Source organism: Pinus tabuliformis, chromosome J (genome assembly GCF_031772625.1).
Source record: "Pinus tabuliformis cultivar Carrire ecotype Pingquan chromosome J, CPIR1, whole genome shotgun sequence".
Lineage (NCBI taxonomy): Eukaryota > Viridiplantae > Streptophyta > Pinopsida > Pinales > Pinaceae > Pinus > Pinus tabuliformis.
Window position 1 is genome coordinate 1,358,273,309 of NC_142295.1, and position 72,089 is coordinate 1,358,345,397.

General features: G+C 38.2%; 1 protein-coding gene and 1 pseudogene across 1 annotated transcript; both read left to right on the forward strand.

The window, feature by feature from the left end:
- Nucleotides 1-823: 823 nt before the first annotated feature.
- On the forward strand, nt 824-2,669 carry LOC149232430 (uncharacterized). The gene is made up of 2 exons (XM_089379408.1): nt 824-1,274; nt 1,373-2,669. The coding sequence occupies exons 1-2, from the start codon at nt 888-890 to the stop codon at nt 2,333-2,335; spliced, it is 1,350 nt and encodes a 449-aa protein (XP_089235534.1). The 5' UTR covers nt 824-887; the 3' UTR covers nt 2,336-2,669.
- An 18,088-nt stretch (nt 2,670-20,757) lies between these two features.
- Nucleotides 20,758-50,194, forward strand: LOC149232431 (uncharacterized; annotated as a pseudogene).
- Nucleotides 50,195-72,089: the final 21,895 nt, after the last annotated feature.

The following is a 72,089-nucleotide window of genomic DNA, read 5'->3' on the forward strand; positions in this document are numbered from 1 at the left end:
TAAATGTGAGCTCTAGGTGAAATTTAAAATACCATTACAAATACATTTTATAAAGAGATACTAAAAAATTGTTTTATTAAATTTATAAAAGCAAAAGATCACAGGGTTGTAGATAATTAATGATAACAGCCAAATTACATTAATGATGAACCGGGTCCTTGATATAAACCCCTGTATCCATCCTCCAGATTTAGCCTTTTTATTTTTTAATGATCTGTCTTATAATTAAAAGGGAGGGCGTACTTTCAATGTCCATACCTGCAGTTAATCATAACGGTGCCAAGCAGGGTAGTTTTACAAGATGCTATAGCTCCCACCTTGAACTTTATAGCACCTACAAAAGTTGACCCTATTACCATAAGAAGATTTATATATGTGGACAATGATTCTTATATCATATTTTCAAACTTGTCGGCAGACACTCAGCTGCCTTAAATTCCACATAAAGCTTGAACTTTAAAATTGCCATAAGAAGAATCATATGCTTGCACAATGATTGTTATATATGTTCAAACATGGCGGCAGGGACTAACCTCTCATTTTTTCTAATATGCTTGAAGCAACAACTTTAATAACGAGATCTTGGGCCATCTTTGATAGTAGGCTAACAAAGTCAGGGGTCAAAGATAGAGGCAGGCTCTATTACAGACGACTGTCGCCGCTGAGAAAAAGGATGCTCAGCGTTTGATTGATTATTTTGTCAATGAAAGCAACCCTTTACCAGGTCAATGAAAGCAACCCTTTACCATTTCACACGGCAAGGTCGCTTCGTCTTATTCTTATCCATGGAACGAAATGGAAGATTTGCTTCTTATATTTTTCTATATAACTCTATACTCCTAGAAGTTAGAGCATCTGAGGATAGCTCATCTATAACAAACGGCATCATGGGGAAGTTTTCCTTATTCTGCTATCTTCACCTTTTCCATACTGTGGAGTATATTCTGATCTTCCTTCTCCTATCAAATGCTTTTCATGGTCACGCACAATCAGAGGCAGGAGAAGAAAGTAGAGAGCTGCGCAAGAAGCAGTTAAATGGTAATTCCCCCAATGGAGAAATGAGCAGATTTGATGAAGTGATGAAGATGGTGATGGCGATCAGCAACGCACCAGGAGCTCAGCTGGCTGTTGCCAAAGGAGGCCAACTCAAATACTTCAAAGCTTTTGGGGTTGCCAATCGTGATAATGGGGAGCCCGTCACCACACATCACATTTTCAGATATAATAGCATCTCCAAAGTCATTACAGGCACTGCCATTCTCAAACTTGTTCAGGTAATGCAACCCAGATAGCTAAACTAATTGTCAATCTATATTCTCATTTTCTTAATATATAGAGGTAATCTATATATTGGTTCATATTGTTGTTTCAGGAAGGGAAAGTGAGCCTAGAGGACAAGCCTTTCAGTTTTCTGGAGAATCTCCAACCCCCAAAAGGTGCGACTGTGGACAAGCGGCTGCTGAATATCACGGTACAAAATCTTTTACAGCACACTGGAGGCTGGAATCGAACCTCGACCGGAATCGATGTGTTTGGAATCCAAACAGCTCTCTACATATCACAATCTCTAGGGTTCCCGCCTCCGCCAAGACCGTCGGAAGCAATCCGTTTCATGAAAGCGATAGCCCTGGATTTCGATCCGGGGTCAGCCATGGAATACTCCAACTTTGGGTACCTAATACTGGGGAGAGTTATTGAGAAAGCCACTGGAATGAATTATGGTGAATATGTGCAGAAACACATGTTCCATCCACTCGGAATTAGGGACATAAAGTTGGGACAATCCATGTTGGAGCATCTGGCTCACAACGAAGTTCGTTATTATGGAATCAATGGTGAGGACGCACCATTTGTGTCAATATTTCCTAACCAGGGATTCGTGAATTCGAGCTATGGATTAATGGATTACCGTAGTTCGGACTCTTATGCTTCATGGATTGGAAGCGCGGGCGAGCTTGTTAGGTTCGTGGATCACATTGACGGGCTTCGACGGCCTGCAATTCTGAAGAAAGAGATGGTAGACGCCATGCTCAATGCTCCGATGCCATCTAACAGAGGGAGCGTGGCGGGGAATCCGCTGTTTGATCACCCGAGGGGATTGGATGTGTTCGTGAGTGTTGATAACAGGTCTGGCAATATTACAAGTTTTCAGCATAACGGTGCAGCCTCTGGCGCTCGTTCTTACGTTATGAGATTGACGGAGGAGAATATCACTTTTGCGTTGCTGGTTAATACTTTACCAACGGATCCGGCCTTTGATTATATTGTGGCAGGAAACCTGAGCAAGGTTGCTAGGGCTATACGGAATTGGCCTCTGCATGACTTGTTCCCCTAGTGGATAAGGTTGGATAATGTTGAACGGTTGAGGTTGATTTCAGAAGGGTATTTCTTAGTTTAATTTCAGGTTTTAGAATATTTCAAACAAAATAAATTTAAATATGAAACATTTTAAATATTAATAATAATGAAGAGTGGTGTTTACAAATTCATCATTCTGTCGCCGCGTGTTGGTCTTCGATTGCTCTTTGAATAAATAAAGAAACCATTTCTTGAATTTAAAGAGCATACCATGACTCCTGTGATTGGGCCGTGGATTACTTTTTATAACTGGACTCGGTTAGAGATGCTTAGGGAGAAGTGGGAATACTGGTAATTCTCGTATTTTAATACTATATTGTGAGTAGCTTGGAGCTTGAACAATTGAACTTTGAGTATTGGAAATTAGACAAAGTGTAATTTTAAGTGGTTAAGTTTTGAATTTATTCTTACATTTAAAAATGAAATATTATCATCAAAATTTTATGAATATTTTTTTATATATAATTTTTCATATATATTAATTAAGTCGTATTTTTATTTTAGATTTTTATTAATTTTTATATATTTTATAGAAGAGTTATTAAAATTATTTAATTATAAGATAGGAGATTATATTTCTTATTAGATTTTAATGGTTATATTATTATTAAGTTTTATATAAAATCTCAAAAATGACCCATAGGCTCAACATGTAGTCATCACCACTTACAATTGAAATAATTAGAAATAACATTCTCACATAGCATCTAGAGCAATAAACAACATCTGTAGAGATTAGAGTATGTTTTCCATGGACTCTATCTCTTTTCGTTCAACGTACTCATAGAGGCCAACGGACCCAACATGCAAAGACGCAACCTTTTTGATAAGGAATTGGTTTTTCATTTAATTCTTTGATCTGAAAATGTGATCTTAGACTAATATTAAAGTATTACAGACTCATGTGCAGGATTTTCCTATATTACTTAGTGCAACGTATCGAAAAGATTGCGAATAATATAGACAATGAAGCAGTTAGAAAAACATAACAGATACATGCATAACACAGCAAATAATCAAGGAGTTCACCAAAACTCTTGGGCTACGTCTCCTGGTCCAGCTTTCAGTGGTGACCTCTCTATTATGTCTTCAAGAGCAGAGTTCTACAAATGTGAGCTCAAATTGAGTCTCAATACAACAAGAATAAAACAACAGGGCTTTACTTGGATCCCCCAAGTCTTTTTGAGTACACAGAGTCTTCCTCTCACTCTTTGTCTCTATTTTCTCTCTATCTCAGCACTTCCTACCCTTGTCTCTGTCACTCTGTGGCTTTTAAGCCAAATGGTGTCTGTCTATTCGTTTTCCCCTTCGGGCTCTCTGATGCCCCGGTTTCTGTCTGCTCAAATCTCCTCTGAGCGTTAAACAATCATTGTTAAACGTCTTCAGGGATGGTGGCCACCTGTCTTGTAACGGAAGGGACCATTGGCGCATTAAAAATCTAAAAACAGTCGTTCTTTGTTTACACAGAGAAATATACAGCAACACTGTAAAAATCCTCCAAAACACCTTTTTCCGGACTTGAAATATTATTAATTCCACCTTATAATCCTATCGGGTCCACCTTTATATCATTATTGCATGTCCACCGTTGATCTGTGTGATCTTTGATCCAACGGTTTATATTCATTTCGGGCGGCTTATGCCTCTGGAGATTACCTACCTGAAAAGGCGGTTTTCTCAAGCAACATGTCGGCCAGTGGATGGGATCGGGCAGAGCCCGTCCAATACCACTTACCGCCTAAGGCCCACCCGAAATTCCGCTCATTACAGAACTCAAAATATATATCGCTACATGTATAAACTATTTCGAGTCAGTTTTATCGTTCCATTCACATTTCCTTTGTTTTTCGTTTATTTAACGAAAATTAGAAACACATAGAAAAGGCCCTTTTACCGAAACTCAAAATATATTAAATTTCATCCATAACCCCATCGGATCCGGCTATCGCAAGTCACATTTGTATCGGCCCCAATCCTTTGTATTGCTCCAATGCAATATTGTGATGCGATATGTCGCAATTGCATATCGCATAGTCCTCAAGCCTTTGGTAAGTGCTCCCTTGTATTTTTCCGATGCGATATTGCGAGTTAACCCGGGCCGTCGATCTGCGTGCTTGATCGACGGTCCTCATTGACTTGCGCTGATTGTTGTCGCAACTTTCATATGGTAGCCTCCAATAGCCTCCGCTTGCCATATCTAATTGCAATATGCTGATCAAATCTGGACTGTTGATCGGCCAGATCCGACGACTCCTATGCATCGTTGTTCAAGCCTCCGATAAACTCTGTTTTCACCATTTCCCCATGTTTTTTTCTTTCCCAATAGTGTAATCCGCCTTTTGTAAAGGTTTTTCTCATGCGATAGTTTTTAAGTATTGAAGACTTAGAGGGTTGTTAGGATCCATTTTGGATCACGCTTTCCCACTGAAAATCTTTTGGACCACCAAAAGTTAGTTTTTAAGCATCGATCAAGTGAGGATACAACTTCCTCACTTTTCCAATCTCTATCCATTGTGCACTGCTTGGTTTTGAACCTTTGAGTCAGATTCTCAGGTACTCAACATCCCCTCTGCGCGTAGTTTTCACCTTCCTGTCCGGCACTGTGTCTTCCTGCAACTCATTGAGATATTCAGGCAACTGACTTTTCTCTTTGGGATCTTCAACCAATGAAGGTTCGTATAGCCTCAAGTTCTCTGCATTAACGATTGAATATATATGCATATAAGCTGGAAAATCAAGGCGAAAAGCGTTTTCACCAATTTTCTCAAGTATCTTGAAAGGCCCATACCTTATTGGCTTCATCTTCTTACCTTCACCTTGCATTCTGTCTTTGCTGATGTATAAAAAGACTTGATCACCAACTTGGAAGCTATGCTCAATTTGATGCTTGTCATGCCTTGCCTTGTACTTCACCTGGCTTCTTTCCTGTTGTTCCTGCACTGCCTGGTGAATTTCTTGGATCTGTTCAATGAACTTGGTTGCTTTGTCCACATCACTGTGGCCATCAACTGCTATGTTTTTAACAAAGACAAAATTCAAGGGAGACTTTGGTGTAAAACCAACACAAGTCTCAAAAGGAGATCTCTGAGTAGAAGAGTGCTTGGCACGGTTGTAAGTATGTTGCACATAACACAAATGTTGATCCCAAAGCTTGGGATGCTTGCTGCAATAGCCCCTAAGCAACTGAATCACTGTCCTATTGACCACCTCTGTTTGGCCATATGTTTGTGGATGAAATGTTGTGCTCTTCTTCAATCTGGTGTCCATCAATTCCCACAGACTTGACCAAAATTTCCCAACAAATCGGGAATCTCGATCAGATACAATGGAAGTGGGTAACCCATAATGAACCCATACATGCTGAAAGAACTACTTTGTTTTTTGTTCAGCTGTAATATGCTTGTTACAAGGTATTAAAATACACATTTCGTTGAACCTATCCACAATAACATACAAATAATCATGACCTTTTCTAGACTTTGGCAATCCCCCAACAAAGTCCATGGAAACACTTTCCCAAGGACGAGAAGGAATTGGAAGTGGGGTGTACAAGCCTAATTTTCTATTACTAGGCTTGCTTTTAGCACACATAGTACACCCTTTAATATATCTAGAAACTGTTTCATGCATTCTTGGCCAATAACAGAACCTTTGTAGCTGTGCAACTGTTTTACTTACACCAAAATGACCTGATATAAGAGAAGTATGTGCTTCTCGAATTATGTTAACTCTTTCAGTTTGTGGAATGCATAACTTTCGCAAATGATACAAGAATTGGTCCTTAACATAATAATCCAATTCTTCTACTTGTTTTCCATGACTTAAAGTTGCATATACATCTTTAAAATCTACATCTTGAGCATATTGTTCAATGTATCTTTCATGCATTACTGAGTTATGCTTAAGTATAGTAGATGCATTCATGATTGGTCTTGACAGCATATCTACAACCTTATTGTGTATGCCCTTCTTATATCTGATGACAAAATGAAATTGCTGTAGAAAACCCATCCACCTATGATGTCTCGATTGCTTCAATTTAGTTTGTGAGTGCAAATATTGAAGTGGTTGATGATCTCTATGTATGATTGTTTCTTTGCCCATTAGCTAATGTTTCCACTTTTTCACACTCTGTACTAATGCATACAATTATTTATCATATATGGGATAATTAACTACTGCAGAAGTAAATGCCTGAGAATGATAGCATATGGGTTTACCATGTTGCATCAACACTGCTCCAATGGCATAGTCACTAGCATCTATTTCAATCTCAAATGGTCGTTGAAGATCTGGCAGTGCTAGTACTGGTGTTGTACTAATTTTTTCTTTTAAGGTGTCATAGGCTTTCTGTTGTTTTCCTCCCCACTAGAACACCTTATTCAATCCTATTAAAGCATGTAAGGGAGCTGCAATAAAGGAAAAGTTAGCAATAAACTTTCTCCAATATTGTGCTGCTCCTAGGAAACTCCTAACTTTTGTAGCAGATTTGAGTTTTGGCCAGTTCACAATGACTTCAACCTTAGAGGGATCTATCTTCAATTCACCACCCCCTACAATATGACTCAAATAATTTAAAGATGTTTTGCCAAATTCACATTTTGATAACTTCACATAGAAAACTCTTTTCAAGACATCTAAAGTCTGCTTTACATGCTTCAAATGTTCTTCCCATGTTTTACTGAAAACAAGAATGTCATCTAAATAGACAATTACAAAATCATCAATAAAAGGTCTGAGTACATCATTCATAACTCTCATGAAAGTGGCAGGAGCATTAGTTAAGCCAAAAGGCATAACTAGCCATTCATACAACCCTTCCTTTGTTTTGAAAGCAGTCTTACATGCATCTTGTTCTGCTACTCTGACCTGATGATAGCCACTATGAAAGTCCAACTTGGAAAATTAAACTGCTTCTTTCAGCTGATCTAATAGATCATCAATGCGAGGAAGAGGATAACGATTCTTCATAGTTATTTTATTCAGTTCTCTGTAATCAATGCACATCCTCCACAAACCATCTTTCTTTTTCACTAGTACAATTGGAGATCCACATGGTGATGTGCTTGGTCTTATGAACCCTTTATCGAGTAGCTCCTGTACGTGCTTCTTGATCTCTGCATTTCCTAAAGTGGATAACTTGTACATTCCGATGTTAGGCAATGGAGCATCTTGTTGCAAATTAATATCATGTACTATTTCCCTTTTGGGTGGCAGACCTTTAGGTTCTTGAAATAGGATATCATATTTTGAAAGAACTTTAACTAAATCAGCTTTCTGTTTAGCATCACAGCCTTCAAATACATTGGTTTTATTAGGGTTATTTTCCTTTACAACCGTTAGTAAAAATTGCTTGCATGAATTTACAATTCTTTTCATCTGCCCTGAATTTATAAGAGAATAGTTATTTTTTACTTTATGAACTCTCACAATATATTCTATTCCATCTTTAGTGAGTTGATACTTATTTTCATCTCTATAGAAAATTCCTTTTCTATCATACAAGTAAGGACTTCCTAAAACAATACCACATATATTCAAGGTAACTATATCTAACTCAACCTCATCTACAAATATTGACCCAATAGCAAACCTAAGTTTACATTGTCTAGTCACTTGTAGCGTTGCTTTATCAGATACCCAACCTAATGGATATGTCTTCTTGTGAGGTGTTGTTAATAAGCCCAACTTATTTACAATCGTTTCAGAAATCAAGTTTACTTGTGATCCACTATCAAATAAAGTATCAATCTTTTGGTGCTTGGAAATAACTCTAATATGAAAAATGTTGGCTTATATGGGCTTGACCCAAGTTCGAAAGAGTTATTTAGCCAAACAAATCCCACAGCTACCGGCCCTTTCGAAAATAGCCCGCGGAGCGCGAACTAAGATCTCACCCGAGGTAGCAGGGGAGGGTGCTGGAACCAGGTTTCTGCACCCTTGGGATGTCTTGATGTGGTCTGGAGGGTTCGTGCGCTGTTTTGTGGCCTCGCGCTACTCTGCTTCCGCGTAGATCTGGAACAAGTCAATTCTTTGATACTTATTACTAATGAGTTGTTATAGATCAGATCTGCCTTTTACGGTCTTTAAGCAAACATTTAATAGAGATAACTAGTTCACGCACCCAGAAAAGTTATAGATTTGCATAAACTCATAACATAAGCATAAGCGCATAGATCAAACAAATATATCAATCATAAATTAGCCAGATCCACAATATTTCAAATTCAACACAGTATTTCATAGCCAACTTATCTTTATTCAACGCTTTCGTCAATACATCCAGATCCGCCCTGCGCACTCAGCTGTAGGGGTCCGCGCACACAGTTGTGGACTCTACCAGGCCTCTACGCACACAGCTGCAGAGCCTCTATCTACCCACCAACACCCTTGACTCGAACTTACAGATGCTTCAAGACTTCTTTCTTCAAAAACCCATTACATTCCAGATCCAAAAGTACATACCAAAAACTAACTCCTAACTCTAGATCCTTGCTCTATTTATACATTTCCATGGTCCGTGGACCATGGGCAGGCCGAATTATTTTACATTATCTTTGGGTGGACAACCCTTTGACTTGACTCATTACAATTCGCGCTCTGCGCATCTCACGGAGCCTTTACCATACCTTTACCCAAAATTGCAGGCTTTAAGCCCCAAAACCGTTATGCGAGGCCTCTTCTACCCAACAGTCCCCCAACACAATCATCGCGACTCGTCCCGAGTCACTCAGCTAGTGTGAAAATCTTCGTGTGTAGGTCGGTTAGTAACTTTTGTGCTTCACTTGTACTTGCAGCAAACTCTTCTGCCATCCGTGTACTTGTTCAACGCATGTCGCCGACACATCAATCTTTGTCTCAGCTGCTTCCCCAGGTGCATATTCTACCTGCATGTGTGCCACCTTGCGCTCGATGGCGGTGGAAACTGCGAATGCCTCATCAATCCATGGTTGGAGTTGTTCTTTAATCACTGCTTCCTTCTGTCGGGCAGCATCAGCTTGTATTTTCAGGGCCTAGGCCTCCCTCATCTTGGCCAAGTGCTGTGTAATAGCAACTGTCTGCGCGGTCCCTCTGACATTATCATAGGCTTGCTGGAGCTCCCTTGCCTCTGTTTCCAGTCGTTGTAGGGTTGGATCTTCCTGAAGTGAAGTGAGCATAATAAGCGACTGAGCCAACAAGTCGGTGCATTCCTTCATGGAATGTGTGATCGTTTCCCGCCCAGAGTTAATGATGCTTTTGCGCTACTCGGTGACCTCTGGTGGTGTCGAAGGCTGTACCTGCAATTTCAGCTCTGTGATCTGCAAGCTGAGCTCCAACTGAATCCTCATGGCCTCCTCCTTTGCTTCACGGAACCCACTAGCCAGCTTGTGGATTCGTATGCCAATAGGTAAATCGGCCGCAATCTCCAGCTCAGGGGCATGTGAACATGCTTCCCCTACAAGTTGCTCCACTTGTTGACTCTGTGCGACGACTTCATCCTGTTGGAGGCTCAACTGTTCTATATTAATTCTCTGTTCGTTGAGTACCTGTTCCACGTGCCCTTCCCTGGCACAAAGCTCCATCATGGCGTTGTCCTAGAGCTGGTACAAGCTTTCGTGCGGGAGGGCAGCCAAATTTAGTCCCAACCCTGTAAGCCGTCCTACCACAGCTCTGTCCTCCGCATTTTCTGTTATCAATGCTCCTGCTGGAATCACGATAGTATGAGCCATTTGGGCCTTCAGCAGCTGCTCAGTGGCTGACATACCCATAACCCATGAGTAGCAGTGGTTCCCGTCTGCACTGCCCGTGTCCCAAGTTCCTGTAGCTATGCATGGAGCTCCCCCAACACAATCTGTTGCTCCAACATGGCCTCGTCGATTGCGTCCCGAGTGACTTCGCAAACTGTGTCCCCTATGTCACCTAGGTCACCCTCAGTCAAGGTGGTCAGTTCTCTGTCCCATTTAGACACCTTGGCCTTCTTCCGTAGCTTCATCCATTCTGTTGGCGGCGACCATCTTAAGGGCACACCCGTGGTGGTTGATGGTGTTCCTTCCATCCCTATCTTCGTGGTCGTCTCTGTGGGCACCTTTTGACTACTTTCATTCTTTTCAGCCACTCCTGCTGGTGCTTTGTCTGTCGAAGTCTGCGCCACCTCCCGGGCCACCCAAACCTCCGCAGCGTGTTGTTCGTTCTGCTTTTGTTGTGCTGCACGCTTAGCTTCAGTCTTCTGTTTCTGGATAGAGGCCTCATTGCGCCCCTCCGCATCTAGTCTGTGCCATTCTGGTGGCCAGGTATCCAATACCGCATCGATAGCTTCATCGATGGAAAGGAAAGGGAGTGTGGTCCACATCTGGTTGGGGTCCTTGTGCGCCTGGATGTAGACAAAGTGCATGTCCGCTTTAAACTCGGCGATGTGCTTCACACTGTCATATATTTCGTTGGACAGACGGGGTTGCTAGGTGATCCATTATCGAATGTTTGCATCCATCAGTATCCAGAAAATTTTGATGCCCTGGATTCTTGCAGCATCCCTTGTCACCCAGAGTGACGCATATTTGGTAGCTTCTGGCCAATCCTGGTCTAAGGAGGGAAACTGACTATCTTCGGATAATTCAGTGGTAACCAGCACAATAGACAGCAGAAACCACGCATAGTGGAAGGTCTTTCCCTCCTCTTAGACCTCCCTATAGTTGGTCAGGAATTCTTCACAAAGCAACTGTGCCCAATTGAATCGTTCCCCAGCTGCGCATTCCTCAGCTAACGCAATGACGATTGCTGAAACCTCGGTGCCGTGACATTTCCGCATCACTTTCCCTGCCAGCAACTGGGTAGCAACGCAGACTGCTTTATCTGAGATACTATCAATAATGTACCCTCGCTGCCCTTTCTCCAGCTTATATTTCTTTTTCAAGGTTTTTGTCATCATCACATCGCCACTCTTATCGACAATTTCCCTAGGGTCTCTTCCTTCGCAGGAAGCAGTGAGATCTTATGAATGAGTTCTGGCGTGATGTGGATGTGTTTGCCGATCCATAAGTATCCATCATGTACCAGACAGAGAAACTGTCTAATGACCAATATTGTAATAGGAGGTCGAAGAAAGTGGGGAATGGATAGGAGACAGAGCAACCCGGCTTTCTCCACCTTTCATAGCCATTCCTTTAGCTGAAGTGTCGTAATCGTCCCTTCCGCGCTCTGCTCCATCAGTTCGCTAGTCACCAAATGGGGAAATTTTGTTGTATCTGCAAGGTCCCAATCTTCAAATTTCATCATCGAAATATGGCCAATCACCGTGCTTTCAACTGGAACCCCTTTTGGAAGAGACAGGGTGATGAGTATATTGTCAACGTCATCTAGATTGGTAGGGACCTTAGCCTTCCCTTTGCTTGGAGGAACATACTTGGGACGTCGCACTGGCTGGATAGTTTCCTCGTCGGGGTCTATTTCTTCGACATATGTCGGGGATCCCTCTTCCTCCTCGTTGCTTTCAATTGTAATAGTTTTTCCCTTTTCTTCCATTGTGAGCTTGCTAAAGCACAGATTTCGCGGCGACCGCCTTACTGGTCCTAGTATCTGGGGGTCCTTTTTGGTCCGTGGCATCCTGGGTGATTTAGGGAGTTTGGCTGCCTGTGGCGTGGGATTCTGTGGAATCTCCGTGGTAGGGTTTATTGACTTGAGGAATGACTCTCGGTATTCCTTTGGCAGTGCCTGAAACCACAGGCTTTCCTCCATTAGTTTGTCATTCATCTTGCTCCTCTCAGCTTGAACCCAGGGCATCCTATTCTTCGAATGATCAAACTTTGTGGTGTGCCCCTTTTCTTGCTTGTTATATATGATTTCAAATTCAAAGTCAGCCGTTCGCCCTCCTCGTGGCTCATTAATGCGATTTTGGTGGTTATCCTTACGCCTTAATTTCCCGTCACCCACTCCTTCGTGTCTTAAATGGGACATCTTATCATGAACAGTACCTGCAACGGTCGCCTTCCATCCCATCCCTGCGGTAGCACAGCCCCTGGTACGTGGATGCATCCTATGCATTTGACCGTCCTTGCGCACCGCGGCCAACTTGTGTAGCTTTCCTGCAGCCTGTTTTATAGTCCCGCGCCCTCTTCCAACTACATGGAGCGTTGGGACTGGGCCTCCTACGGATAGTCAGGTGGTTGCACTCGTCATGCGAGCCTTCCGCTTCCCTACTAGCCCGGGCTACGGGCACCATTCGTGTTCCTTTGAGTCTGATAGCGTATCGTGGTCTGTGTTCCCTTGTGCCCTAGGGTGTAGTTGCAACCATGCTAGTAGGGTCGCTGCCTATCCTAGTAGTGTAGGAGAGTCGACCTTGCACTTTTCTTTCATAGTCTGGCCCCCATTTCCTCTAACTCGCGAAGTCTCATTTTGCCACGCTGAATGGCTTCCAATAACTACCAAATCCCGTCACGCAGGTCTTCGTGTTCAAGTCGGACCATAGGGGTAATGGCTCGTCCAGTCGTGGATAGAGTTCCCTTGGCATACCCTGCTCTGTGTACGGTCGTATTGGCCCAGTGAACCCTTGCTATGCATAGATTCAGTTGGGTCGATGGTCGCACAACATACAACCATACCCTTTGTTGTAGATGGATGACCGCCCTGCTCCAACGTGGCTTTCACGCACGTCCTCCAATCCGAACATGGAACCGCCTTCTCCATCTTAGCTTCCTCTTTGCACACCACCTTGGTGCACACGGCGCTTCTTCCGACGCACCATGTTGCTTCTGGGCTATGATTAAGGTGCCAGGGTTGACGAATTGCCCCTCATTGGTTGCGTCGTTATCCGCTGGTTGTTGTCTTACTTCAGTGGTCACGTGTCACAATGATCTGATCATCATATTACAGTTGAGTGTTATGACTTCATGCAATCGGTTCTGCCATCGTTCAGTCTCCTCGTCTAAATCCGATGTGCAGAAACTATCATGCTCCCAAGAGATTCTTCCATCCTCTGTGGGATTCACCCGATCCTGAGCTTGCGCCATTATCTGGTAGATGCAATCCAGTTCATCGTCACTGTCCTTGTCATGCACTGGTTCGGTGTAGCGCTCTCCTTCAGCTGGGTCCAGCAGAACTATTACCCGTAGTGACTTCTTTTCAAACATCATTTTCTGTATTTTTAGGTTGATGACCCCATTCATGTCCGTGGCCCAATCGATTCCTAGCAATGTAGGGTAGGGATTACTATCATCAACAATTTCTATTACCTCGAAGTTGGTCTGCGTACTTATGCCTTCAATGTCCACTGTCACCCCTTGCAATCGGCCCATCGGTAAGATCTTTTGCTGGTTGGCCATCCTTAGTTGAATAGGAGACCACTACAGTGTGGGCCTACCTATATGCTCCCATGTTTGCATACGTAACACATTCGCATCCGACCCTAAATGCAGAATGACCTAGTCCATCTCGTACTTACCAATTTTCACTGTCATTCGCATCTCCCTTCTGGTGCGCAGAGCATGTTTCCCCAGTTTCCGGACTACGCGCGGTTCCCCTAATCCTGCAAATCCAGTAATAAGCTCTTGGAGTCCTTTAACCACCCTATTATCGCGTAGCAACTTCATACATGTCTCTAAAAAGGTGGTAAGCATAGAGGGATCCATTCTCGGCTCAATTGGATCCCTATCACCTGGGGTAGAGACCTTCGTGAAGCTCTCTAGAGCTTCTTTAATTGTTCCTTTCGCCTGTTCAGGTTCCTTTGTCAGAGCACCGTGACCCTTCTCATCTTCCCCAGACTATTTCCTCGCATCTCCTCCGGTGGTTGCACCGCTTCTTAGTACCATGTTTACACTGGGGTCCTCTTCGCGAGGTTCTAATCTCATCATCTGGACATTTTGAGTCGGAGTGGGCTGCAATACCCCCTTTTCGTGCATCTGGGAAATAAGCATTGGACAGTCTACCATTTCATGGTCAAATTGCTCATAGTATGGACAAGATATCCTCGTTGGATTCGTGCAGTCATGAGCGTAGTGCCCTGGTCCTCCACAGTTATAATAGATCAGCTATCCGTGCCCTCGCCCGGGCCCCATTCCTCTTCCTCGCCCGTGTCCTTGAAATCCCCCATGTGGCCCAACGGCTGGGTCGAAACCCCGCGCTTCAGTCTGCACTCGATAGGCCGGGGTTCTTTCCATCATTAAATTGTAACTTCGACAAGTTCGCTCATCGTGACCCACTGATCTACAAAAGTTGCAATACAGCTGCTGCGGGGTCTGGGTATACTTCTGCAATAGGTGGCAGTTGTCTATTGTGTGCTTTCCTCCCACTTGAAAAATTGCACACCAGAGCATGGGTGCCGCACTTGGCCCTGCTTGTACCTCCAGCTTCAATGGCATCGGGCCCCCTCCTGCCAGATAGTTCACGAAGACGGGGTAGTGGTCCTTGTCATGTCCTTGGCTCTTGCACTTAATGCACCCTCCCTCTGTATGTGCCTCCAATCGGGGCGCCCTTTCTTGCTTCAAGCTTTGCATTTCTAAGCACAGGTTTTGTAGTTGTGCGTGGATTTGCTGAACTCCCAACCCTGGATCCTGTATTGGAGTTTCGTGCAACCTCATTGCTATCTCTAATGCTTCGGCTTGGGTTGAGATCTTTTGTTGTGATAGCACCGTCCTCAGATGTGGTGTCAAAGATGCCACAAACCACATGCAATGTTGCACATCTGTCAACGTCATGTTAGCCTCACAGATTGTGCTTTTCAATCTCTGATCCAAATCCCAAGGGGTTTCACTAGGTAACATCGCAATCTCCTTGAATCCAATGACCAACTGCGTCTCTGATTTCGGCCAACTAAACTCCCTGGTCAATACGTCCTGGATCGCCGCTATTCCTGCATTCAGACAATCACTTGAGTACTTTATATACCACGTCAACACGTGGTCCTGCAGCGTGCTAACTAGAGTCGCCTTTTTGATGTTATCATCCGTTATACCTTGGGCTTCCCATACAGCCCTTACCACAAACCAGAACTGACCTGGTTCCTCATTTCCTACACCTCTAAATACCGGCAACTTGACTGCACTTGCCATCGCAACCTTTGGTGGTGGCGGAGGTGGGGTTGGCGAAGATGGCTTCGATGCAGGAGAAGTAGGTGATGGCATGGATGGTGGTGGTATCAGTGGGATGCGCTGCCCAATCAACCGAACTGCACTTCTCGGAGAGAACCCCGTGAGTTCTTCCTTGCTTTCTCGTGAAATGGAAATCAGAGGGTTGTTCTCTAATCCTCCGGTTCCTCGGTAACCTCTTCCACTCTGTGTTACGCTAGACATCAATAAACGCGCATAATCTGTTTTTCACACAACAACATCTTAATCCAAGTATTCAACGATTTTATATACTTACCCCACAGTCGTTAGAGAAAGCTCCTTTTTGCTTCACTATAACTCACAGTTGTGCCTATTGCGAACTCAGCGATAAACCCTCCTATTACCCGATCCAACCAGTGATCTACTGCATGTGCGAGTTTATCTTCCGATGCTTCTAGCCTGTGCACCAATTCTGGAGTCTAGCTAATAGGTTGATCTAGTCTGCACCTCCCCACGCTATCAGGTAACCTCGCAATCCACTCGTACAACTATATCGGGAATGTCGTGAAGAACATCTCGTGGATATATGTGTATATGTAATGATCCAACCACTCTTCCTCCAATATCCGCAGGTTTCTGTTTTCCTGAACCACGAACTCATGAAGCTTCTGATCCCACCAATCTTCAAGCTCTTTCTTTTTAGGGTTCCAGCGTTCTGACATCAGACATCCCTTAGGCAAATCCCGGTCCTGGCAATAGAACCATTTTTTGGCTTATATGGGCCTGACCCAGGTTCAGAAGAGTTATTTAGCCAAACAAATCCCACAGCTACCGGCCCTTTCGGCAACAGCCCACGGAGCGCAGACTAAGGTCTCACCTGAGGTAGCAGGGGAGGGTGTTGGAACCAGGTTTCCGCACCCTTGGGATGTCTTGATGTGGTCTGGAGGGTTCACGCGTTGTTCTGTGGCCTTGTGCTACTCTGCTTCCACATAGATCCGGAACAAGGCAATTCCTTGATACTTATTACTAATGAGTTGTTATAGATTAGATCTACCTTTTATGGTCTTTAAGCAAACATTTAATAGAGATAACCAGTTCGCGCACCTAGAAAAGTTATAGATTTGCATAAACTCATAACATAAGCATAAGCGCATAGATCAAACAAATATATCAATCATAAATTAACCAGATCCACAATATTTCAGATTCAACACAGTATTTCATAACCAACTTATCTTTATTCAACTCTTTCGCCAATACATCCAGATCCGCCCTGCGCACTCAGTTGCAGGGGTCTGTGCACACAGTTGCAGACTCTACCAGGCCTCTGTGCACACAGCTGCAGAGCCTCTATCTACCCACCAACACCCTTGACTCGAACTTATAGACACTTCAAGACTTATTTCTTCAAAAACCCATTACATTCCAGATCCAAAAGTACATACCAAAAACTGACTCCTAACTCTAAAGCCCTGCTCTATTTATACATTTCCATGGTCCACGGACCATGGGTAGGCCGAATTATTTTACATTATCTTTGGGTGGACAACCCTTTGACTTGACTCATTACAATTTGGGCTCCACACATCTTGCGGAGCCTTTACCATACCTTTACCCAAAATTGCAAGCTTTAAGCCCCAAAACCGTTATGCGGGGCCTCTGCTACCCAACAAAAAAGCTCATGTCTTTTCCTCTCATTATCTTCATTATCAATAGATTGTGCAGAATTACTTGTAGATGCTTCAGAATTTTTACCTTTATACCTGTGGCTGTGACTGTTGTTTCATCACCTGAGTCTGACCACAAGTCTTTCTGAATAGCTACAGCAATCTTCTTCTTCTTACCACTGAACTTCTTAGGTTTCAACTCCGGATGCAAAGACCAGAAGTGTCCATCATTGTGTCCATCCTTCTTGCAGTGAGTGCATGAATGTTTGTCCTTCTATACAGGGTTTGTCTTCCTCTCCTTCCATTTCAGCTTCTTTTTTTTCTTGTTCTTGCTTGCAGAGGTCTTTGATGATCCCCCAATCTCTGGGTTCACATTCTTGCCTTTAACTTCTAGATGTGTAGCCTGAACTGATACATCATCTAGGCTAGTGGATTAAACATGAGAATGGTGTGCTTCAAATAGCTATGTAGACCGCCTATATACTTCAACAAAGTTTCAGGTGAGTCTAGAGATCACCTAGGGTTAAAGCTCTTTTTCTAAATTCCTAGGTATAACTTTGTACACTTTGGCCCTTTAATTGGTGAAGAGTTTGCCAACTCATCATTGCTTGCTGCATATAAGCTAGAGGATACAACTGTTTTTTAATGGCAGAAACAAATTCATTCCAGGTAGAAATAATTTTACCATTTCTCTTCATATCAGCTTGTGTCTTTCCTTCCCACCACACTAGTGCAGTTCCTCCGAGGCGAAGGCTAGCCAGCTAAATCTTTCTCCTTTCTGAATCAATGTTCTGCACCCTGCAATATACATCTATCTATCTAATCCAGTTATCTAGCTTTTCTGCATTTAATTATCCATCATAAATTGGAAAATCAAACTTTACATCTAATTTAATCAAAGAAGTTTTCTTCTTTTTCTTTTTAGGGCTAGATGGAGGTGATGGTGGAGGAGATGATGGAGGAGGCTCTTCCCCTTTCCCTTTGCCTTTTGGATGAGCAACTAGAAGAGGCTCCTTTGCTCGTTTGTCTTGTTTGGGTGTTAAAGTACTTTCACCTCGACCCTTCTTAAATTCTCGATACATCTCCTCCACCATGGCTCGCATGGCCATGAAACTGTCCATGAACTAAGATTTTGATTCTGTTAAACACACATGGGCAGCAAGAGGATCTGAAGGATAAAACATGAGAATACATTTTTAATTAACAAATGATTTACATTTATAGTACATGTTGTGACCGTTGGGTTTCACATCCCAAGGTCTCTTGGACTTATTTTTGTCTATTCAGCTTCCACACTAACCCATTGAGGATTAGGTGTCCAAAATTCCCCCCCTTAATCCGAAGGGTTATGTATGAGTCCAAGAAGAGAGTTGTAATACAAAATGTGCAAAAATGCATGGCAGCACTAGGCTGAATGTGCTCTCTGAAATGTTGGTATAAAGGGCGGCGGTTCAAGGATGACCACCAACACTGGAATGCTTAGTGTAGTTTCCGGAACTCTTCCAAAACTGGCAAGAAGCTGAAGTCTTTTGCAAGAGGAAGTGCTCCTATTGTTTTGAAGAGGGAAGCCTTCAACCATGAAAGGGAGGTCTCACCCCGCATAAAAGGGAGAACTTCAACCTAAAAAGGGAAGTCTCAACCTATGATGGTTTAAGGATGACCAACAACTCTAGAATTCTTAATGCAATTCCTGGAACTCTTCCAAAACTGGAAAGAAGCTGGAGTCTTCTGCTAGAGGAAGTGTTCTCAATTTTGTTCCTGGAATTCTTCCGAAACTGGCAAGAAGCTAAAGTCTTCTACTAGAGGAAGTGTCTCAGATTACCAATTGAAGGCATGCTCAGGGGCATCTTTGTTTCTGGCCACAACTCTGAATCTGGTATGGCAGGTTCTGGCTTAGGCTCACTTGATGTGACTTTGAAGCTTGTAAATGACCATCGTTCCCCCCGTGTCAGATACAAGGTGAGATGATGGAGAAAACTCAACTGCAAGACTTTTTAATACTCTTGAACAAGTTCTAACATGTGACTGAAATATCTTCTTGGTTGTCGATGCCCATTGCCAAGAAGAGATCCATCCAAGATGAATCTTCGTTCTTGCAGGATGTTTGTTTATGAAGCATCTGTATGAAGAATGGGTGGTTTTATGACAGTGCTTACATTGATGAAGATCAAAACAATGATCTTTCAGATGGCCAACTCGGTCACAGTGTTGGCATTTCACAATCTTTTGTTGTTGTTGTTGCTATGGAAGACGGGCAGAATCTAGAACAGGTGGAGGTGAACTATCTGAATGAATCCAAAACTTTGAAACTGAATGGGCTTTGAGTAGTCTGGAATATGAAAGGACAAGTCCTTGTCATATCCAAGACTAGTTCTGTGCTTGTTATGGACAAGTTGTTCCCAAGGTCTGATGATGGGCTTGGGAAGTGCAAACTAAACTTCTGCATCTGCATGTACAACTGCTGCTTTATTGGGTACTAAATCTGAACCAATTGTAACATTATTGACTTGCTTCTGATGGGTTGCAGTCTCAATGTTCTAAACAGAAACATGTTCAAAATGATGACTCCACTGCTGTAATTCTTCCTGCTATAGTTGAGATTCAAGCTGCAAAAAATCAATTTTGTCTTGTACATTTTGCAAGCAAGTTTGAATGTTAAAAAGAGTTTCCTTACTAACTTTAACCATCCCATCAACAGTGGAAAAGATTAGACTATTCAATAACTGTAATGCATCATCAATTTGCTCCATTTAATGACAATGTTGCACAGATATCTCACACAATGCCAAATAACCGCAACTTTAAAGAATATAAACAACCCCCAATGCTTATGAACATTGAACTCTGTCATTCCAATTAATCCTCCAACATATTCACTTTCAAAGTAGAAATGATGGCTATCAAAACTTCAACAACTATAGCACCATGTCATGGACAGGACTTGAATGCTCATATATATAAATGCTTTGACTAGGGTACGAACCAATATTCTCTGATCTTGCCACTTTCTTCAAAGAAAACAATCTGCCCTCAATACTCATATATCACACAGAATTTATGGAGAGTTAACAATGCATATGCCGCAGATACAATTGACTGACTTTCATATAAATTAATTGTATGGACCAACTCTCAACTTCATGTATGAATAGTCTGAATCATGTATATATGAATGGACCCTCAAAATTATTTAAGGCATATATAAATGGTTTTATCTTCAAAGCGCATGTCTAAATGGTTCAACATAAGAATTGAACGTCCCTCAAAGCAGAGACACCAATATACCAATATAAACAATCCACTCAATGCAAATGTATCACTACTCAAGCATACAATCCAATACATTCAACATAATATACTAAATGTTGCTTATGCTCCAACGTAATACATTCAATGCACCATTCATCACACAAAGACCATCATACTTTTACCAAAATCTGATTGCTCAATCTCATAATGGGTCTGGAAAGAAATTCAACAGTCTTCAACTTATCAACAGTGTTAATGTATATAACCTGGCTGCGGGCTTCTTGCTGAATCGTTCTCTTTATAGGCAGAATTTATTTTCTTCTGATTTAACTAACGGCCAAAGAACCTTGATTTGGCCTGTAATTCTGCCTGAAGGTGTTGGAGACTCGAAAAATTTGTTCCTGAAGTGTTTCAGCCGATTCTTTTTTTTTCGTATATTTTAGATTTGAAGTTGAAAGGAAGTGAAAATGTTCGGAGCTCGCGCCTCCAAGAAGAGCGATGGCACCCGGTATTATAAAATCTTGGGAGTGCCAAAGGATGCTTCGCAGGCTGAATTAAAGAAAGCGTACAGAAAGGCCGCCATGAAAACCCATCCCGACAAGGGCGGAGATGCCGAAAAGTTCAAGGAACTTACTCAGGCGTATGAAGTGTTGAGTGATACTCCGAGCATATTATTTTTCTATCTCCTCCGCAATCCGGAAAACTCAAAATCAAAATCTCAGATACATAGAACTTGTGATATCTCATTTAAACTGCGATATCATCGATTAGGGTTGGTTTGGACATCGTAATGGTGATATCGGTGTCTTCACTTCAACATTTACACCCATGAAAAATACAATATCACGTCGTCCTGAAAAGACAGTTATGAAGCTGGTCGTGGATTGTGAGACTGACAAAGTTCTTGGGGCATCAATGTGCCCAATTCTCCAAATAAGTTCACGCAAATTAACAGTCTTCAAAAAAATGTTTAACTTAGTGAAAAAGGTTTAACTCACAGGCAGTATAAACATTTGGGTAGCACAACTAACAGTGCCAACTCTGATATTATATACTGCAACGCCAAGACGCGTGTGATAGCAACGCCGAGCTTGAACGCTTGAGATTCGCTTGGATTCTCAATAGATGAATATCACCACATAGAAACGCATTGAACACCACTTATATTGCAACATTGGAATGAGAATCATGTGTGCCATCACCACACTGGACCGAGCATGCCATCAACTCACAGTCAACATATATGCAATTTCAAACTTTTAATCCACGGAAAATCCAGTCGACTGAGCATGAAGTTTGTCACAGGGAGAAGATAGGGGCTCTTGACAATCACATTCTTTAATTTAGAGCAGGAATCTGGAGAGTAGCAGTAGGTTAACACAATGTTTAAGGCACTCAGGGTAGAGAGAGTATGCAGCAGAGAATAATGGCTTGGTGATATGATATGGAGGCCAGCAGTGTATTGGGAGAAGATTTACAACGTTATATGGATTCTTGAACAATATTCACTTCAGCATACCAAGTTAATTCTTTAATAAATCAGCATGAACAGTTTTCACTTCAATGCACCGCCATTAAAAAGAACAATTCACAGTATAATGGGACAGTGGGACAGTGCCAGCATACCATTCAATGGTTTCCAAATTTAATGCAGGTTTCTACGGCTTCAACATCTTCAAGCTTTAAACAGCTACCCTCAGCGCATGCTAGGACATTTACACGCAGACCTCTGAGCACACAGCGTACGGTCTCACATTCATTACAATGTAGCCAACGCTCCAAATTCATAGTCTTAACATAATTTGAGCAGCGTAGCAGAGCAACGTTATTGGACTATGTCACAGGATTTTGGGAGGTTACAAAATTGGCAGAAAAATGCAGGACAAACTGACAAACTTCTGAAGAAATGATAGAAGGGAGTTACAATGGTAGATAGAAGCCAAAAATGGCGCTAGAGAAATGATAGAGGTTGCAGCTAGAATTTAGCTGAGAAAATATTCAGGAAATGCAGAACTGATAGCAGAAATGACCTGCACAGAAAGGCCATAAAACAAATGGCTCAAAGTAATTATGCAGGGCAGGAATATTCCTGCTCTGATACCATGTTAAACACACATGGGCAGCAAGAGAATATGAAGGATAAAACATGAGAATACATTTTTTATTAACAAATGATTTACATTTATAGTACATGTTGTGACCGTTGGGTTTCACATCCCAAGGTCTCTTGGACTTATTTTTGTCTATTCGGCTTCCACACTAACCCATTGAGGATTAGGTGTCCAAAAGATTCCAATGGAATTTCTTTTGACATTCTCCTCCGAGGATAAACTCTTCCAATCTCTAGATTAGCCTCAACAAGTTTTCCCTCTCCTAGTTTGAGCTCTGACATAGTTAGCATTCAAGAATCCAAAACAAGCTTGTCTAACCTTAGCAAACCTAAAGCTCTGATACCACTTGATCTGAAAATGTGATCTTAGACTAATATTAAGGTATTACAGACTCATGTGCAGGATTTTCCTATATTACTTAGTGCAACGGATCGAAAATATTGTGAATAATATAAACAATGAAGTAGTTAGGAAAACATAACAGATACACGCATAACATAGCAAATAATAAAGGAGTTCACCCAAAACTCTTGGGCTACGTCTCCTGGTCTAGCTTTCAGTGGTGACCTCTCTATTATGTCTTCAAGAGAGAGTTTTTACAAATGTGAGCTCAAATTGAGTCTCAACACAATAGGAATAAAACAACAGGGCTTTACTTGGATCCCCCAAGTCTTTTTGAGTACACAGACTCTCCCTCTCACTCTCTATCTCTGTTTTCTCTTTGTCTCAGCACTACCTGCCCCTATCTCTGTCATTCTGTGGCTTTTAAGCCAATCAGCGTCTATTTATTCATTTTCCCCTTCGCGCTCCCTGGCTCCCGGTCTCTTTCTTCTCAAATCCCCTCTGAGCGTTAAACAATAATTGTTAAGCATCTTCAGGGATGGTGGCCACCTGTCTTGTAATGGAAGGGACCATTGACACATTAAAAATCCCAAAACAATCATTCTTTGTTTACACAGAGAAATACACAGCAACACTATAAAAATCTGCCAAAACGCCTTTTTCTGGACTTGAAATATTATTAATTCTACCTTATAATCCTATTGGGTCCACCTTTATATTGCTATCACATGTCCAATGTTGATCTATGTGATCTTTGATCCAACAGTTGATATTCATTTCAGGCGGCTTATGAGTACAAAGATTACCCGCCCGAAAAGCGGTTTTCTCAAGCCACGTGTCGGCCAGTGGATGGGATCGGGCGGAGCCCGTTAAATACCACTTATTGCCTAAGGCCTGCCTGAAATCCCACTCAGTACGGAACTCAAAATATATATCTCTGCATGTATAAACCCTTTCAGGTCCGTTTTATCACTCTATTCGCATTTCCTTTGTTTTTCATTATTTAACAAAAATGCGAAATACATAGAAAAACCCTTTTACCGGAACTCAAAATATATTAAATTTCATTCATAACCCTATCGAGTTTGGCTATCACAAGTTGCATTTGTATCATCCCCACTCCTTTGTATTGCTCCAATGCGATATTGTGATGCGATATGTTACAATCACATATCACATAGTCCCCAGGACTTTGGTAAGCTCTCCCTTGTATTTTGTCGATGTGATATTGCGAGCTAACCTAGGTCGTCAATCTGCGTGCTTGATCGATGGTCCTTGTTGACTCACGTTGATCGCTGTCACAACTTTCATATGGTAGCCTCCGATATCCTCCGCTTTCCATCTCCGATTGCGATATGCCGATCGGATCTGGACCGTTGATCGACCAGATCTGACGGCCCCTGTGCATCATTTTTCAAGCCTCCGATAAACTCTGTTTTCACCATTTCCGCGTGTTTTTTTCTTGCTCGATAGTGTAATCCGCCTTTTGTAAAGGTTTTTCTCATGTGATATTTTTTAAGTATTGAATACTTAGAGGGTTCTTAGGATCCATTTTGGATCATTCTTGGAGAATATGCTAGTAAGAAACCCATTCGAAAGCTTGTAAAACATGTTGGATATTCCTCAGAAAGGCTAAAGTTTTCCATTATTCACTAATACCCTCTAGGAAGCCCAATCAATTGATTGCTTGGAGTCTTCAAATATCTACAACTTTTTGACCTCCTTGCATAACAATTCCAAAAGGAACCAAAGGGCTATAACTTGGCCTTGTTGTTAGAGCCTGTTCCTAGGACATACTTATAGAACATATAATGACAGTGACTAAAAGACAAAGAAAATCCAACACTACACTAAGGTGGATAGCCTTGACTAGCCCCATCAAAAAAACCCCATGGTACCTCATAGTCTAATGTTGGCATATTGAGCACCCTCAAATTCTTTTTGGCTTAGGATATATTTTGAATTCATTAGAGAGCGATGGAATCTTCCTTGAAATTGTTTTGAGGGGAAGATCAAAATCATAAACATGTTTCGCGCTCTCTATATACAGTTAACTAGGATGCAAGGAAAACCAACATATGATCTCATTGAGTTGTCTAAAAATATCGATCTGAAACAATATTCAAGTTGTTTTCTAGACCATGTGGCTTTGGGCCTAAACTCCCTCCTAATAATATTTACATCCTGAGATACATAATTGCACTAGCTGAACAGATGACTAGAGGATTCCTCCTCGGATTTCCATAAGCGACATCTTTTAGGACCAATCCAACAATGATTCAGAAAGACCTCCCAAGTTAATAATTTACCATTGGGAGCCAAAAAAGAAGTATTTTTTTCTTTAAATGGGGAACTTACCTTCCATATTGTGCTCCACACAAAAACTTTTTACATTCAAAGTTGTCCTCAAACCAATCTCTATACCCTAGATTAGCTATGTATTCTCTTGATAGAGGATCCATGGACCAACAAAGAAAGTCTAATTCATGTTATGAAAATAAATAATAATAATAATAGTTAATTAATATTTAATAAAAGGACAAGTGAGATGACATGTCTTAACTAAAAGATATGGCTCTTGTGAAAGGGAACTCTTACCTAGTATATAAATGGGGCCCTCATTGTACTATCAAACCATATCACTCATCATATAATTTATATATACATTATTACTCCTATAAATGGATTCTTCTACTATATTCCAAACATCTTGGGTTATTTAACCCATGAGCCATGTTTGGATATCACATTTGGTATATATACATTAAGAAGAAGCTTTTGACATTTTCCTACAAGAAGAAAAAAATAACATTGTATGACATTTCATTTAAGCCAAATGCAATAGCACCAGAAGACATAAAATATATCCCCAAAGTAATTCTTGAAAAAAAGTAAAAATCAATTCAAAGTATGCAAAAGAATGTTGAGAAAACTATTACATGCAAAAATAAGGATTTTTTTTCGCCTCAAGGATCATAGTGAAAATAACTTGTGCAAATTATGAAGTTTAAGAAGGACAAGAAGTCATTGAAAAACAATGTACAAAAATTTATCGAGAAGGAAGTATCAAAATATTTAGATGTAGAAAATCAAGTTGAAGAAAAGGAAACAAATATAGATCTCATTAATCTCACAACTTAGTTAAATCTAAATCCAATTGAAGTAAAGACATACTCAACTATTGCAGTTTAAACAAAGGAAATTCCAAGTGAATATCCAAACATAAAGCAACCAACATCAATGCATGAAGGGCTTCATATACCTGAAGTAAATAAAAAATATCATCACAAGCATGATAAGGAAAATCAAGGCACAAGAGCTCCTTATTGACATCATAATCACAAATAAAGTACATTAACTAGTCATGGTTATCAACATCAATCAGAAGGAAAGTAATTAACATATCACTCAAAGAATATTAATACCAATATTATTAAGCCTCATGATAATAATTCATCTTGGAAAACCTATAAGAACAAAATTCCATAGATGATCTAATTATGATGGTTAAACCATTTTCAGTTTGACAATTTTATTTAGCACTAAGAATTCATATCACCTTGTATCATCGAAGATGATAGCACCAAGAATTGAGAAAGATGTGAAGATATTACAAGACACAGAAAAATCTATCAATCATTTTCAATACGCTTTGAGTACAAATCATTTCTAAAGAAGGAGGTGATGTTATGAAAATAAACATAAATAAATAAACAATAATAATAATAATAAATATTAGATAAGAACAATTAGTTAATAGTTAATAAAGAGACATGTGAAAATAAATATCTTAGCTAAAACATATGACTCTTATGAAAGAGCACTCTTGCGTAGTATATAAATGAGGTCCCCATTGTACTATCAAACCATATCATTCATTCATATAGTTTATACATATCTTATTACTCCAATAAATGGATTATTTTACTATATTCCAATTATTATAAATTATTTAACTCTTGAGCCAAATTTGGCCATCATACTTCACCATCCCTTAGACACCAAAAGGCTAATAAATTGATAACATTTGATAGCATCCTCACCCTCTATACTAAGGGATTCCAATTAATTCCACCTACTCTTACCTCTGAGCTAAGTAGATTGTTCTTTGACATTAATTAGACAAAAAATATTTTCCCGATGTATCTCCTGAACTAGAGAATCAAAGAATAAAAATCATCACTTGCACCAATCCATTGATCTTCACCAATCCTCATACTTCTACCATCCCTAACTCGCTAAGTTACTCATTTACCATTCGTGGAAAGGAAACCACTAATTCCTTCCACATAATAGAATAATTGGTATATTTATGAGGTAAACTTGAGTTTGTCTACAACAGACATGTCGGGAAAATACTTGGCATGAATAACCTAACACCAAAGGGAATTTCCTTGAGGAAGCCCTCAAAGGTGTCTTGCTACTAAGGCTTCAGCAAGAACAATTTTTTTCTTAATTCCCCAATCTCCCAACCTTTTGGGAGTTGCAGTTTAAGACCACTTCACAAGAGAAATGCATTTGGAGCCCCTAGCTCTAGGACAAAGGAAATGGAAGCTAATTTTATGAATCTAGGAGAGAATACATTTAGGAATAGAGACTATGGGAATCCAATAAACTAGAATACTTTCCAACACTGACTTCACCAAAACCAATAGACTTCCATGAGAAAGGAATCTGAAAATCTTAATGGAAACTTTGGCTTCTACCCCTTTTACCATCCAAAGCGAGTATGTTAGCCTATATTTATTATGTTTTAGAAAAAAATCCAAGTATTTAAGCCCATCATCCAAAGGTTTTTTAGGAAAGGAAGGAGAGATATGAGTTGAAAATTGATAGGTTTTGTGAGACCATAGGAAATCATACATGATTTTTCAACATTGATCTATATTCCTGTGGCAGTAAAAAGAAATTCAATAGAATTTTTAAGAGAGCATAGATATATCCACCCTCCTTGATACGGAAAATTTTAAAGATGGAAACTTATCTTAAAGTTTAAAAACCATGACGAATATTACTAGTCCTTAATATGCAAACTATAAAATGTTTGGCAATATTTTTATAAAATTATTCAAACTTGTAATGATTTTGTATAGTATTTATAGATTTTTGGTGATTTTTAAGGTAAAATAATTTTATACTATAAAATTTGGGTGAATCATTTTTAGAAAAAGTAGAAATTTGTGATTTTTTTTTAGGAAAATCTTGGAAAATTAGCCCACTTGTGAATATTAGCCCCTAAAATTTTCCTTGAATGAAATAAAGAACATCATCAATGAAGAAAAGATGGGAAACTTGAAAGTCATATATTTCTATACCATTAAAGACACGCAAATATCGATATTCTAAGATGAGATGACAGAAAGCTTCTAAAATAATCAAGGAGAGAGGTAGCCTTAGCGAAACCCATGAGAAGCTTGAAAGAATTTGGAGGTACTTCCATTAATAAGCACTATGAAGGATACCAAATTGATACATCTCATAATACAATTTACAACTAGTGGGATCAATCCCATCTGAAAAGGAAAAATATGCATGAACGTATAACTAACTCTATCATATACTTTAGAAAGGTTAAGCTTGAAAATTATTGTGCTAAGATATAGCTCCTTGACATAGTGAAAAACTTATTGAGTCATTGCTACAACATCATGGATATTTCTATTCTTGAGAAAACCAAATTATTCATTAGATATAAAGATACTCAATATTGGCTTGAATCTCCTAGAAATGATCCTAAAAATTAATTTATAAATCACATTCTAGTATGAGATTAGGCAATAGCTCGTAAAGGATGATCCATCCCGAGTCTTAGGAAAAAGATAGAGGAAGGTGGCATTGAAGGATCCCAAGACCTTACTTGAATCTTAAGTCTCCTTAATTACTTTCACTAGATCATCCTTTTGAAGACCATGAAATCCCAAATAAAATTCTTTAGGAAATTCATATGATCTCAAGCTTTTTCCTTTTTGCATCAAATTCAAGGCGACTTAATGCTCAAACTCCTCTACGTATTTAGAAAAAATACTATTCATGTCATCGGAAAATATGGATGGAAACTTAGAAACAAACTTGATAGACCATCCAATAGGATCCTGAAAAGAAGGATTGGAAAAAATGGTCCCCTTCCTTAGCCTTGTGTTCAAAGGAAATTAGTATCTGACCATTTGCATCTCTGATCTCCAAAACGGAATTAGATTGCTTCATGTAATTTCCATACTGGTGAAATATTTTTGAATTTCCATCCCTCAATTAGAGCCATACAACTATGCTCTTCAACCTCCAATAGTCCTCCTCTTTAATAAGTATAGAATGGGGAGCTTCCTTTAATTTAGATAAAGAAATTAAAAAGACATTATAGGATTCAAATTCTTTATGTAACTCTTTAATTTGTGTATCCATCTATGTGAGATGAGTTGTATCCTTTGCATTGAAATCCTTGGACCAAACCTTGGAAGTGTGCTTACTAACATACAAATTATAAAAAATATGACACATAAAGGAGGAAATGTCTAAGTGAAACAGGGGTCTTGATAAATTGTATCCTAGTTCCTAGTAGCATTCTTCATCTAGCCAAGTGGGATTGAACCTAAAAGAAATATCTTTAGATCCTCCTTGTCGAAAATTGTTGTGTAAAATGGGCCTATTATCATAGAGTCCTCCAACACCTGTTGAAAACTTCAATGTTCATCCTAAATTAAGTAGACCCTCTGATGCAATAAAGCGATCTAAATGCTTGAAAACCTCATTCCCATTGGATTGACCATTCCTTCGTGTAGCTTATAATTTCACTGCCTCGATGTTGACAAGAATGTGTTTGATAAAATAACTAATGAAGAAGCTACTTTATGTATCCAAATGATGCTTCGAACCCCAAAAATCCCACAAGGAGAGAGAAAATTTAGGTCACCACCTAGAAAAATGAAAGGATCTGTAAGAGAATTTGTTGAGGCCAAATATTCCCAAAATGAATACATCAGCATAGAGACCATAAAAATTAGGGATTAAAATAGGAAAACCCAAGTTCTTAACATCCAATTTTAATAAAATTGCAAATGGAAGGATAGAAGAAGAAAGGGTTTTTCATGGAGGGCTCTATATCGAAATCAATCCTCCTAAAAGACCATTCACATCTGTAGAACAAAAGGACCAATTCTTAAGGGAAGGATTTGATGCCTCCCTAGCAATGATTCCATCACACATTATTTCATGGATTAAGATTATATCCAAGTTTTAGCTTGAGATGAGCCTTTTGAGGGTAAGATTTTTGTGAGTGCCTCCAACCCTCTCACATTAGAGCATTAAAAAATCATGGTGATCCCTTGATATGGGTATTTCCTACTCTAAGGGCCTAAGATATAGAAGCTTTTTTACCCCCTTTGATTTATAGCATCTTGTTTTCTTGAGCTCTTAGTAAATTAGACTTACACCCGATAGTCTTTGTAGGGAGCAAATTCAAAGCCAAGCCCCCTCTAGAGGGGAGAACCTTTTTCTGTTTCACATGAGGTTTGAGAGCATAGCTCTTCTTTTCAATAGGAGCACCTAAGGGGGGAATGAGATTGGAGGAGGGACCAGGGGTCGAGATGAAAGTATTGATAGCACCGAAACTAAAGACAGAGGGATATAAGAGGAAAGGATGGGGGACATCCCTAATGGGTCCATAGAAAAGGGATCCTTTTTAGAGATTCTAAATGAAGAAATGGGAGACATAATTGGACCAAAAGGAGAAACAAGAATCAAATTTGATGATAGGGGATAGGAAATTGGGATCGTATCAGAAGCGGGTGCACATTCCTTTGCATTTCTAGCCAAAGAATGAGCCAATACTAAAACTAAAACTACCTTCTTAGAACCTTCATGAATGGGAAAATAATCCTTTGGATTCAATAAGGAGACTACCCTCTTGCTTCTCGTTTCCAATGGACTGACCATAGTAGGGAAAACCCCGAATAAAGATGCCCAACTTCATGACATGAGAAGCACTGAAAGGGAAATCTCCGGTAATAAAAAATTTAAACCCAAAAATTACCATCCATAATCTATTACAATTCAAGAATAATCCCTTCTTTCAAATTTACCAAAATTTGTAGCCACATCTATTTGTGATCTTACTTCATCTCCCATTCGGGTTATAGGCTAAAAACAAAACTAGGCTTCTTTCCAAAGGTAAACATTGCCTCTTTATTCTAAAATAATATCAAAATCCCTAGGAGGATGGCCCACACCTTGAAAACTTCCACCAACTCATGCACAGGGTGAAAATTGATTGACCATATATGAAGAACCAGAAGGGAAAGTCACCAACTCCAAGATTTTTCCATCATGCAATCATCATCGAATTTTCTAAAAAATAATAAATTCCAACAAACCTCTTTCCATTATTTGAAATTAGGTAATGTAATTATTTAATATATTCTAAGGTTCTTTCAACCAATCAGCCAGGGAGGAGGACATAGCATATTTACTGGAAATTTTTCCAACCAAATTTTTTGTATGATAATCTATAATATGAGAAACCTCTATGTCCTTCCCCATGACCATACTTACAGTCCCTTTGTGGATATAGATACACTTCTTCCCATGCATATTCTCTTCCACCAGTTGAAACTTAGAAGCAACTCCGAGATCGGGGTGTTCATTTTACCTGAAAAAAGGTTTCTTTTTGTCCAATATATAAATATTTCTCTTAATATGAATGTATAAAGTTTCATTACAATTTTTATTTTATTTTATTTTATGTATTTTATTTTATACTACATTAATATTTTTATTTTTATATTGTTACTCTTGATTTTCTCCCTTTTTAGTCTGCATATGCTCCTTTCCATATGCCTTGTGTGATCTCAACAAACCAAAAAAAACAAAGTGGAAATAGTTTTCTTTTTTGCATATTCTCTTTTCTCTATGTTTTATCTAATCTAGAAAATCAGAAATAGAGAAAGAATGTGCATTTTATGAGTAGGTTAAAGAGATCCAACTTTTTTCTTGTAAAGTTTTATATTTATTTCTTGTCGCTTGTTTTCCTATATTTTCCATAGTACTAGAAAGGAACTCAAGACTTTGGACTCAAATATTCATAGGTGGATAACTTCATTTTTATTGGATATTCTAATTTATAATTTGACGGAGACAAAGAAAATGGAGTCTCGACTTTAGGCTATTTCATGAGTCTTGCATCAACAATTGTCTCTTGGAGGTCACAAAAATAGTTAGTTCTACAATATTCCATGAATTAGGAAGAATATGTGGTAATTACAAAAGCTAAAAAGGAGATTGTGTGGCTTGGGAAAATGCTTGATGATTTGCAGGAGAAATAAGTGAATTATACTCCTCTTCTAGTTGAAAATACTTATGTAATCAAGTTGGCCAGGAATCCCAAATTCCATAATTGAACTAAACACATCAACATAAAATATCATATTATTCGATATCATGTAGAGGCCAAGACTTTTTATTTAAGACATTGTTCCACAAATTAGAAAATTGTAGACATGTTCACCAAAGCACTTGAAGAGAAAAGTTTGAAAAATTGAAAATATTGCTTGGGCTCACAAACATCCTTTCAACTTAAGGGGGAGAAAATTGGACATAATCCTTTAAAAATTTTGGTTTTGTAAATAATTATAAATAGGAGAATATTGTTGGATGTGTGTTATATTATTTCCATGACTACCCTATATTAGGTGGGTAGACCTACTTATGGTTTTGTGCATCGATTTCGCACATGGTTTTGGGCATGATAGTTTTTTGTCCATTGTATTTTGTAAATATGGTCAAGGGAACTACAGTTATGTTCTAATCTAGGGTTAATGGATTGGGGTTTATGGATGCTTCGGCATGTATATATATGTATTGTAACTTTGAAAGGAATATAATGAAAAATCAATCTGGTAGTCCCGGTTTTGGGATCCAAGGGAAAATATCTGTGTATATCTGTTTTATGTTTTATGCTCTTACCATTTTTTATTTTATGTTTTTAGAATTCATATGCAAGTAAATTTTGTACGAGGTTAAAACCTACATTTGGTATCAGAGTTGTCTTGGCTTCAAGGGGACGCCTTTGATGCTGAGGGGTTTTTCTTGGGCCTGTGGTAGACCCTGTTCAGTGGGAGATCTACGGGATCGATTCTTGTGCGCGAAAGAAGACAGCGAACAGTGTTAAGATAGATTGAGAAATTTAATGGTCAGAGTTTTGAGTTGTGGAAACACAATATGGAGGATTTGCTGGTGGATAAAGATTAGTGGATCGCGGTAGATCCGGGTACTAAACCAACGACAATGTCAATTGAAGACTGAGCGAAGTTGGATCAGAAGGCAAAGAGAAAAATGTGATTGTGTGTCTCAGATTCAGTATTGCTGAATGTATTAGGGGAATCTTCGGCGAAGGCTTTGTGGGATAAGTTAGGGACTTTGTACCAATCTAAGTCTCTGGTGGATAAATTGTTCCTACGGAAAAATTTGTATAACCTGAGGATGAAAGATGGAGACTCGGTGAAAGATGGAGATCTAAATATCTAGGAAAACCTGTAAAGGTGTGCTAGAAATGTGGAAAGAAAGAGCACTTCAAAAGGGACTGTAAATCTAAAGCACCTAAGAAAGGAAAGGGATCTGATGATGCTCCTTCTACATAGGTGAAAACCACCTCAGATGAAGGTGGGGATGTGTACTTGACTTATTCTTCAAGTACACATGTAGATCATGAGGCATGGTTGATTGACTCAAGTGCATACTTTCACTTCACTCCCCATAGAGAGTGGTTCTATGAGTATGAGAAATATGGTGGTGGTGATGTCTTCTTAGGAGATGACAGGAAGGCTAGAATCGTTGGTCGCAAAAACTTAAAGTTGGAGTTGCAAGGTGGAAGGGTTAGAACACTTCTGGATGTTCTACATATTCCTGCATTGACCAGAAATATGATTTTTGTAAGCAAGCTGGATGATGCAGGTGTAAAAATAGTGTTTGCAAAAGATACTAGCAAGATGGTTCGAGAAGAACTGGTATTGATGTGGGGAGTTCGGATTGGAACTTTTTACAAGCTTTAGGGTAGCATTGTTATTGATGGGTGCAACAGTTATGTGGTTCCTGAAAGTGGAATAGAAAATCTAGTGGTCTTTGGAGAAAAGACCATGCTATTACGTTAAAGGCTTGGACATATTGGAGAGAAACGCCTTCGAATACTTCATGGTAATGGTATGGTAGAAGGTATGTCTAAGTCCTTTCTGGATTTTGATTTCTGTGAAAATTGTGTATATGGGAAGTAGAATCGGGTGAATTCCCCTCTGGTGCTAAGAGGGCGAAAATGATATTAGAGCTTGTGCACAATGATGTGTTTGGACTTGTATCAATTCCATCACTGGGTAATCCTGTGTACTATTTATCATTTATAAATGACTTCTCAAGGAATACATGGATATATTTCCTCAGGAAGAAATCTGAAGTCTTTGACAGGTTCAAAGAATTTAACACTCTGGTGGAAAACCATACAGAGAAGAAGATAAAGGTGTTGAGGACAGATAACGGTGGATAGCTTTGCAAGAAGGAATTTTTGAAGAGTTCTGTAAGAAGTGTGGTATAGCACGACAAAAGACTACTTCATACACACCTCAACAAAATGAAGTTGCAAAAAGAATGAACAAGATGTTGATGGAAAAGGCAAGAAGCATGCTCAATGGTGCCGGGTTAGGATAAGAATTCTGGGTAGAGGCGGTGGAGACTGCATGTTACCTAGTCAACAGATCACCTTTATTAACATTGGAGGATAATAATCCATAAGAGGTATGGACTGGTAAGAAACCCTCTCTTTCACATCTGAGGGTATTTGGATGTGATGCATATGTGCATGTTCCAAAGGAGAAAAGAACCAAGTTGGATAGTAAATCTAAGAGGTGCATCTTTATTAGGTATAAGGATGGTTTAAAAGGTTATAAGATTTGGAACCCAGAAACAAGGAAGGTTGTGTACAACCGCGATGTGGTGTTTAGAGAGGTGAAATATGTTATTAAACATGAATTCCTACCAAAGGAGACTGAGAAGATAGAGTTTGATCTAAAGGAGGAAGAGTCAGACTCTACAACAGAATAGGAATCAAAAGATGAAGAGCCACAAAATCCAATTGTGAGAAGATTAGTTTGAGAAAGAAGGCAGCCAGAAAGGTATAGTCCATCTGTTTTCCTTTCAAATTTTTCTTTATCTATTACTGATGATGATCCCAGAACTGTGAGGGAAGAAGTAGATTCAGAGGATGGAAAACTCTGGAAAGAGGCCATGGTTGATAAAATGGCATCATTGCACAAAAATGAGGCTTGGTATCTCGCGGAGTTTCTAGTTGGAAGGAAACCCATTGGAAGCAAATGGGTGTTTAAGAAGAAGATGAATGCAGAAGGCAAGGTGGAGAAATACAAATATTGGCTAGTAGCAAAAGGTTATTCCCAGGTTCCAGGAATTGATTTTGGTGATCTTTTTTCTCCTGTTGCCAAGGTAGCTTCTATTAGATTACTTTTGTCTATTGTTGTTGCATTTGATTTTGAGGTAGAATAGATGGATGTGAAGACAAGATTTCTTCACAGGGATTTGGAAGAAGGGATCTACATGAAACAACCTAAAGGCTTTGCGATGAAGGGTAAGAAAAATCTGGTATGAAAGTTAAAAAAGTATTTGTATGGGTTAAAATAGTCACCAAGTATGTGGTATCAGAAATTTGATATATTTATACGGGGACCTGGATTCACCAGAAGATGACTGTGTGTATTTTAAATTAATTAGTGACCATGTTATTTATCTAGTCTTGTATGTGGATGATACGTTGTTGGTTGGAAATGACAAAGAAATTATCCAGGATTTGAAGGCCCAATTGCCCTCCAAATTCTACATGAAATATCTTGGTGCTGCAAACTATATTTTGGGCATGGAAATTAAACGAGATCAAGAAAAGAGGAAGCTCCGATTAAACCAGAGGAATTATGTTGAGAGTATACTGTAGAGGTTTAATATTCATTATATAAACCGATGAAGGTTCTTCTTACTGTAGGTGTAAAGTTATCTATTGAACAGTGTCCCAAGACACAAGAAGAGGAAGAGGACATGTCCCTTGTTTCATATGCAAGTGAAGTCGATAGCCTAGTATATGTAATGGTCTGTACTAGACCAGACATTGCACATATAGTGGGAGTATTGAGTAGGTTTATGTCAAAACCAGGGAAGGAGCATTAGACAACAATGAAGCGAGTTTTCAGGTATTTGCGTGGCACTAGTGATTATGGTTTGTGCTACCAAGAAAGACCAGGATTGGAAAGAGTTTTGGACATTCATGGCTTTGTTGATGCAGACTGGGCCGGAGATCTAGATCAGAGAAGATCTACAAGTGGGTATGTGTTTAACCTATTTGGAGGTGTAGTTAGTTAGAAGGGTAAGAGCCAGTCTATAGTGGCACTTTCAACTACAGTGGAAAAATACATGGCATCCAGTCATGCAAGCAAGGAAGAAGTTTGGTTGCAAAGATTGTGTTCAAGTATGGGGTTAGTACAACAAGCTATAATGATATACTGTGACAGCAAAAGTGCAATTTTCTTGGCAAAGAACCTTTCTTATCATTCAAAGACAAAGCACATTGATGTTCAGTATCACTTTTTGAGGGATATGGTTGAGGACAAAAAGGTGTTGCTGGTAAAGATGGACACTTTGAAGAATACTACAAATGCATTGACAAAATTTATGAGCACTCGGAAGTTCTCTTGATGTAGAGAAATAATGGGCATTGTAGGGTGCACAAATGACTATGATCTCTTGTGGCCCCATGTGGAAAGAAAACAACAAGTGGGAGAATGTTGGGGTGTACATTGTGTTGAGCGCAGTAGAGGGGGTGGCTTTCCCCCCTGTCAAGGGGTAAGGAGGGGTTGGTAGCCCCCCTGCACGGGGTCTGAGGCAGTGCCCCTGAGAAAAATAAATTGGACCCTATATTAGATGGACAGACCTACCTATGGTTTTATGCATGGATTTTGCACATGGTTTTGGGCATGATAGTTTTTTTTGCATGGTATTTTGTAGATCCGGTCAAGGGAACTACGGTTATGTTCTAATCCAGGGTTAATGGATTGGGATTTATGGATGCTTCACCATGTATATATATGTATTGTAACATTGAAAGGAATATAATGAAAAATCAATCTGGTAGTCCTAGTTTTGGGATCTAGGGGAAATATCTGTGTATATCTATTTTATGTTTTATGCTCTTTCCATTGTTTATTTTTTGTTTTTAGAATTGGTATGTAATTAATTTTTGTACAGGGTTAAAACCTACAAATACAAAGATAAAGGGGCACTTGGAAAACGAAACAAGGAGTCACACCATTGTATAAATCTAATTTCACATTTCAATGAAATTCAATATGCAGATTTACTCATCATTGATGATACAACAAAGAATTTAAATTACCAAGACATAATCTCTATAGATATTTTTTCTACCTAAGAATTTAGCAGTTAAATTTCCTTATCTTCAAGCTCAAAATAAATTTGATCTCAAAGGAATAAATATATATCTTTTAAGTTGGTAAAGCACATACTATCTAGCTTACTACAAGGTACACATTGATTCTCCAAGTCATCCCATGTAAGGAGAATGCCATGGATCTCTTGGATTATTTTCCCTTTTCTTTGGTGGGAAAAGATCCATACACATCCACACCCAAGTACTAATAACTCTATACAGACTTAGAGGCATTAATTCACAAATAAAAGCTCTACCTCAAGTCTACATTATCTAACCTATGTAAGAACTATGAATAGAAAGGAAGTTCTCTTGAAACTATGTTAACACTCAAATTAAGGTGGTATATGTGATAAATATTACATGTAACAAGAGTAATCCTATTTGGAAAAAAAACAATTTTCCTCCAAATTCAAAGAGATTAGATTCAATTTTTTTTGGATGTCATTTACCATTAGTTTTGTGTTTGTCATGTGGAGTCATGTTTCGTCTTGTCTTCTTTTCTCTTGGTCCTTGTATATAAATAAGACATTGTGTGAAAGTATCTGTTTGGCTTCGAAGGACTAAGTGGCCAAATAGAAAAGAGTTGTGACAACCGCAACACATTCATCTCCACTCCTCAATTTGGTGTTGAATCTACTTGGTGTTTCTCAGGCTTGTCCAATCGGATAGATAAAGGTTAAGGGGAAAATATATACTAAGAAAACCTATATTAGAGGTTATATATATATATATATATATATATATATATATATATATATATATATATATATATATATATATATATATATATATATATATATATATATATATATATATATATATATATATATATATATATATATATATATATATATTTGAAGTGGAAACCTCTTGTACTCTCAATGAGTCAGGATCCCTCTTCTGCCTCACTTAAATAATAAGTGCCTAAGCACAATTCTAGTAAATTAAAGGGTGAAAGAAGATAAAAGCTTCCTTCACAGAGAGGTGAAGCAAGTAACTTCTCCAGGGTACTGTCTAGGCTAGTTGGTAGCAAAGAAATTCTTGTGCTGCTATAGTGACTCCGCAGGGGTACTGTCCAAGCCTGTTGGCAGAGAAGGAGCATTAAATATGAAACTCATACTTTGAATATCTTAAACTCATAATTATATATTACCCTTTCCTAGATTGAAACAATTGTGATATGGCATAATTTTTGTGTGTGTTAAACCAAGCTAAGGAATGGTAGATACTATGTTCATAATCAGGTTAAGTGGGAAAGACGAGGAAATACGATTGATCAATAAATGCTTCCTGGAGGGATAAACCTTTACTGAAATCTATTCCTAGGCATAGAAGTCGAAATTCGCCTAGTGTTGTCACTACTACAACACCCTCCAAAATTTTGCTACATTTGAATTTTGGAGCCTACGCAATTGTTGTATAAAGTGTCTCTTTGGTCACCAAGTATATTTCAATGTTTTTTACATGTTTTGAGTTTCCTTGTTCTTTTGTAAGTGTCGTCACATCATTTAGAACATCTATAATGCACTCCATGGTGATAGTACACTTTCTAGTTGTTAAACAAGACTTTTGGTTGCACTCGCACATACTTTGTCTATCATACTTGGAGAATGTTTTTAAATTTTCATTTTGATATATACTTCTTAGTATTGGGTCCTGTCTAATTTTTACTAATGATTTGGTATGTGCCACGCTAAGTTTTACTCCTAACTCATTATGATTTTCATGCTTTATCTTCCAGACTTGAAAAAATTTCAGTTTCTACAAACCTGTCCACTAGGAAAGGAGGAGTGCACAAAACACACCCAAGCCTCGGTTGGACCCCTATTTCTTGTTGAAGATGCACCCTATGCCCAAGCTAATCTTTCCCTCCCTCTTGGGAACATAATGCACTCTTAAGACACAAACTCCCATTGTCCTTCTGAACTACACCCTTCTTCAAGTCTCCCTTCCAACAGAGTGCACAACTCACCAACGACGGACATTACGCCATCCTTAAGCCTTGGCAATATGCCATGTGCCTTCACTTGAGTGCATGGAGTACAAACAATGAACATCAAGCCTTCTCTGAGCCTTGACACTGCGCCTTGTGCCCTCTTCATGGTTTAGGCCTCCTCAATTGAGTGCATGACACACCAACAAACATCATTGAGCCTCCTTGTTACTTGAAACTACACCTTGTTCCATCCATCAAGTCTCTTCTTCCTATTGAGGTGAAAAACACATCCTCAGTCCTCAACACCCACCCCTTGTCCCTTGACAGTGTGCCATGTGCCAAAAAACTTTCATTTCTCTTCCCAAGTGCATTGTTGACTCACAATCAGAGGATTGGTATGAAACATGTTAGAATATGATACTTTTATGTTGTGTTTTCTTTCCATGAGTGCACTTACTTGCAAGTGTTTTCAGAATAGTATAGCAAGGATGCATGAGGAGATTTGTCAAAGGAAGCATTCAATAGCGAAAGAACACATGATGCGACAAGTCAAAGAACATTGAATCTCGATGATCAAAGTGATCCATAAAGACTCCATACGATCTAAGACCCTTATATGCACCAAGTATCAAAGACATAACTGGCAACATTGTCACCTCTCAAGTAAATCCATGTCAAAAGTCACTATGGGTCGAAGTCATCAATGGCAGTGACTTTTCATGATATCGTCACATGATGATGTGGAAATTATAATGTAATTTTGTAAATGTAACATGTGGAAATCCAAGAGTCATATAAGGACAAAAGTCTAGACGGAGAAGTCCTAAGGTCACATGTGGAAGTCCAAAAGACATAAGGAAGTCCAAAAATCATGTTAAAGTTCAAAATTCATTTGGAAGTCCAAAGGTTGTACAGAAGTCTAAAGGTCATTAGAAGTTGAAAAGTCATGTATGACTATTTAAGAGTCATGGAGATATGAAGAGTCGTGCCTCTAGTTATAAAAGGAGCCTCATTACTGGGTCAAATCATGAAGATGGGTTACACTTTTGGGCCAAATGTGGCGATGAAATTTCAAGTTTTTCCTCTTTTATCGAATTGTAGCCCTCAAAATTCATATAAGCAATTTGAATTTTGATTCGGAGTAAAAAGGTAATATGGAGAATTGTGTTGTTGTCCTAATGATATTTTTTGCAAAAAAATATAGTATCATATAATCTTTCAATTTTCCATTAAATGCAATATATGTCCTTGCAAATTCTAGAAAAACTTAGGAGGCATGCGTGTGGTCACGTAGCATAACTTAGTCTAAATTATGTAATTTAACACACACACACACACACACACACATATATATATATATGAGCATGATCTACATGGAGAGAGATAAGTTTTTCGTATTAATTTTTTTCTATGCAAAATTACATTTTTTGTCGTAATCTAACCAACCTCCAAATTTTCCCTAAAAATGACAGAAATTCCGACAAGATTTTGATAAAATCTCGCAAGTATTTTTGTAAATCTAGGTTACAGTGATCAAACTTCAAGATTTTGGGTGCCCCGGAGGTTTTTGAAGGTGTTGAATCCATTTCCACGATCAAAAACATGATTCAAACACTGTTACTACGAGTTTTTCTTTAATTTTTTTTTGCTAGATTGTGACTACTTCTGACCGTCCCGACAATTCCTCTGCCTCAATAGACGACACCATATTTTTTTATTATTTTTCAAAGTTGGTGAAGTAATATTTCAATTGGATTTTGGAGACACGTGTGTTCACATAAGATTTTTTCAACTTTTTAAATAAAGTGAAAAACCAAGAGTACCATTTTGAAGAGGACTCGTAAACGAATATAATAGTATTTTTTGAAATTTTTTCAGTATGTATATTTTATGTTATTGATTTTTATTCATCCCCTTTGAAACCATCCAAAAACAAATTAGGCATTATGTTTAAAAGAAATTAGATAAAAAATATCATATGAATTTGAAAATGTCAAACTCATATGCCATTGGATAGAGGGTTCCTTCCCGAATCCAACATGATCAACTCCGCCACTTAAGGACAAATTTTGCTTGGAGTCCGCTAAGGTACAAAATGGTGTTGCAGAGAAATCTGCAGAAGAGGAGCTAAAACTCTGTTTTTTAGGCCTTCAACAACTCGAGTTTTTGAAATTCAAATTTCAAATAGCTCGATCGAAAGTTTAAGAAACCCTCGACCGTGGTTAAACAAAGGTTCAATCAAGCTATCATAATTTAAAAAAAAAAAAATGAAGCCTCTCAATATGAATTATAAAATTTATTTATTTTTCAAAAATAAAATTTTAAATATTCAAATATATTCCGAACTCTAACTTTCCTTCATTATAAATCCAAATTTTATTTTATTTTTCCAAGAAAAATAAAATAATTATATTAATATATAGATAACTTTCTATAAAATATTTTAAGTTCGTTTTTTCAATTTTAAAATTCTTAAAAATGATAATTTTTTTATTTTTTTATTTTAAATATAATATATTTTTATACATAATCATTTTATAATTTTTGTATGTAGATTTTTTCAATAAAAATAAATCAAATTATAATTAATAGATAAAGAAACAACAAACTAAACTAAACTAAATTTTATAATATTATTATTTTAAAAATAACTTCATAGGAAATTTAGATTACTCAAATTCAAATTAGTCCAATAATGTTTTAAAATTTATGATTTCCTTATGTTTTTATTATTTTAAAAATATATATTGCAAACCTAAGTCATGAGTGAAAAATTCTATATATACTTCACACTTGTGCACACTGAGGACATAATTGAATGCAATCACATTTTAGAGGTTGAGAGAGATTTATAACCGTGGATAGCATTACGTCCATTACAACTATATTAATTATAACTTAGAACTATTACAACCACGTTAATTATTACTAAACTCATTTCTTTACATAAACAAATGGATCTAAATTATATATATATATATATATATATATATATATATATATATATATATATATATATATATATATATATATATATGATTTTAATATATATGATTATGACCATCAACTGTGTTTATTAACTCTTCAGTGAATTTTATAAAATATATATTTTCAGCAACATCAAAATCACATCTTTGAGTTACACTTATTCATATAAAAATTATAATATTTATTAAAATCAAATTGATAAATTTTCTTATGTTTAATCAATTTAGTATATAAATTATATTTAGACTAAATTTATTTGAATAATAAAATTGGAAATTTAAATCATATTAAAAACTAATTTTTAAGTTAACAAATTATAAATATAAGAATATTACCATTTCAATTGCAAGTATGATATAAGCTTTTTTCAAATCTATACACCAAAACACTAGAAATGTATTGAGAAATTAATCCACAACATTGTTAATTTTCTATTCAGATGTAATTAGTAATTAATTTTTATTTCATTTTTAAGTAACAAATACTTACAATTTTAACGTTTGCATATCATTATTGGTATTTACATAAATTTTAAGATTTCCAACTTTAAGCCTTGATCGAGCTCCTAACTCGGGGTTACACAGGATCTCGATCATGAGTTAATTTTAATGCTTGATCGAGCTATTTTTTGGCATTCAAGGAGCTCGATCGAACACTCAAAAATGGCTTGATCAAGAACTTAAAATTGCTCGATCGAGCATCCTTTTTTCACCAAAATGCACCCTCGTTTCAGGAAAAAGTGTAACCCAACTCCATGCTTTCACCCTACTCAACGAAATGAATTTTCACCTTGGCTTCTCCCACATGGAATTAGAGAGATAGAGATAGTTCTTTTAGAGAGCAAGTAGTGGCTCTAATGCTCCACTATTGGAGCTAGTGGTGTTCATTTTATTCATGTATCTTGGAACTTTTTCTTAATACTTGAAGCCTACTTGGCCAACACATTTTCATACATAGATCGTGGATGTTTTAAGACTATTCTTTGAATGTTCATGGTTTACGTTGGCATGCTCACGTACTGAAGAAATTGAACTATTTCGGTAGCTTTGGTGCTTAACTTTTTGAAAGTGTGTTGTGGTTGTTATAACGATCATTGCATCTATGCGAACTATTTCGCTTGATGACTAATGTTTCTTCCTTGTTCATATGTGTGTGTCTTAACTAAATAGTACTATTACTTTTATTTTAGAGACCCACTTTTGTTCCTTTCAGTGAAAGAACCTTGATACATTTTCAATCAAACACTCCACAAGGATTAGTTTCTTGCTCATTTAGAAGTACATGCGCACTAATGTCTCATGCTAATTGTTTAAGCCAAGGAAAACCTTTAAGTTCATGGCAGTGGGACCATATTTCTGGATGGAAATCCTATACCAAATGGTGTAAAGTCTAATTGGAACTTCATATTAGGGAGATCCCTTGTATGTTGGTGGGATCCATCACCGTCAATACACAGTTACTATTTTTGGCAGTTTTTCGGGTCCTAATCTTTCAGAGTCGTTTTGAGGTCCAAAGAGGTGTTTTCTAGGAAAACAGAGAACCAAAAAAAGTGTCAAATTTATTTCACAATTTTTTTTTCCTTCTCCTTGAGATATTTGAAATGATTTATTATGATAGTGAAACAAATATCGTATGCTAAAGTTACGAACTCGAGAAGTTGGCGGTCCAACTTACTCTAATAGTCCCCACAAACTTTTGGTGCTTTGTCTCCTAGGGTTAGGTTTTTGGATGTTTAGGGTTTTCCCTTGTTTCTCAATAATAAAAAGGCTTTTGAGCCTCGTTGTAACATAGTTCAAAATTCATGTAGCCATCACATCACTTATTAGAGATAGCTACCGTTGCTCGAGCTAGTTTATTTCCATTCTCCATGTAAACAGTTTCATTTTTTGTAATGAATTGAAGTTCAATTTTCACTGTAGCTTTGTATTTCTGTTTAAATTTGTATTTCATTTCCTTCCTACATAAATATGGATTAGGATCATCTCACAACTAAGGCTTCTATTGGAAAGACCCATTTTCATTTAGTGTATGGAGTTGAAGAGAAAAATCCTATTAACCTCTAGATTCTTATTTTTCACCTTAAGTATCTATCTACAATGAATGAGAGGCTCTATAGGGAAGAATTCATCAACTTGTAGAATTGGATCAATCTATGAGACATGGTTTCCATCAAATGGTAAGAAATAAAGGAAAAATCGAAGGAGCATTCGATATTAAACCAAGAAAAATATTTTAGAGGAGGAATATCTTATGCTCAAGTGGTACAAAAGGATGTAGAATCTATGCATGGATAAGTAGCTTAATAGTCTATGGATCATTCCTTAAGATACTGAGAAAAGGTTTGGGACATATTACTTTTACCTCGGAAGCCTTTGTGGAGAGAAGTTTCTTTTTTTGGTAAATGAATAGCTTCTCAAGCTTTATTGTGTAATAGGTACTTGATTTATTCTTTGTAGTTTATAGTAGAGAATTTGTAGGTCATGTTGTGTGTATGCATCTTGCTTGTACTCTCTTTTGATATATATATATATATATATATATATATATATATATATATATATATATGACAAAATAACTAATTTTCCTACATTTACTTTATACTTTCATATATTAAGGGGACTGTATCACCCTGATAATCTTTACTAATGGTTTATGTTAGAATTTAGTATGAATTTTTAGAGTTATGCAAATTGCAGGTCTTAGAGTTTTAGATATGTTCAAGTTCTCACGTGCTCTATGGTAAGCACATGTCTCCATGTTGGAACCAAATATTATACCCTCACTTCAAGGTGTAACTAGAGAATTTTTTTCTTTGACGATCCACATCATAGACAATGGTACTAATGATAAAATCCACCATTCTTCACAAATAGATGACCACAAATTCCTCTCACATCATGACTATAAATCCTTAATTAGGCACTTGATTTTGATGATGCCACACCTTTTTGGGAGTGTTATGATTCTATATGATGAAACTTTGAAACCCTAGAAGAAAACATTTCACTTTTGGAGCCCTTACACACTACTTGGAGTGTTTCATTCACTTTAAGAGAGTATTTATGTCACATGCATGGCCTTGCAACACACATTTGTAAGGGATGACTTGATATTGAAATATGTTCACTTCATCTACGAAGCAATATTGGGGGTTTTGATACCTATTCATTCTTTTAACAAGGATATGTTATTCCTTTTCCCTTTCTCTTGGGTTTATAAGAGATAAAAGGCCATTGGTTTATGCTTTATGGATTTTATTGGATGAAGAGATACTGGATCTCTGATATAAATAAGGGAAACACTCCCCACTTGTAAATCATTGCTTCTTGTGGAGATATATCACCAATTGTCTATTTACACACTTTTTCTTAGATGGATGGATAATTTTAAAGGTTAATTGAGGAGATTATGTTGTGGATGACTTTGCTACTTTTATGGATTTTTTATGGCTATGGTTTATGGATGAAAATGATATTTTTTAGTAAATGATCTCTCCAAGTCTTGCTTGATTTATTCATGAATCATTATTAAGTTTAACTATACCAATTTAGTGGTGAGGGTGGATTCTCATTATATTGTTCTTAGATAGATGTTTCCTTTTAAAGCTTAGGAAGATCTCTAGTGGAGAATCTTCCCTTGAATTTATCTTGAAATGTGTAGAAGTGCTAGATGGATGTTCTAAAGTTTGTAATGCATAAACTTAATCATCACCCTAAATCTACTTGCATCTCTTCATGGGAGTCCTTAGTTGACTAAGAAGGCCACCAATGATAGTAGGCAAGTTAGTCTTTCCCAAATAGTCAATCATAAAAATCAAAATTTTACTTTCTTTTATGTTTTAAAGTTAGATTAAAGTTTACAAGAGCCTTACATAAATTTTCATGGATGAAGAAACTAGATTTATTTTTATATTTGTGCATTTAATTGACATATAATTAATTGTATCATCTTACTTTTCTTGATCATTTTATTTACAACCTTACTAGGGGTATATTTAGGACTACTATATACATTTCAAATTTCAGATTTGGTTATTTTGATAAAACCTTTGTTTATTCCATTATTTTGTGTTATTTGTGAGTGTCATAATCTATTTTATTGTTTTAAGTTATATATATTTTACAAATTTTTCAATGACCAATAGCTTCATCTTTTTAAGAGGTTGTGGATATCACTCTGATGAATATTTACTTATTAAACTTTGTAAATGGTCTTTAAACCTCATTCATTGAAATTTGGAAATTACATTGATTAACAGTATTATTCTTTCCTTTAACATTATATATTATTGATAGTGTTTTAAGAAATTAGATAAATACTCTAAAAACAAAAGCCTCTCTCTGGTATGAGATGTGTGTTCATTAGAAAGACGATAACTACAAAATCACAATGCTAACACTTCCTTGTTCTGACCACTTGTAAGATACTCTACATTAAAATGCTAGATAATAATAATTCATATGGTACTTGTTAGCACTCCAGGAAACTCTCATAGGTTGTAGCTCGGAGATGCTTGGTAAGACATAAATCTTCAATATTGTTCTCTAAACTATTGGAATGGATTGGGGTTTGGATCAAGTCAGATGATTGTTTCAACCCTGTTTTCACTCAAGACATGCATGAACACCCTCAGCTTGACAAGGCTTTCGACCACTAATGCTCAGTAGTTTATAGATTCAATGAATAAATGGAGAATCCTGACTGTACCAGCAGATACATATATAAACACATATGAATGGCTAGCTACAGAAAGTAAATGAAACTTACAAATCTAATTTATCAACGCAGAGATAAGATGACAGTTGTCTAGGATTCCATACAGAAGAAAACATGAATAACCTATTCAAGTGCAAGCTTAGAACAGAGGAGAAGATGGCAATTGAACATGTAACAACAAAAGAAGCTTGTATTACTGGAATGAATATGAGACGCTGGGAGGAATAGAGTATCCACAGTCTCCAAAAATTGAACCTTTGATACTTTGAACTTTCAACCATTTATAGGCTTTTTACAATGCTCTTGAACCCTCTCAAACTCGAGATGTGTTAATCTATCCCATCTGTTTTCTTAACTACTTGATGCCATAAAAAAACATGAGCTCAGAGGTCTCTTTTTCTAACAACACAGTAACCAAATTTTAGTAATTTTGCCGCGCTATCAGGTGGCTCGCTCGTGCCAGTGACGTTCCATGACCATTTCTGTTGGTTCGACTGCATCGTGCTGTTGTTTTTCCCCTTTTGGCCATATATTCCGTTATTTCAGTTCAAATATCTGACTGTAAAAAACACTAACAGAGCCAACAAATTTCCTCCCCGGGTGACTGGTGGGAAGAGGGATATGGGGTCGTTGGATCGATATGATTAATGGATAGGATCATATCACAGAGATAGAGGAATTGATATCGCAACGAAGAATTTGAAAGTGAAAGGTGGTATTACGGGCGAGATCACAAGAGGGAAGTGGTAATTCGGATTGGCACCCGATTCCACTCATCAAGTGACATGTAGCAGCGAGGAGGCTTATCGAGTGGGTATCCCTCTCACTTGTTGCTCACCCAAAATTGTTGTGAACTGTCGGATATGATGGAGGAAGATCGACGGTTGAGGATCATCATGCAAGTTGATTTGATCGGCTAAGCGACAACCGTCAGATCGAATTCGGATCAACGGTCAAGATATGATCGTTAATCGCATAGGTGAAGGGTTGGCGGACAATGCGATGGAACTGCGATACGTCGATGGGCGATTAAGCAATGCGCGATAGTCGTTGGATCGGCGAATGAAATGGACGGCATAGATCGATCTGATCGAAGATCGGAGAATGGAGAGCACAGCGGAAAAGAGATGAACAGAGAGCAGACCCGCCGATATTTATGAGAACAGTGTATAATTTTTGAAATCCAGCTTATGGTCAAAGCGGAGCAAGAGGAGATGTGGACCATTGGAGCTAAAACAGGGGACATTTCCGTAAAAATAGCAGCCCTGGACTTCACGGCTAACAGTACTCATAATGTAATTTTTTATTAGTGTTTGCAATGTGATTTTTTAAACACAACTAGACCATATAGTGTAAGAAAAATATCAATGTGATTTGCAACCATTCATTGAATGGTTTTATCTCATAATAAAAGCAATTGGTCCAACTCCATAGAATCTTTGCTCCTTTGAAATGAAGAACTCACAAGAATACTGATTGGCCATTGTCTACAGAGTTGGTATTCAACTTTTCCAATCCGACTGCAACACTTGACGGTTGATGCAGATTGACACGAATTAAAGCTTTTTTTTGGAAAGCTTTTAGCATGACTGCTTGTTTGGGAGTTGAAGTTTTTAACGCCATGTCTCTTTCGTAAAGCGATTAGTTGGTTTTTCTGGGTTGCGTAGATAATTGGTTTAAATTATTGAGAATGGAAGTCACTTTGGGAATTTCCGGAGAAACCTCCAAACTGTACTCCACAGATAAGTATCCATTGAGTAGGCCTAAGCCCAGTCTAGTCAATATATATACATACATATATATATATATATAAAAGTATCATCCTGCGGCATACATTGCAGCTGTAAAGTCTTGGAGACTAATCATGGTTGCCTCTTCTTTATTCTGCTATCATCGCCTCTTCAATCCCGTGGCCTGTCTACTCTTCTTTCTATTACTTTCAGATGATTTTCATGGTGGACAGTGAAACAGAGAGGAGGAAATTAGAGACCTGGAGGAGCAGCAGCCAAGTAATTCCGCGACTGAAGAAATGAGCAGATTTGATGAAGTGATGAAGATGCTCATGGCGTATAGCAATGCACCAGGAGCTCAGCTGGCTGTGGCAAAAGGGGGCCAACTCAAATACTTCAAAGCTTTTGGTGTGGCCAATCATGACAATGGGGAGCCCGTCACTACACATCACTTTTTCAGATATAACAGTATTTTGAAGTCATTACAGGCACTGCAATTCTCAAGCCGGTTCAGGTTTTGCACCCCCGATACCTAAACTAATTATAAATTACTCGAAATTCATTTACAAAATTTATAGATCGGATGTGATAAATTATAGTGTTCGGTATCGGTGATTAGCATATTTGTTGCAGGGGGGGAAGGTGAGTCTGGAGGACAAGCCATTCCTTTTCTTGGAGAATCTGGATCCTCCAAAAGGTGCGGCTGTAGACAATCGGCTGCTGAATATCACGGTACAAAATCTATTACAGCACACTAGAGGCTGGAATCGATCTTTAGAAGCAATCCATGTGGCCGGAATCACAACAGCTCTCTGCGTATCACAGTGTCTAGGGCTCCCACCTCCGCCGACTTCGTTGGAAACAATTTGCTTCATGAAAGGGTTAGCCCTGGATTTCGATCCCGGGTCTGCCATGGAATACTCCAACTTTGGCTACTTACTCCTCGGGAGAGTAATTGAGAAAGTTACCGACATGAATTACATTGAGTATGTCTAGCAGCGCATCTTCAGTACGCTGGGAATTACTGAGATAAAATTGGGATAATCTGTGTTGGAGCATGTGGCTCATAACGAAGTTCGTTATTACGGAATCAAGGGCGAAGACATAGCATTTGTTTCAATATTTCCAGGGCAGGGTTTCGTGAATAAAAGCTACGGATCTATAGATTACAAAAATTCGGACTCTTATGGAGGGTGGGTAGGAAGTGCGGGCGGTCTTCTTAGGTTTGTGGATCATATTGACGGGCTTCGGCTGCCTGCAATTCTGAATAAAGAGATGGTATACGCCATGCTCAATGCTCTGATGCCGGCCAACAGGGGGACTTTGGTGGGGAGTCCTCTGTCGGATCACCCGAGGGGTTTGGATGTGTTCGTGAGCGTTGATAAGAAATCGGGGAAGATTACCAGTTTTCAGCATAGTGACGAAACTCATGGACCTCATTCTTTCGTGATGAGATTAATGGGTGACGACATTACTTTTGGGTATGTCTTCAATACCCATCCGGGGTTTCGAAGCTTTGACTATGCTGTAGTGGGCAATCTGAGCCAGGTTGCGACCACTATACAAAATTGGCCTCCCCATGACTTGTTTGCATGATATATTGCAAGTTGTCTGAGTTCAAGAATATGGAGGCAGGCTTATGTTGCTGGTCCTGTTTTAAAGTCAATATATTATTAAATAAAGGGGAAAAAGGAGATGTAAGTACAAATAAATACGCATCTTTTACCGATATAATCATTCAGATTATTTAATTGCGTCAAAACTTTTGTAAAAATAAAAGTTCAGTAGGTAAAAACGAAATATTGGGTGTAATTAGTATAAATTGCACAGCACTTGTGTCACTAGGGATGGCCGCGATGTTTTTTCGCTATGGAGAAATCCGCCGGCATTTATATTTACATTGCCTAAATTCTGATATGGGTTTTTCTGAAATAGCTTCTAGTCTTTTTTGATACTGTGTTTGACGGGATAGACTGTTTTTGACTGGATATATTAGGAGGCCCCTATTAAAATGGCGTCGTTTTTATGTTTAAAGCTGTTGTATTCTTCTCAATGCTGGTACAAAGACCATGTAATAAATTTTGATTTTTCCATCTAAGTTTTATTTTTGTTGGAACTACTACACATCTACGTGCGGACTCTCAGTTAGAGCATGGGACTACATGCAAGATTCTTTTTGCATTATTTGTTCATTCTTTAACTCCGCAACTAGTTAGTTCTTCTACATGATTTACTCATTGATTTGCTCCTTCTTTCACTCCGCAACTAGCTAGTTATCTCCGGAACTTGTTGTAAGTATTGAGTGTTCTCATTGATCACCACTATGGTGCATTACCTTGGGATCTTTACCCAGTAATGCTATATCATGAGCATTGTAACCTATTTTCTAATGAATCATTCTTTTGTTCTTTCGATTTTCTTTTAGTGTTTTTGCTCTGCAAAGCTGTGTGTTCAACCTTTACTAGCTAGATTCATCTGTGCAGGTTTTCTAACACATTTAAATGGTATCAGAGCCCACAGGTTGCTAGATAAAAGGCACACCAGTACTTTATTTTGCAGGTATTATAGCTTGGAGATCGAATATCGACAAAAAATGGATTTTCCCAAAGCATCGATCCTAACACCGTACAACTATCACGAATGGAAGGACCAAATGGCTTGATACCTTCGTCATAAAGGGTTGTACAGGATTACCATGGCTACAAAAGTGGAACCCACTTCAGCCATAGAGAAATCCAAGTACCTCAACCGTATGGATGAGGCCCACGGATCCATATGCATGTGCATCTCTCCAGAGTTGCAGTTTCATCTATCTGCCTCCAATACTCCCAATGAGATTTGGAAAAGGGTTGAAGATCTCTACGAAAAATAGGATGAGATGAAAGGACATCTGCTCGAAGTAGAGCTTCTGTCATTAGATCCACAGAAATATGACAGAATTCAATACATCTTCACCAAATATAATGATCTATTGCTACAACTCAAGGGTTGTGGAATTGACAAATCCAAGGAGGAGAGTCGCCAAGTTCTCTCTATTATGTCAAAGCTCGGATCGGAATACTCCGTCTTTGTGTCTAGATTTAATTCAGTAAGGCTCGCAACAGGTAAATCCTACACTATGCCTTCTCTCAAAGAATTTATGGAGTCCCTTATTTTTTAGCAAGATAAACTCATTAGCATGGGGAAAATCAGACCTCCAAAAGTGCATGCACTTGCTGTGCATGATGGCAGCCACAATAAAAATCATAGATATGATTCAAATCAGAAAATCAGCAGCAAAAAGACAAGGGAAAAGCGCATTCCCATCCAAAGAAGGAAGGGTACACCAAGCCCTTCAAAGACTCCTCCGTCTCGAGAAATGAGAAAGGGAAGAAAGGAAACAGATGCACCTACTGTCAAAGAGGATTCCATCCAGAATCCTCTTGAATGAAGAAACAAATTGACCAAATGGCAGAAATCCTTCAGAAACACAACCTTGGGGACCAAATCCCTCATGGGCATCAAGAAGAAAACTGAGGATCCACCACACGGGAAAGGTAACAATTTTCATGCTTTAGTTGCAATTAATTCTTCTCCTGATGCATGGATTATAGATTATGGTGCATCACATCATATGGCTGCTGCAAAGAAAGTCTATTCCTCTTTGGATGCATGCAAAGGACCTCCCATCCTCATGGGAGATAACTCACCTATTGAGGTCACTGGAAAAGGTAGAGTGGAACTTTTACACGGAAGCTTTGAAGATGTGCTTCATGTTCCAAAACTTTCGGTAAACCTACTTTCAGTTTATCAGATCACTCATTCTGGCACCGGAAAGAGAGTGGAATTCACTCCGGATGTAGTGAACATATATGACCTACATAGCAGCTCCAAAATTGCAACCGGTGAGGTAACCAATGGAGCCAGACTATATGCATTTTCTGAATTTATTGAATATGAATCCTCCTTATTGCTTATACATCCTGATGATAGTAGTAGGCTTTGGCACGAGAGGTTTGGTCACTTAAATTACAGGTATATGCAGCAGCTAATCAAGAATGAGATGGTGGAAGGCTTGCCAAATATCAGTTTCTCCAAAGGAGTTTGTGAAGGGTGTGTCCTTGGCAAACATCCCAGAGAAAAGTTTGACACCAGCAAGACTCACAGAGAATCCTCTCCTCTCAATCTGATCCATAGTGATCTCATGGGGCCTTTTCCTCATCCTTCCATCAACAAAGAAAGGTATGTGCTTATATTTATTGATGATTTCTCACGGTATACTTGGGTGTATCTTCTCAGGGCCAAATTTGAAGTTTTTGAGCACTTTGAAGATTTCAAAGCACTAGTTGAGACACAGTGAGAGAGAAAGATCAAAGCCCTCCATACAGACAATGGGGGGGAATATGTTAACACAGCACTTCGGAACCTTTGCCTTCAGTCCGGCATATAGTTGCAGTACACAGTTCCATACACTCCGCAGCAGAACAAAGTTGCTGAGAGAAAGAACCGATCTCTCAAGGGGATGGCTTCTTGCATGTTGCATGCTAAGTCACTGCCTCATAAGCTATGGGCCAAAGCACTTAATTGTGCTAACTACATCCAGAACATATCTCCTCATAGGTCTATCAAGGATCAAACCCCCTTTGAGGCTTGGAGTGGCACTAAACCATAGGTCACTCACTTCCGTGTTTTCGGCTCCCGAGCATGGGCCAGGATCCCCTCTGAAAAGAGGAAGGCTCTTGATCCACAGAGGATTGAGTGCATCTTTGTTGGAAACCCTGATGGTGTGAAGGGATACTGACCCCTGATTCCCTCTATGGACAAGCTCATCATTGAGCGAAGTGTTAAATTTGAGGAAAGTCTCTCGCATGCACCTCAATCGCCACATGCAAACACCTTTTATTTACCTCATGTCCGAGATGATGACTCAGTACACTCAGATGCAGATATAGAGCATGCAGATGCTGAGGTAGAGCATGCAGATGCAGAGCCAGAGTCTTCAGATACAAATCTAGTGCAGGCAAATGATGATCCACATACAAGTCCAGATCAGGCTTCCAGTAGTGAATCATATTCCCCTGTCATAAATCAGAGAACAAGGAGCTTATGTGAGATATATGCACAAGACCACCCAGCTACTAGAAATGGTGTTGTGGGGGATAATTCTGATCTGCAGAGGACTAGCTCAGAGTGTATTGAGCCTTCTCTTGCCCTCACTGCCACTGAACCATCACCATCCTGGCATTGTCATTTGGTTCATTCTTCTGATCCACAGTGTTATGTTGAGGTTGTTGGGCATCCATCTTGGGAGTCTGCCATGGAGGAGGAGTATAACGCCCTTCTCGAGAACCAAACCTGGGATCTGGTCCCCCTTCCTTCAGGAAGGAAACTTGTTTGATGAAAATGGGTCTATAGGACCAAGAGTGCTGCAGATAGGCAAATCACCAGACAGAAAGCAAGGCTAGTAGCTAAAGGCTTCCAACAAGTGCATGGCATTGATTATGATGAGACCTTTGCTCCAGTAGCAAAGATGGATTCTATACGCTTTACACTTTCCATTGCAGCTGCCCAGGGGTGGGAAGTACATTAGATGGATGTGAAGAATGCCTTTCTTCACGGAGACCTATCTAAGGAGATCTACATGAAGCAGCCACATGGTTTCATTCAAGATTCATCTTTGGTCTATAGACTGAAGAAATCTCTCTACGGCCTTAAGCAGGCCCCGAGAGCTTGGTATTCGAAGATGGATTCTTTTCTCTTATCACAAAACTTTGAAAAATGTAAGTTTGATCCGAATGTTTACATGCTCAAGACACTGATTCTCTTCTTATCTTAGTTTTGTATGTGGATGATCTCCTAATCACCGGCAGCTCAGGTTCAGCCATTGCTACAGTCAAGAGGGCCTTGCATGATAGGTTCTTGATGATGGACATGGGTCCATTACACTTCTTTCTTGGTCTTGAGATTAGCCAGGATGCCACAGGCATCAAACTATCTCAAGCTAAGTATGCATGGGATCTCCTCAAGAGATTTCACACCACTGACTGCAAGCCAGCACTGACTCCTTTTCTGTCTGGGGTCCGCCTTGAGGATGGAGATGACACTCCATTAGTTGACAACACTCTCTACTGACAGCTAGTGGGGAGCTTATTGTACCTCGCCCACTCCAGACCAGATCTCTCATATGCAGTAGGGGCAGTTTCCAGATACATGCAGGAGCCGCATGAGCTACACTAGAATGTTGCCAAGCGCATCCTTCGATATGTGCAGGGTACCATCACCTTCGGGATTCACTATGTAACAGGCACTGCATTGAATCTCCTTGACTTCACAGATTCTGATTTGGCGGGAGACAACATTGATTGCAAGTCCACCTCCGGATATCACTCAGTCTAGGATCTGGCCCTATCTATTGGTCGAGCAAGAAGCAGGCTACTATTGCTCTCTCTTAAACTGAGGCCAAGTACAGAGGAGTAGTCAACATCACCATTCAGGCTCTGTGGCTACAACACTTCCTCACTGAGTTGGGCGTCCAATTCCACCAGCCCATTGTCATCTGGTGTGACAACCAAAGCACTCTCAAATTTTGCAAGGATCTAGTACAACGGCAGCGGACGAAGCACATAGAGATCCATATGCACTACATCATAGACTCAGTACATGATCGAGTCATTGATTTGCAGTTTTGTCCCTGAATAGAATAGACTACAGACATCTTCACCAAGACATTCATTGAGCAGAAGTTTTGCTCTCTGCGCGATCGTCTTGGAGTGAAGGACACAGTTGCTTATCAACTGTCTTTTCTTCCTTTTTTCTTTTGATTACATTGTATTTTGAGGGGGGGTTTTTTGCCACGAGGTTTTCCCTATTTCCTCAATTTTAGTACAAGTTGCACTGTGTTTTGGGTGACCTTTGGCCTTAATTGCTAGGGCCCATTTTCTATTTTTCCCCATAGTGGTGTTCAGGGGGGTTGTTGGAACTACTACACATCTACATGCGGACTCTCAGTTAGAGCATGGGACTACATGCAAGATTCTTTTTGCATGATTTACTCCTTGATTTGCTCCTTCTTTAACTCCGCAACTGGTTAGTTCTTCTGCATGATTTACTCCTTGATTTTCTCCTTCTTTCACTCCACAACTGGCTAGTTATCTCAGGAACTTGTTGTAGGTGTTGAGTCTTCTCATTTATCACCACTATGATGCATTACCTTGGGATCTTCACCCAATAATGCTATATCATGAGCATTGTAACCTATTTTCTAATGAATCATTCTTTTGTTCTTTCGATTTTCTTTTAGTGTTTTTGCTCTGCAAAGCTGTGTGTTCAACCTTTACTAGCTAGATTCATCTGTGCAGGTTTCTAACACACACACACACACACACACATATATATATATATAAAGAAGAACATGGTGGAACTTTTTGTAGTTGGGATTTATTTTTTTATTGTTTCTTTTTTATGAAAGAGAAAGATGGTAATTATTTTTATTGTTTTTACTTTTATAATTTAAATTAATTGATGTATTTTATTTTTTAATTATGAGGTTTTTTTTTTTAATATATAAATAAATTAAAGATTTATATGTATATTAAATAGTTGAAAAATATGAATAAAAATCAATCTATCATAAATATCAAAACACTTAGTTCATGATATATCTCACATTATCAAGATAAATAATAATAATAAATTTTAATTAACTTTGTTAATTTAACTATTTTTCAGTGGTTATTTATGAGTAAAGAACTAGATATTTGTTGTTGGTCCTTTTTCTAATTAGAAATTATAACTGAGTAACCACTCACAAAATAAATACTGCTTTAGCTAGTGGTTTTTTTGAATTGATTGTCCTACGGGTTTAGGCTTAAGTTGATCCTTCATTAAAGTTATGAGTTTAGCTTATAGAAGGTTTTTGTTTAGTTTTTGATGCAAATTACATTTTAGCTCTAGCTTCGTCCTGTTGCAACCAAAGAGCTTGGATTCTTAGGCTTTATTTGTTTGAACATTGAAAAGAATTCAAAGAATTTAGTTTGTTTAGTGTTTTGAACAGTAGAATTTCATTCTTCCAAGAAGTTGCATCCAAAGAATTTAGTTTGTTTAATGTTTTGAAGAGTTGAATTTCATTCTTGCAAGAAACAGCTCCTATGTGAGTATGTTTAGATGGAAACTTACAGTAGTAGTCGAATGATGTTTAATATTTTGATGTGTTGTGTTGGTATTGATGTGTAATTATTGTAGATCCAACAAGTTCCTTTCGACTCATTCCATTCTTTGTGGAGTCTCAAAGGTGTCTTTAGTCAGATTAATTTGCATCTATTAAGTGGTGAAAGTTTGGAAGCGGTGAAAGATACAAAGAGTTTGATGAGTTATTTTGATCGCAGTTTTGATAATCTCTCTCAAACTTGACCCGTCAGATGTGTTGGAAAGGTAGAGGAGATTAAACACAAATTTCACACACAAAACACACGAGTTATGGCTCTTCTATTGACCACACAAAAACTTCATGATTACAATGAGCCCGGTGATGGATATTTATATGTTTCCAACTAGTGACCCACCTAAAATAATGATATGCAACCACACACTAAATTCTTCTATCACTTAACTCGACTTGACTCAACACTCAGTTAACTGACTCTCTAATTTTATCCAACTCCTCATGCAGGAGTAATTAGCTTATTTTAACACTCCCCCTTAATTATGACTGCTAAACTAAAACATGACTCATGACAACTCAAACATGTATTTGGTTTGTGTCTCATCTAGGCTTACAACACCAAGTTTATTTTGAGAAACTCAAACACATATTTTGCTAATGACTTAGTAAATATATCAGCCAATTGTTCACTAGATTTACAAGGCTTCAAGTAAACTTCTACATTACTCACAAGTTCTCTAATAAAGTGATATCTAGTATCAATATGCTTGCTCTTCTGATGAAACACAATATTCTTTGATAGTGCAATTGCTGAGGTGTTCTCACAATATATTGTTGGTGATCCTTGTTGTTTTTGCATGAGTCCATCAAATACTCTTCTTAACCATACCACTTGACATGCTGCTGATGTCGCTGCTACATATTCTGCTTATGCTGACGAAAGTGTCACAATAGGTTGCTTCTTAGATGCCAATGAAATCACACCTGAACCAAGATGGAACACATAACTGGAAGTGCTCTTCCTATCATCCAAATCGCCTGCAAAATCATTTTCTGTGTACCCAATCAAATCCTTATTTTCTGTGCTTGCATACACTATGCCACAATCTCTAGTTCTTGTTATGTATCTCAGAATTATTTTTCCTCCACTCCAATGTGTGTCTTTTGGAATCTCCATAAATCTGGAAATTAAACTTACTCCTTGCATTATATCTGGTCTTGTAGCTGTAAGATACATGAGTTTGCCAGCCAATCTTTTGAATAGATTTGGATTGAGATCTGATCCTTTATCATCCTTGCTCAACTTTGTACCCGTTGCAACTGGTGTAGGGATAGGTTTGCAATTCTCCATCCTATATATTTTTAACAAATCTTTGGAATATTTATTTTGACAAATAAAATTTTTATTTTTATTTTTTTCAAATTTCTCAACTTCTATGCCAAGAAAATATTTCATGAAACCAAGATTTGTCATTTCAAATTCTTTCATCATGGTTGTTTTAAATTCATCTAACTCAAAGTCATCAGTATAAATCATGTCATCAACATATAAGCAAACAATCAAAGTTTTTCCAAGCTCCTTTACCTTTGTGTACAAGGTAGGCTCAATTTTTCTTCTGCAAAAACCATTCTTGATCATGTAGTTGTCAATTCTGCTATACCAAGCTCTAGACGCTTGCTTAAGTCTATAGAGCGTTTTTTTCAACATGTAAACTTTATCTTCTTTACCTTCAACTTCATAACCTAGTGGTTGTTGCACATAAATTTCTTCTTCTAAAATTCCATTCAAGAAAGATGATTTCACATCCATTTGATATACTTTCCACTTGTTCTGAGTTGTTGTGGCTAGAACTGCTCTTACAATATCCAATCTGCCTACTGCAGCAAATGTTTCTCCAAAATATATTCTCAGTTGCTGCGAGAATCCTTTTTTCTACAAGTCTTGCTTTAAATATGTCAATTTCACCTTTCTCATTCAATTTTGTCTTGTACACCCATTTTACACCAATGAGATTTTTGTCTCTTGAATAATCAACCAAATCCCAAGTGTCATTCTTTTCAATAGCTTCAATTTCATCATCCATGACTTGCACCCAATTTTCATCTCTAATTGCTTCTTCAAACGAGGAAGGTTGAAAAGACGACAATGCAAACTTTGAACTGACATCCAAATCATCATAAATATATTTCAGACTTCTCATATTTCTCTTACTATTGTTTGATTCATCACTTGATTGATTGCTAGGAGAATCTCGATCTATTGATCTGCTTGAAGATCCATGTTGCTCTGAAAATCTTGGAGTCCTTGTTAGTGTCTCTGTTTGGTGTCTTCACTTGTGATGCATACTGCTCATTTTCGGTTACATCATCTTCTTTCATTAGTGGCACTTGTGCATCAGTTGTTTTGTCTACAGTCCCATTCCATGACTTTTTTTCATTGAACACAACATCTATGTTAATTATGGTCTTGTTGGTGATAGGGTTATACAATTTGAAGCTTTTGATTGCTCACTATAACCAATAAATATGCATTTTTCACTTTTATCATCCAATTCGTCTCTTAGTTGTTTAGGCACATGTGCATAAGCTACACATCCAAATAATCTGAGATGAGATACATTGCAAGACATACCTGACCATACATCTTCTGGTACTCTTTTCATCACACTCTTTGTAGGAGATCTGTTTATCACATAAACATCACATGCAACTGCTTCTACCCAATACTCATTAGACAAGTTTCTTCCTTTCAACACGCTTCTTTCCATGTTCATAATTGTCCTATTCTTTCTCTTTTCTATGCCATTCTGTTGTGATGTGTACAAGATTGTAAACTGTCTTCTGATTCCATGTTGTTTGCAGTAATCATGGAATGCCTTTGGGTCATATTCTCCACCACAATTTGACCTCAATGTCTTGATCTATCAATCACTTTGGTTCCCTGCTAAGGCTTTGAATTCTTTGAACTTTGCAAAAGTTTTAGATTTATTCTCAAGAAGTAAACCCAAGTCTTTCTGCTATAGTCATCAATGAAAGTGAGGAAGTAACTACTTCAACCAATCGACTGTGTCCTCATAGGTACACATAAATCTGTATGCACTAGCTCAAGACGTTGCTTTTCTCTGTATGAAGCTCCCTTTGGAAAACTTCCACAATGTTGTTTTCCCAAGAAGCAACACTTACAAGTATTAGTAGGTTCTTTGATGGGAGGTAATCCTCTGACCATCTGTTTCTGTTGTAACATATTAAACCAGAAAAGTGCAAGTGTCCAAACCGAAAGTGCCATAACCAATCATCATTCAAACATGCAATTGTAAAAGAACTGACTTGATCACTGTAATTCATAATTAGAGGAAAGATTTTGTTCCTCGTCATCTGCACCTTAGCTGCTTGCTTGGGGGCTTGTCATATATAACACTTTCTTGTCCTTGAAAGATAACTCTGTATCATTTCTGTGTCAATTGTCCAGCACTTATTAAATTATGTTTAAGACCAGGAACATAATATACCTCTGAGATTGTCTTCGGCTCCCCCTGCTTGGTCAAAATGTTGACCACTCATTTTTCATCTACATCCATAGTCTTGTCAGTCACCAACTTTACCTATATCTTCATAGATTGATCCAAATTTGTATCCAAATTTTTGTTTCTTGTCATGTGATTGTTGCAACCATTATCTAATAGCCACACATTATCAGAAGGTTCATGCATGGTATGGCAAGCTAGAAACATGGAGTTAATACTCTTTGTAGTGACAATAGCTCTCTGATTTCCTTGATCAACTATCCTCTTCCTACAATCACACGCATAGTGACAAAATTTATTGCAATAATAACATCTCACCTTTGATTTGTCAACTCTCTGATTATTCCTGAAGCTTCTACAGTTGCTCCCACTTTCATGTTCATGCTCTTCTCGGTCATCTCTCTGACCACCATGTCTTTTGCCTTGTTCTCAACCTCTCAATCTACTTTCGCCTCAACCTCTGTCTCTTGAAATAGAAACTCGACTTTTGAAAGTGGTATCTAAAGTCGAATCCTTATTTTTTTTATCCTTGCCTCATGTGATAGAAGTGATTCCATTAACTCATCAACTATCAGTGATGTCAAATCCTTGGCTTCTTCTATGGCTGCTACTACAACATCAAATTTGGTAGACAAAGATCTGAGGACCTTCTCAACCACCGTTTCATCTTTAATTTCTTCACGATAAATTTTTAACTGATTTAGGACAGTCATGACCTGATTCATGAAAGAATCGATGTCCTTTGTCTCCTTCATCTCCAGAATTTAAAAATCACTCCTAGTATTCTGCACCTTAACAATATTGACTTTGGTCATATTGTTATAGCCTGCCGCCAAGGTCTTCCATGTTGTCTTTATTGAAGATGTAATCATAATCTTCTGGAACACTGCTCGGCCTACTCCTTGCTGGATAAGCTGTAATGCTTGTGCATTCTTGTTTTTGTCTTTATTCCATAATTGTCTCTTTACATTAGTGGGGGCTAGTTCTTCTTCTTCAATTTTAGGTTCTAAAAACTCAAACTGGATATAATCCCAAACATCATGAACCTGCAACGCCATATTAGTGGCCCGCACATCATAATATTTCCCTGTAAAACAATGAGAACTGAGGCTGGAAATTTGAGAAAGGCATATTTCTTCAAAAAAATAAGGAGTTGTCTTTAGTGCAACTTTTTGTATTTGTGCCGGATTCCGGTGGAAAATTTTGAGGTGAAATCTTGATTTGTGTTATTTAAACGGGTTTTTTTTACTATATATATGGATTCAACACCCTGAAAAACCCCTAGGGGATTGTGCAGAGTTACCCATCAAATTTGTGATTTCAATAAATTCCTGCCAAATTTTAGAGAAATTAAACTGAAAAAAACGACAAAAAAAACTTCTTAAAATAGCACTAAAAACAACTCCAAAAAATAATAAAAGCTTCTAAAAAATAACACTAAAAACAACTCCAAAAAATAATAACACTCTTTGTTCTATTTTCATTAAAACCCTTATTTATTTTTTATATAAAAAAGTATTTTTATGAAAAATCTTTACATAAAAAAACCTCTTATAATAAGCCCTTTTAAAAACTTATTATAATATATTCACTTGTTCAAAAAGTCCTTTTATGAAACTTTAGTAAAGGAAAAAATCTTTTATATTAAAAGGCCTTTTAAAAAGGCACTCTTATAAACAAACTAAATCAATGTGAATAGCACCCAGCGTGAATTTTCACTTCGTCGTTTTTAATTTTGTTGACTTTTCCTAACGCGTCGTATCGTGCGTTGTATCGTTTAAATCAGTTGCGTGTTAATGCCTTTCACGGTAACGAAGTCTCGCGTTAGTCTTTTTAATGTAGATCTTCTTGCCTCAAGAGTGTTAAGGTGTGTTATAACTCAACCAAGAAGAACATAAATTATTTCTCATTTCTTTTCACGGTTATTTGTTGGCTCTTTGTAACTTTATTCTGATATTAGTTTGTTGGAAAAGCAGAAAAGCTTAAACATAAATTTTACACAAAATACATGATATCCGTTTGTTGAAAAGGCAAAGGAACTTAAACATAAATTTCACACACAAAACACATGAAGTGCCACTCTTCTATTGATCACACAAAAACTTAATGATTACAATTAACGAGTTGAGAAATATTTATATGTTTTCAACTAAGAACTCCCTTAAAATAACTTGACATACAATTACACTAAATTATTTTATCACTTAATTCGACATAACTTAACACTTAGTTTACTAACTTTTTAATTTTAATTTTAAACAATTCCTTATACCAAAATAATTAACTTATTTTAACAAAATATATATAAAATTCGTGCAAACAGTTGGTCGTTTGTGGTTTCTTTTAGGTTAACAAAATCGTGTAGTCTAACGAGCCGGAGGAGTTGCTCGGAAAGTAATAGAAATTTCCAGTCATATTTAGAGAAAATCCGCAAGAAATTTTGTAAATCCAAGTTATAGTTGTTAAACTTCAAAATTTGAGGTGTGTTAGACATTTTTGATGGTGTTGAATCCATTTCCACCATCAAAAACACGATTCAAACACTGCTTCTACAAGATTTTTTAAATCTTTTTACGCAGATTCCAGTCACTTTTAACAATACCGCCCATTCGTCCACCTCATTAGACGACTCCCAAAGAAATTATAGCATTCCATCCCACAGCCGTCAATTAACGCCTCTGCGTCATCGATCGAAGCCGACACAATTTAAATGCAGTTCACGCATTCGGATTTTTTGGATTCCCGAAAATACCGCGAATATCTTATCTCATTGGACGAGCCGAAAAAGCTTAAAGAATTCATTGCTTTAATGTACACACCCATGAAGAAGCAATCCTCGAATCTCGAATCTCAACCCTGGGTCTCATGGACTTATACATCAATATTGACTTTGTTTTAACTTTGAAGGTTGAGTTCGAAATAGGCGACTACCCTAATTTCAAATTTCAATCCACGAGCAAAGTATAGAAAAAGAAATGGGTTTCTTTCTAAAGGGAAACATTGGCTTTTTATTCTAAAATAATAGCAGAAACCCTAGGAGGATAGCTTATACCTTGAGAATTTCCACCTACTCATGCACATGGTGAAAATCGATCGACCATCTATGGAAAACTAGATTGGCAAACCCTCAACCCCAAGATTTCCCCAATACAATTTTTGTGGACTTTAAATAAAAAAATTATGAATGCTAACCAACCTATTTCTAATATGTGAAAGGAAGGCATGTAACCATTTAAGAGCTTCCAAGCGTCTTGGAAAGCAAGGGAGAAGGACTTTGACATATTTATCCCAAACTTGTCCCACCAAAGTTTTCGCGTCATAATCCATAATATGAGAAACATCCATGTTACTTACGGTTCTTTTGTGGATACAAGTACACTTCTTCCTATCCGTAATCTCTTCCGCCTTCTAAAACTAAGAAGCAACTCCCATTTTTCATTTTACCTCAAAAAGGTTTTATTTGTACAATATACAACTATTTTTTTAAGATAGGAACATATAAAGTTCTATTACTAAGTTTAGTTTATTTTATATTAATATTTTAATTTTATTTTTTATTAATTGTTGGAGAATTTAATTTCAATTACTTGTTAGGTGTCAAAACCGTCTATTTAAGTGTTCCACTACAGTTTTAGTTAAGTCCAATTTAGTCGACTTTCACTCCAGTTATTTATTATTGATGTCTCCAATGTAATTTTATTTGACTGATTCACAATATTGAGAAGAGCAACTCTCTAGTCCACTATTTCTCCCGCAGTACTTCAATTTTTTCGGGCTCGCAAAGAAAAAGCAAAAATCATGAGAGGACAAAAAGAAACCACACTTGTGAATAGGCTTCAAGAGGCCTGGCAGCAAAAAACTGCGCAATTCATGGAGGGTGCTGGCAGCACGCTGCAGGGTTGTTGGAGACAAAAAATGCACAATTGTTGGAAGGCTGACATGTTGAACACCTCTGTGCAGTTTCTGAGTTGAGCGGGATGTTGGGCTGCTAAGGGGCTTGCTCACGAAATCTGCGCAATTTTCCAGGTGAGCAGCGCACCGGCTGACTAGGTGGTTGGCTGGAAAAATTGCGTAATTTTTGAGGGGGGACAAGGACAGACACTTCATGTCTGTCTGGCTTGTCTGCGCAGTTTCCTCAGTTAGCAAAGCGGGCAAGGTCTTCAGCTTCTACACAATTTTTTAGGGGAGTGAGTCCTGGGGTCACTACCCGGTCAAACTCTCCAGTTGACCAGCTGGAGGGTTGATTGATGAGCTTGTGAGGAGCGCAGATTGAAATGGCTTGTTGAACACTTCTGCATTGTTTTAGGTGACAGTCGGTTGAGTCGATTGCAAGGTGGAGGTCCAGCTGTTAGAGGGTGATCCAGTCGTTAGAACTTCAGAAAAATGACTAAGTGTGTAAGCGAGTGGATTTGTGCATACGCGACCTTGCGAACACACACTCAACATAACTTGATGACAAGGCGTCTCAAACCATCAAGACGATATGTGTTCAACATGACTCACTGACAATACAAGCAACAAACACGACGCCTGTGATGAATCATTAAACGATCGCGGTGACACTTGCACGACAGCGCATACAACTTTGTGTGTGAGTGTGAAAAATGTTTACATAGCGAACACAACATGTACACACGAAGCGAAGACCTTGTGCACGACCAAAACATGAGTGACAACATTAATTTTGCGTATGTCTTCAATACCCATCCGGGGTTTAGACGCTTTGACTATGCTGCGGTGTGCAATCTGAGCCAAGTTGCTACCACTATACACAATTGGCCTCCCCATGACTTGTTTGCATGATATATTGTAGGTTGTCTGGGTTCAGGGATATGGAGGCAGGCTTATGTTGCTGGTCCTGTTTTAAAATAAATATATCATTAAATAAAGGAAAAAATGGAGATGTAAGTACAAATGAATACGCATCTTTTACCGATAAAACCATTCAGATTATTTAATTGCGTCGAAACTCTTATAAAAATAAAAGTTCAGTAGGTAAAAACGAAATATTGGGTGTAATTAGCATAAATTGCGCAGCACTTGTGGCACTAGCGATGGCCGCGCTATTTTTTCGCTATGGAGAAATCCGCCGGCATTTATATTTACATTGCCCAAATTCTGATATGGTTTTTTCTGATACTGTGTTTGACTGGATAGACTGTTTTTGACTGGATATATTAGGAGGCTCCCATTAGAATGGCCTCGTTTTTATATTAGTCATTTATATGTTTCATGTATTCTTCTCAATGCCGGTACATAGACCATGTAATAAATTTTGAATTTTCAATCTTAGTTTTTTCCTGATATCAGGAAGAGAAAGATGGTAATTATTTTTTATTTGTTTTTAGTTTTATAATTTAAATTAACTGATTTTTTTTTTAATTATGATGTTTTGGTTTTAAATAAATTGAAAATTTATATATATATTGAATAGTTGATAAATATGAATAAATATTAATCTATTATAAATATCAAAACACTTAGTTTATGATATATCTCACATTACTAAGATAAATAATAATAATAATAAATTTTATATATAAATTAAAGTATATATATTTAAAAAAATATACAAGATTTTTAACAATAGATATTTATTGTTTCTTATTATATAAGATTTTTAACCATTCGTTGTTTTTTATTAGTCCTGGTTAAGGGTAGGATTATGGCAATCTATTTGCTTTTGACTACCTATTAGTTAAGTTTTGAACAAAATATTTTTTAATATTTAACTTATATATATATCACATTATTAAAAAACTAATTTGTAATTATCCATTGGTTCATATTTTGAAAGTTTTATTTCCCCCTTCTTTTGACTACCTATTAGTTAAGTTTTGAACAAAATATTTTTTAATATATATATATAGATGGCCAAAAAAATGTGAAACTGCTGTCAAAGTGGCACAACAGAGCAGGGGAGGCCGAACGGTAAAAAATGCGCTCGAAGCTAGGGCTTGCAGAGGAAAATCAGTGTTGGGCACCATGGAGGGGTGAGAGGGAGGGAGCTCTACTCCCTCCTACAAGCAGGTAGTCTCCAATCGCTTTAAGAAACCACTGGAAGCTGAAACCGAGAGTTCAGGAAAAGGGAAACAGGAGAACAGAAACGCACAGGGGCAGGAAGATAAGCAGGAAGAAGTCATAAAAGAGAAGCGAATAGAGGGAGATAGTCTAAAAGCTGAGCACAGAAGTCGGACAAGACCATGTAAACCTAGGGTGACCATCACACCCCGAGTGGTGTTAAGTGATCCAGCACTACAGGCGCATAGGGAGCACATGGTGAATTATGCAGTGATATGTAAATTCATGGGGTTATGGCCTACGGAGAAAGCTTTAAATGCATGGATAAAGAATCATTGGAAACCTAAGGGAGACATAGATCTGCACCTTGGATCCAAGGGTTTCTTCATAGTCGTTTTTACAAACATAGAGGATAAAGACAGGGTGTTTGAAGGAGGACTGTACTTCTATGCTGCTGCAGGCCTCTATATGCGGCCATGGATGATGAATTTTGTCCCGGAACGAGAGACATTCACTTCGGTTCTGGTATGGGTAAGACTCTATTCCCTACCTTTGGATTATTGGCAACCAAAATCATTAAAAGCCATAGGCAATAAACTAGGGCATTTTTTGAAAATATCAGAGGCCACACTGTGAGGAAAATACACCTCCTTTACACGTATATGCGTAGAAATGGACCTTTCTGGAGCTCTACCAAATGAGATAATTCTAGAAGTATATGATGAAGATTGGGTGCAGGCGGTGGACTACGAGCATGTCCCTTTCCATTGCCGCAAATGCCATGAATATGGGCACCTCTTCAAAGACTGCCCTTTAAACAAAATCGAGAGCAGTATTAAAGCCACCTTAGGGAAAGAAATGGAAAGTTTCACCAAAATGGGAGGTAGAGGTAGAGGAGGGAGAAAGAACCAGAAGAAATACAATGAGGAAAAGCAGCTTAGTCAGAATAGGTTCAAGATTTTAGAAGAGGAAGAGGGGCACGATAAAGAGAACCAGGAACTAGAGGATAGCCATGTAGAAAAGGAAAAGGAGGACGCCATGATAGAGGATAGACTTGAAAACAACCAACACAAGGAGGATCTGTCGAGCACTATGGAACTTGATAGGGACCAAGAGATGACCCCAAGTGAAGTGGGAACGGAGGATCATGAACTACAAGATTTTCTTGAAAGGGAACATCTTGGTCTGGAAAAGTTCTTAGAGAAGGGACAAACCAAAGGAGTGGATTCGTTACCTGAAGAGGAGTTTAACAGAGTGCAACAGCTATTCCTTTGGAGAACTCAAGCAAAAGGGGTGGGGGTCAAAAGAAATTATGACAATTAGGACAATGAAGGGGTTAAAACGATGGAGGCAACAATGGGACAAGCTCCCAAGAACCCAGGTAGGAAAAGAGGAAGAAAAAGACAGAATGAGCTGCTAATAGAGTGTGGGAAACTCATGATCAACTCAGGTAAGATGAAAGACCTAACTAGTTATTCATTTACAAATCTTTCTTAATGAAGCTTACAACATGGAATATTAGGGGTCCAGGAAGCAAAAGGAAACAAAGAAATCTCAGCAATAGAATGAAAGAGGAAAAACTAGATATGATATTTATCCAGGAAACAAAATGTTCAATAAACAAAATAAGAGAAATACACAACAAATGGTTGATTAAATATGAATATCTAGAAGTTAAAGAAGGTAAAACAGCAGGAGGAATTCTCACACTTTGGAACCCTCAGAAAATAGGATCAGTGGTCATCCAATCTTTGGGGGACAAGGAAGTTTATTTGATCACAAATGTTTATGGTCCACAAAAGCCTGAAGACAAACTCAGGCTTCTTACCTCTCTAGAGGAATTAAGAGAAAGACATTCGGGTATCCCCTGGATTCTGGGAGGGGACTTTAACATGATCAGGTCCCTATCGAAAAAAAAAGGTGGAACCAGATCACTTGGCAGAGATTCCATAGAATTTCAGAATTTCATAAACAACATGAGGCTAGTAGATACAGAGACAAGTAATGGTATCTTCACCTGGAATAATAAAAGGGGAGGAGAGTCTCAAGTGGCCTCAAAACTAGACAGATTTATTATCTTGGAGGACCTCATCCTTACAGGCCTTGACTTGTCAGCTACGATACTCCCTTTTGGTGGCTTGGATCACTGGCCTATTCAACTTGAAGCATCCTTTATAGGAACTCCAAGAAACAGACCTTTCAGGTTTGAAAACATTTTTCTTACCCATCCTGACTTCATTAGAAATATTGAAAAATGGTGGATAGAGGATATGCAAGTTCAGGGCACTAAAATGTTCCTTCTGCGGTAGAGATTGAAACAAATCAAACTCAGGCTTAAAGATTGGAATAAGAATGAGTTTGGCAACATCTTTGAAGCCAAAAAAGTAGTTGAGTGGAAGCGACAGGAAATTAATCAGATCCTTATCATAGATGGCTTCAACGAGGAGAGAAAGGAACAAGCTGACTATCATTAACAGGGATGGGAAGGATTATGCAAGCAAGAGGAGATATTCTGGAAACAGAAATTGAGGGTACAATGGTTAAAAGAAGGAGAAAGGAATACAAGGTTTTTTCACAAATCTACCATGGATCACAGGTCTCATAATAGGATTTCAAAAATCAAAGATTCTCAAGGAAATCAACTCAATACCCACAAAGAAATAGAAGATTCTCTGGTTCAACATTTCCAAGGCATAGCAAAGGAACCTCTCATAGACAGATCACAATTCATCAATGACTTTACAAAGCATATTCCTAAGCTGGTGATAAGAGAAGACAATTATAATCTAAACAAGCCAGTGAATGAAGAGGAGGTTAGCGAAGTCATCAAAGAGATGCAAAATGGGAAAGCACCAGGTCCGGATGGTTTCAATGTTGAATTCTTTAAAGCATGTTGGGAAATAGTCAAGCACGATATCCTTGATGTGGTGGAGGACTCAAGGAAAAACAAAATTGTTTTGAAGGCACTCAACACCTCTTTCATATCCTTGATTCCAAAGCAGGATAATGCTATAACACCAAACAGATTTACACCAATAGCACTATGCAATGTGGTTTAAAAAATCATCTCCAAAATAATTGCAAACAGGCTTAAGCCCCTTCTTCCAACTCTCGTGTCTGAGGAGCAAACTGGATATGTGGAAGGTAGGAAAATTCTCAACAACATCATTCAACCTCAGGAGGTGGTTCACTCACTTAAGAGCAATAGGCAAGCAGGAATGATTATACAACTTGATCTAGAGAAGGCTTATGATAAACTAAGCTAGGCATACATCAGGGAGGTGCTAATAGCATATGGCTTTGATCATAACTGGATAAGATGGGTGATGGCCCTGGTAACCACCTCCAGTTTTTCAATCTTGTTAAATGGTTCACCGTCCAAAACCTTTAAACCTTCAAGAGGACTCAGACAAGGAGACCCACTCTCACCCTTCCTCTTTATTCTCATGATGGAAGGGCTAGGCAATGCTATCAAATTTGCCAAAGCAGAGGGAAAAATCCAGGGGCTCAAACTCACCCTGAATGGAGATGCTTTGACCCATCAACAATTTGTGGACAATACCATGCTGCAGGGTATACCCATGGTCAAGGAAGCTCTAGCCTACAAACAAATCCTGAGTGACTTTGCAAAGGCTGCGGGTATAGAGGTAAGCCTTACCAAATCAAAGATTTTCTTTTTTAATACTGACATTGCTATTCAGAGAAATATATCTAGAATTCTTGGCTTTCAAAGAGATATGCTACCCTCCAAATATTTGGGAGTACCACTAACAGACAAACCTCTGAGCAAAGAAATTTGGGAGCCTGTTACTAATAAACTCCAAGAAAAAATCCGGAAGTGGACAAACAGGTCTTTGAATTTAGCAGGAAGACTAGTGCTCACAAAAGCTATCCTCCAAATGGTCCCCATCTTTATGTTTTCAGCCCTTCCAGCTCCTAAAGGAGTTATGCAACAATTCAGAAATATCCAAAGAGATTTTCTTTGGGGCAAAGGGGAAGAGAAAAAAAAATGGGCTTTGGTAGCCTAGGAAAATATCTGTAAACCTAAGACACATGGAGGTTTGGGACTTGATGACCCTGAAACACTAAACAAAGTTTTGGGGGCAAAACTATGGTGGAGATGGCTAAAAGAATCAGCTTCCCCTTGGGCCAAAATTTGGAAACAGAAATATGCAAACAATTGGCAAGAAAGGGATCATATTAGAATGTCAGGGCTCATCAAAGGCTCCCACATTTGGAATAAAGCCTGGGAGAATAGAGAAATTGTTTAGAAACACAGTTTCTGGGAAATCAGAGATGGAAACCTTGCTTGGTTTTGGGAAGATAATTGGCAACAAGAACCTAAACTGTTAAGAGAAGAATTTGCCAATCTCAAGAACGATACTGACAACAAAGGGTTACTCAGGGTAAATGACTTTTGGGATCATGATAGAAGCGAGGGAAAATGGAGAATATGGAAGAACCTGGTATACAGTGATGACTCCCCATTGAAGGCACAGGCAGAAGCTTTAACAACCATCTTGGATCAGAGAAAGATTCTGACATCAGCATCTTCAGACCAACTGAGATGGGGCAAAAACAATGAAAGCAACTTTAACCTTAAAAAGGCCAAACATATAGCCCTTGAGTTTGACTTTCCAATCCCTGATAAGGTACGAAAGGACCTATGGCAGAACCAAAGCTGGATGAAAATCAAACTCTTCATGTGGTTAGTGCAACATAAAAAAATTCTGACTTGGGAAAACCTGAGGAAAAGAGGGGTATCCGGTCCATCTAGATGCCAGCTACAAGAAGAAACTATGGATCATCTACTCAACCTCTACCCTTTCACATCCACCTTGTGGAATTGGGTAGCTTCAATATTCAAACAAACAGACAGGGATATGGGCAGCATTACCAGTACTTTGAAGAATTGGAGGAAAAATTTCTCTGATAATGAAATAATCAACACAGCTTGGGCTTTAGTTCCAGGCTTTCTAATCTGGGATGTCTGGAAAGAATGCAACAACAGAATATTCAAAACTAGGAAAGGTTCCTCCCAAAGTATCATGGCTCAGATTATAAGACAACTCAATGAGACGGTAGGAACCCTCATAAAAAACCCCCCTGAGAACCAACCTAGAGATTCGGATGTGCAGATACTACTACATTTGGGTCTTTAGGGGCTTTTCCCCCAGGGCAAAAACAAGAATGTAAGTCATATAACAATGGATAAGGATTTCTGGCAACCTCCCCCTCATGGTTTTATGAAATGCAATATAGATGGGGCCTCAAAGGGAAACCCTGGCATGGATGGTTATGGGGGAGTGATAAGAGATGAAAAGGGTTTCATAAAAACTATCTTTCATAGTTATTTGATGAAAGCCACTAATAATATGGCAGAGCTCATGGCCCTTGAGCAATGCTTAGAAATCTTGAGGGACTCAAATCTACATAATACCATAATTGAAGCTGATTTGGAATTGATTATTAATTCGATCAAGAAAATTTGCTATGGCTCAGCTCCAGACAAAGTATAAAGACATTGGCAGGTTCTACAAGTCTATTAGTGTATTCAATCCCACTTACAGAACATGAGGTCCCTTAGTTTTATTCATGTACGATGAACAACCAACAAATTAGCAGATATCTTGGCTAATGAAGGTGTACTCTATTCTAAGAGCAATAAAAAATATGACTGGACAGAGATCCCCTAGGGAAGATTGAGGGAAGAGTGTCTCAGAGTGGCGACTTCGGACAGGGAGTTCTATCAAAGCAGGGGAAACAGGCAGGATGAAGACTAATGGAAACAAAGGACTTTTAGTCT

Coding starts and splice junctions, on each gene's coding strand:
- LOC149232430 (XM_089379408.1), top strand. CDS start 888: ATGGGGAAGTTTTCCTTATTCTGCTATCTTCACCTTTTCCATACTGTG. Junction 1,275..1,372: donor CCATTCTCAAACTTGTTCAG/GTAATGCAACCC, acceptor TTGTTGTTTCAG/GAAGGGAAAGTGAGCCTAGA.